Below are 62058 nucleotides of genomic sequence, written 5' to 3'. Positions count from 1 at the left end.
GCTGTCATACGGTATGGTAGCAGATGGCGATTTATCAATCGGTTTGAGCAGGACTTAAAGAAAATATGCGAACTTGGCATGCTGGCAACTGAGTCGGGCGTGTGAATGTGGCACATAAAGAGTCAATGCACTGTTTGTTTGTTTTTGTGTACCCCTGGCTGGAGAGCGAGCCTGGGGGTGAAGTGTCTTGGTCAAGGAAACAAGTGATATGACAGTGTTCAAGCATGGGACATTCTCATTAACTCTTTATGTGCCACGGTGTAAACCCCCTGTGTGCCATGTTATTCTGAAACAGCAATGTAGTCATGCTTTTGGAAAACATTCTGATTTTCAAATCTGTGTAACTTCGATAGATTTTTGTTACTATGGAAATTTAAAGTGAAAACATAGTTCTGGTAAGGGTTTGAGAACCCGTCTTGCACCATTTCATATTTGCTTGCAATATATCGAAAGAGTCTACCAAGAAACTTACCTGGCTGACGCGATTTGCCGGGATGATGAGTTGTTTTGGAGTATTTTTAGATCAAAAATAAAAGTCGGCATACCGACTTTTATTCCAGAAGGAATGGAATCGCGAGAAACACTTTTATTGTACTGTGGCATTTGGCGATTTATCAATCAGTTTGTGGGTTTGAGCAGAATATGCAAACTTGGCACGCCGTCAACTGAGTCACACATGCAAACGAGGCACATAAAGTGTTAAAAGAAGAAGATATCCTCCACACTGTACCTTGCGGTGCATGGGTTAAAGGTGGCTCAGCAGTGCTGAAATCGTCTGGCACAATCAGACCATGGCTTCGTAGGAGGTCACTATCCAGACACTTGTTCAGGTGGGACTGGACTGTTTGTTTGGATGAGAAAAAAGAGGTTTGTGGAGAGAGTTCTAATTTCATATGAAATAAGAGTTACTGTACTGGAAAAGAAACTGCTTTATTAAACACACACACACACACACACACATTGCAGATATAAACACAATCATGACAAGTTCTATGGCAAATCAGAATGAATGCAAAAGTATCAAAGTTGTATGAAACAACAACAAATATGTAATTTGTCTACAAGGTATGCCTCATCTGTAAATTGTGACTGCCTTGGTTTTTATCAACAACAAATTTTGAAGAATTAATGAGATATTCAGTAATGGTCCAAAGGATACATTTTAAAAACAAAGAAGCAAACATCACTCTCAATTGGAATGCATATATAATCAAAGAATTACTCCTTCCCTTATTTTAATTCGATTTGGGTGGTCATTCATTGGGAGGATATACAAGACAGGCTCATCTTGAAACTTTTTAACCATCTCTAATGTGAACACCCAGTACACTTGCAGCATTTTCAAACTAAGTGAAGGAGCCATACCAGGTGGCAAGCCAAGTTCGTGGTAGATGTCGCAGCCCTCAGCAGCCTTGTTCAGCTCCTTTTCATCGTCAGCCATGGCCTTGGCCCTGGCCTGCATGATGTGGCGCTCCAACATGGCAGCCTCCGCCATACGACGCTCCCGCTCTGCCTGCACCTGCAGTCCAGCAAAGAGAAAACAGCATAAAATCCATGATTATCAAAAAAGTCTGTCTGATACAAGTTGAGAATGTGACTTAAAGTGACCAAAAAAATATGCAGACCTGACTTATCTATAGATCTGAAGCCTTGCGAAATCCTGAACAACAGGTCCATTTTCTTTTCACAAGTACCTGACGTCAACAACAGCACTTGAAACACCAGGAAACACAGACTACAATCTTGCTTCTCTTACAACCAAGAAAGACAAAAAAGTTGAACCCTCCATTTCCATAATTCTTCGGTCATACAGGGAAATTTGTTTCATGTGAGTGATTTAAGGCAATGTCGTTTTGTTTTATTTTTCTGTGCTCACGTTGATTCATGCTGATTTGGAAATCTGTGAGATACTTTGTACCTTCTGAATAATGGGAATGACTGGATGATATAAAATAGGATCAATTATATCAATTTGTTAGGACAGTTCCATCAGTTGACTCAATGTGTCTGATAATCCAAAGAGATTGTTTAGACATGAAGAAACAAAAACAACAACATGCCTTTCTCAAAACAGGCTAGTTTCTCTGAAACCTCTTCTTTCTCTTATCCTCTTCCTCTTTCACATTATGCAGCCATCCCTATCCAAAACTTATTTGCACTCAAGGTTGAAACAAGAAAAAACAGAAACAACCACATACCTTTCTCAGCTCCTCCACATACTTCTCATGGTAAGAGTCATCTCCGCTCCTGGACTTGTTTAAGTTCCTCACCGTCTCCTGCTCCACAAAGTCCCGGGTGAAGATGTCACGGAAGGTCTTGGCCAGGACGTGTGTGACGTCTTGAGATCGCCCCGAGGAGGGGCGCTGCAGGTACATGGGAGGCTCATCATACGGGAGCTTCCCGAGTTTGGTGGTGATTGTAGACATCTTGTGGAGAGATACTGTGACAAGATTGGAACAGCAGCAACGAACATTTGATTTGCAGCAATAATTCATCATAGTGAAGAAGGGGATCAACTACCTTTAAATAGTAACATATCACAGAATTTTACAAAATCCCAAAATATATCAGTTATCACTTTGATAACCGACCAGAATCAGTCCGGCCTGGCCAGAATTCAGCTAGCACTTTGTGCGTTCAATGTCAATGCGCATTCAGTGTCACTTGAAAATGAACTGCAGCATAGAAAAAATAGATCTACCTTGTTTGCGTAAAGTTGCACTGGGGACAATGCAGCACCCACTGGTGGCCGAATTCTGGCAAGTCGGCACTTGCATTCAACCCATGTTCTAACTTCTAGTACATTTTCATAGTAACTGCATCGGCACATTCTTTATGTAGACAATAGAGTGTCCATAAATTTACAGAGATTTTGTTTTTCTTTAGTGTTTTTGCGGATACAATCACACTCTATGCTTGCGACAAGTGAAAAATGTTGCAACAGAACAGAGTATTTCTTGATTTTCAGCATTTTTTTGGCAACCCTGATTCTGATAATTTAAACTGGATTTATCAAATTCCCAGATCTAGAGTAAAATACCCCATTTGTGGCAGTTTAAGGGTTTTTCCACGCTGTAAACAAATCAGGCAAATTATTTTCAACCATTTCATATATCATAGACAAGATTATTCATTAACGCTATTGTTTTCATACAAAATTTGACCAATGACAAACGCAGTTTTCATGATTTACCAGGGCAAAACCCGGCTCAATTTTCGCCGATATGTGCCGCAGAAGCTCTGCTTGCGGCACGATGTACAACCCCTATGCAATGCGCGCGTGCTCCGCGATCTTCAGCTGAACGCCTTCACATGTCTCGCGAACATTGCGTAAGCGCCAATTCCCATTGCTAAAGCACGTGAAAATAGCGGGTGCACATGCACTGGCTGCAAACAGGATCGCAATTCTGGCGGTGTTGTTCATGTCTTTCTCGTGTTTTTCTTTTTTTTTATGGTAACATCCACTTTCCAAAAAAAAATGGCGGCCCACACCGGCTCGCGAAAGTTCTATTTTACGTGAGGATATGTTTTCAAAATCCATAAACATCGGGAAAACAACAAAAATTCTAATTTCTTGGACCATTGTTTCTTAACTGTTATGTTAAGAAGTACCGAAAATAAAATTTTGGATGTGATATGTTGTCATTTAGGTGAGAAAATTTCACTTTTGTCGGAGATTGTGCCCATTTTATCAGTTGGTTTTCGTTGATTGGTAGTGTGTTAGTATATGTGTAGTGTGCATGTAACAGTGCAATGCTGTGTTTAGCGGTATATTACCGAGTATGTCGTACCTGCCACGAAGGGCGCACGGCCGCATACTGCCGCAGTTACTCTATGTGCTTTGGAAAAGTTGTGCCAATTTACATTTCTGACAGCAAAATTTGGGTTTTTGATGGACATTTGGAAGTGACTGTTGTGAACAACAGTGCTAGTAATAGTAGTATGTGAAATGACGACACATGACAATTAGTGTGTTCAGTTGTAACAATAAATCAAATGGCTGCTGCATCGCTGGCTTGTTGTGATTTAAGTGACCAAATTCTGGCAGGTGGCCGCCGCCGGGCCTGGCCATAGCAGCCGAATATTCAAGAGTATTATTAGCATACATTGGAAGTAGATTTTCATGTCTATAGCTTGTAGTATTAGGCCGAATATGCTGTATTCATGGTATTACAATTACAACAAGCTAGATTCTTATAGTCTAGTTAATAGCTGGCAGTTCAGTTCCAACGTCAAAGTATTAAAACCGTAGGCGCCTATGTAAAATGAGAACACAACGCAAAATTGAATGCATAGGACCAGGCAGGCCACCCTGCACCGCAAAAATGTTCGGTAGCAACAGCGACGGGATAAAAGGAAAAACAGAGTGAAATACTACGTTAGTCGTGTCCACTACTATTCCGAACTTACCTTCAAACGCTGTGATTAAGTTTCGATCGGTACTTCAATTACGAAAAACAAAAAACGGTAGTCGACGAAGTCATTTGTCGTGTCGTCTACCGAGGTCGCGTCTTCGTTCTCGACCCGTTGCTATGAAGGGCGAGGGCTGGAGCTGGGAGAGGTCATGGAAGGTCACGACGGAAGTAGCAAGCAACCGGGGGCGGGGCCATCTGCTTATGAATATTTATAAGTCTTGATACAACCGGATCTGTCTATAGAACGCCATCTGTTGCAAAAGTCTGTCAACCCAACTGAACAATTCGAGGACTTTACTTTGTGAGTGAACAAACTACTGATCAGAATTGTTTAGATCTACACGAGCAAAGAAAAACCTCTGATCAGATGTTTTATTTCTGCACGCACAGCTCGAAACATCTGATAAGTGGTTTATCTCTGCATGTACGAAGAAAAAATTTGTTCGAGAAAGCTGCACTGATTTAGAAGGAGAATCCGCTGCAGTTGCAAGTTAGTCTGGAAAGAAGGAGTACAATTTTCTTAGCACAACAATAACAATTTAATGAAAATTTGAGGAAAATATATTATAGACCTAGAATAGTAAATCTTGAAAATGTGAGAAGACAGTTCCACGTGGCTGATTGTTTAAAAATTTCGATGGCTCAACCCAAAAATTTGTTGAGTGGTTTTCATTAAATATAACAAGTTTCATTTGGATGGCACTGGTTTGTTTTGTTTTGTTTTGTTTTGTTTTGTTTTGGGGTTTTTTTTTGGGGGGGAGGGGGTTATGCAGTGAACAAGTACTTAGGACTTTGAGCATTTTCACTATAGACATTTGGCCCTTGACCTCTATCCCCATGAATCACACCTTTCTTTAGATTATCACTGACAGGTAACATAATATACAAGGCTCTGTGTTCTGTTACAAGGGGTTCATTATAGTGGATTAAAACACAATGTCAATTAATGATGTTTCACACTGCATCAAAAAACGCACCATTTTACTCTTGTTGTATAATTTGTTCAGATTCAGATTAGCTTTAGTCCAAGATAATATATAAGCTTTTGCGCGACAATTATACGCCTACTTTGTAAGTCGTTCGCGACATAATCAAAATAGATAGGCCCTAATACTTTGAGATGCAAGGGAGAAACATTTGATATGCAGTATATAATACTAGTATAGTCGATTTGCTGAGATGGTCTACATCAAAATGAAAATTAGATTTAGTGGGACGAGTTTATCCTATTGCCTTTACATCGTGCTCCTCCTCCGTGTAAATCCTCTGCCTTTGACATGTTGATTTTTCTCAAATTTTGCTCCTGCAAAGGATGTTACTTCTCATTTTTATTTTACTTCATATGTATTTCATGAATGCTGCGCGTTTATAATGGAGTTACAGAAAGTATACTTTCACCATATACTAATACGGTGAAATAATTATGGTCTGTACATTCGCCTTTTTCATCATTTCCTTCAGCATTCGGAACTCATATAGTTTCCGATATGATACGACATTAATGTATTCTGGCTTTCATCACTCTTTTTTTTTTTTTGGGGGGGGGGGGGTGATTGTTTGGATTGCTGCCTGGATATGTTTCTTATCACCGGCATTCATTTCGTTTGCAGGTATTGATCTTTACTTTCATTTAAATGTCAACTTTTTCATATTGTTTTAGAACATGTAACATTCTTTCTCATTATCTTTGTGCGTATAATATTGAAGTTCCATACAATGATATTACTTACTCGAGTTGTTTGCTGCCATACGGTATGTACCATAACCAACTGAGGTAAACATTACATCATGTTTCTTTTGTGTATTCCGTCACCAAGTACTGTTGCTATCCCATATTGGTATTTTAACCCGGTTGCCTTTAGCAAAGTCGGCATCTGTGCGGGAGAGAAGGGTTGAAAATATTGCAGTGAGGCCTTGCAGACTGATAGCTTTAGATACAGCCTGAGTATATAGTCCCTGCAGAATGTATTGATATATCAAAATTTGATTGATGCTATATATAGCATCAATCAAATTTTGACACGCTACAGCTATACATAGATGAACAGACTTCATGCTATATGAATATAGAGTGGAGGAAATAAAAAAAAAGAAATAAAAATTATTCAGTAGCAGACATTCTTCGTTGCAGTGAGGCCTTGCAGACTGATAGCTTTAGATACAGCCTGATTATATAGTCCCGGCAGAATGAATTGATATGTCAAAATTTGATTGATGCTATATATAGCATCAATCAAATTTTGACACGCTGCAGCTATACATAGATGAACAGACTTCATGCTATATGAATATAGAGTGGAGGAAATAAAAAAAAAGAAATAAAAATTATTCAGTAGCAGACATTCTTCGTTGCACGGCAACCATCATGATTATCACAGCCATTTACACACAAGATAGCTGCTGTTTAATAATTTGCATGTCAATGATAATAGTTATTATTGATATCAGAATAATCCACTTGAACTGACATAGAAATGCACGATGTAGAATTGAGTCAAATTAAAAGATAAACAGTACGTATAGGCCTTTAGACAAACCATATCGATATAAGATATCAACATCTGTTTTCGCTAACAGTCAAGTTTTCATTATATACTTGTATATATGACGAATAGATTTTGTACTGTTTTCAATATTCATCACACACTGAAAAGCGATGTAAAATGGGACGCACTTTTTTTTTACCTTTGTATACCATAATGATATGATATGTATTTGTATCTTTGTCAATAATCTACCCGTGTCTTTACTATACATGTTATTATGTTCATCACATTGTTGTGTACGGATTTCATTGTATTCCTAATTATTTGTTTGTTGGAAATGAAACATATCAACTTGAACTCATCCATTTTTTTTTTCATTTCATTTCGTTTATTTCATTTCCAATAATGCAAAACATTTTCATACACAAAATAACACAATACCAATACAATGTAGTAACAAAGAAAAATATGTGAAGTTAACTATACTATACGCATCAAAAAAGCAAATGAAAAAAATTGAATTAAAACTAAAGTTGCAGGAAATGGAGGAGACATGATGTGAAAAAGCTAAGCTTGTATTTTGCAGTCTCCTCGTGGACAAAAAGACTAAATAACATCACGGAAGCAAGTTGCTAGATATAATATAAAAGGTGCACAACACATACAGACCTATACAAACAAACAAACAAACAGACGGACAAACACAAGTAACCTCTCTTGGAAAGAGAAAGATAGAGAAAGAAAAAAAGAACACAAGGAAAAAGAGGAAATTATTTTGAACGAAGAAACAGAAAGAGACATCAGCTATTCTATATGAGGACAGGAAAAAGGCGAGAAGGGAGAAGAGATGAGGGGTCTATTTATAGGTCCCAGCACACGCGAGGCACAAGATGCGATGGATCACCGAGGTAAACGTAGGATGAGATACTAAAAGAAAAAAAAAATTAGTATGACGAATAAAAAAGAAAGCTCAAAATTAAGGCTAACTAAAATGTAATGTGCCTTCCATAGTAATGACTTACTGGTTTCGTTGATTTGATCCCCCACGTTCAAGTAATGATTTTTAGAGTCACATTAGTACAATGTATTAGGCCTATTTCCACGCATATATGAATGTGATGATTTTCATACTTATAAACTATGGTTATGAAGTTATTCCTTCCATGTCATTGAGTGTATATTTTTGCATGATGATGTACATCTGCGCAATTTGATCTTTGGTCGCCAGTCAGATTTTTAACAAAAACCTTTTCAATCCAATTTAAACTACTTATACAATCAGCGGTTTCGAGTTTGCGTGCAGAGATACTAATGATCAGTTTTTTTCTTTGCTCGTGCAGAGTAAGAAATCTCTGATCAGTAGTTTTACTTGGCACGAGCAAAGGAAAACCTCTGATCATAATAGTAACTGTTTTGCAAGTAACGTTGCACGCAGAGTACCTCTGATCAGAGGTTTTGCCCGACTTTTGCAACACGTGGCGTTTCATATCTGTCAGCACTATTTGGGCACCCGTCCCGCTTCATCATGAATATTCATCAGGCAGTAACTGTACTAGTAAATGGCAGAACGCTGGATACGTGCAAAACGTATGGCCGGGAAATGTAAAAATCTCGAAAAATTGCATCAACGGGGAATGTTAAAACGTCTCGCCGGGAGATGGAAAAATGTTCAGTTTTGCCGAGAAATGTAAAAACGCTGCCGGGAAATGAAAAAAAATATGTATTTCAACGGTATTACGGATTCATGTAGATGATGAATATTCATGATGAAGCGGGACGTGTGCCCAGATCAGTGATAGTGCTTACCGCTACGATGCGGGAATTGGCAACTCCTAAACCGCTAGTACGATAGTAAATTACGTATACTGTATACCTTCTTGACTCTGCTGGTTCTACGAGATCCCAGCTAGCTCGACGTCCGACGACATAAACACATCAATCGCTTCAAGCCATCAGAACACACGATGTAGGATCAATCGCCGATGCCGTGACCGTGTTAAACCGTGGAGCTCGTGTCGTGACCTCCATTCTCAACTTCAATTTTTCTCGTTTTCATGTTTGCCTTTCAGCTTTCACTGATAAATGGACGAACCACTACCCACCCACCGAGCGTGTGAGTTGTGTATGACATTAGGCCGTAACTCCGTAACTGTCACCGTGACGTGACCCGTGTTGGTGGGATCGGGACGAAGGGATGGGATACGAGAGGACTGACCCGAGCTATAGTCATCGAGCTCGAGCTCGAACGAGCGAGGCCTACATCAAAGATCTAGCTACGCTCCAGCGCTGATGAGACGCATCGTGTTGATGTTGTGATTACCGATGCCGATTGTGTGCCCATGTCATGACGTTCTTTCTGATTCTGTTGTTGATTAGCAATGGTACAATGCCATGCTCATGGTCATGACTCATGTCGTACGGTACCTTGTTGACTATCTGAAGTATGAATGATGTGATGCCTCTGCTGCTAGCTCTGGCTCTTATATAAGACTTCTACATAAACTTCGACGTCAACATCTAAAGTCTAAACTTTATGAACGGAGTGGTCAACACAGTCAGCCAGAGCAGAATGGATGGAAAATCATGAAATTGGGATCCATAAGTCTTATGTAAAGAATGAACTGAGATTTAAGAGAATGGCCCAACAAAGTGAAGCAAAAGATGAAGAGCCATCTGGCCCTGGAACTATTCTGCATGTTGTTGTGGTTGGCTTTCATCACAAGCGAGGTTGCCAGGTAGAGTATGAACCACAGCCATTGATGATGATTGTGTCAAACTGTCGTGATTTCGAGTAGACGTGGGCATGTACCATTGTAGGGTGGGAAGTGGATCTATTTAACATTAGTTCCTAGCCTGAGTTATTTTTTTCTTTATTAAATAATGACATGATGATGTGAAACAAAGTAATTTACACACCCAGCAGCATGTGTCCATTTGGTCATTACTTAACGTTTGCAAAATTTTGAAAGCAAATGCCAAAAGTGGAAGAAAAGTATTTAAAAAAAAACACATTGTTGCTCATCATAAATCACTTGTACAACGTAGGATCAGTTTTCGACATGCCTGAATCTGAATGTTGACTTGAATTTACAGACATTTTACATGCAGCTGGTATCAATCAGTAATGTTCGTTCTAGTAGTAGTGGTGGATGGTACATTTGTGGAATGTACACAAGTTTGTATTGTACATTTCAACCTCTCCTATCCGCCCTCCCTTAATTCGGATCTGTCTGTTATCCGGATGCAATCTCTGTGTGATTGCCTTTTCTTTTTTCTTTCAATTTCATAATCATGGGGAAAATGGGGATTTCAAACTCATACAAAATTCCTACACAAACTCACATGAATTATAGTATTCCCAACACAAATGACATACATTCAAATCTAAATAATTTTCATCTATAATAACATGCATTCATACTTTCACTACCCCCCAATCACCCCAAGAACGTGGACAGAAAACTTCATTAAATCAGGGCATATGATACAGGCGATTGTTCATTAAGAAAATTATCAGAGAATTCTGAACGCAGACCAGCTCAGCTGACACGGGGGCAGCTGACAATGACAAGACATGTTCACCCAAAATTGATACATTTGTACTCGTAGATACCATTCTACTCTACCATTGGGTAGGCAGCTGGATGTACAATGTATTAAACATTGAGTCTCCTACATGTACATGTATGTCTGGCCAAATCCCTTATCCGGATGAGCGCTGGTCCCGACATGTCCGGATGGGAGAGGTTGGACTGTAGGTTTGTATCTTTGTCACCTATTAACTACAAACGTGTTGTATAATAGTTGTTGCTGAATAAACAACCAAGTTGGTTGTGCAGTATTGGATGAATTGACTAGATTACTGTTGCACACTTGAAGAAGAAGTTCCTGGGGACCCGAATTCCTAAACCTCTAGCTTATTTTTCGTAAATCATGTGCATGTCGGTGTGAATTTATCCATTACTGCCTACATGTACACGTTTATTGGAATCTTGTCTCATTTCTGCAATCAAAACTGCATTTCCCATGCACTACCAAAATCTACTTTCTGAATTCCATAGTTTGGAGTTTTATGATGTTCTCTAACATTTTGAATGTGATGCACATTGTATTTTCTGCTAAAAGTGCATCACGTGCTGTTGTTGGTATTATACAATTTGTAGAGCTGGAGATTAGAAATGAGGGCAAATCATTGAGGAATTTTTGTCACTCTCAGCTTGACTGGGGTATGGAGCAGTCAGTTACAGCTGGCCATTAGAGGCCACTCGCTCTGAGGCGCACGCACTCACACACACACACACACACACATACATTTGTAATTTGTATGCATTTGACACTATCACACATGTGCCATTGAACTACACTGTACTTAACATTTAGTGTATACAGCGAATATTTCGTGAGGTTTTTATTTTCGCGAATTTCGCGAGTCAGGTGCTATTCGCGAAATTAAAGACGTGGGAAAATATTGACTCTGATCCCAATGTGAATGCGACGTACGCGTGTACACTTCTCCGTTCAGTACAGGACTTCATGATCGCGAATTTAACCACTCGCAAAATCGTCAGGAGTTCCCGAATCACAAAATTTATACTTGCGAAATATATGGCGCATACAGTAGCTCAATGCATGTATACATTATGTATAATATCTATACAATGTGTACTCAGTAAGGCCTACCTAAAATGTTGATTTGTAAAGCTACATTATAAGTTGACACTTCAGAGAACTGTAGATACATCACTGATTGTTAGTGATTGTTGAACGTTCTCCTTAAATGTCTTCTGCTTTCATCAAAGAGATTGTAACTTGTCCACGTACAATAATGTAATTGAGGCATAAACAGGGAATTTCTCCAGTTGGGATCAAGAAATCGAGATGGCATGATTGATAAGTGTACAAGTGTATACTACATGTACTAATGACAGTAATGAATACAAGCAGTAGGACCAAGGATGCAAAGGAACATGTCTGAGTAATAAAACTGACGTTGAATGATTTATAAGATTATTATTATTATTGTTATTGTTTATTGCTTGTAATTCTTAAAGATACAATGCTATAAACTCTTGTTCATTTTAGAAGTTGAAGTGTAGGAAAAACAACAATAGAAGATATTCAGAATCATTTAGGGTTGCAAAATGTAATTTGTTTGTATGTACATGTACATTGTGTGCAATGTACATCACCATGCAGATTACGGTGTGGTGCAACACACACACACTACGTGGACCGGCACACAAACCAGGCGCAGACAGGCAGACCCATAACCTGCATGTTAAAGGTTCTGTTTACCTTTGGGAGAAGTGATTTAAAAAATGTTGAAAGATATCACATTTGATGCATATGTGTAGGTCAGTTGCATCACGAACCATCCTACCATATAACATTTTTGCCATAAAGCCTCGAATATAAATTGGAGATATACTATTTTTCTCAATAAACCATAACTGTAGACGGTTTGGTCTGCAAACATTTTTACTATTGTTCACATTTTACATTTAACAATACTAAACATTGATTCATACAGGTTCAAATTTTTACATTGGTTGTTTCTATCCCTAACTCACATTTTAGAACTATTTTGAAGCACTAATGCTGAATTTTTGTTTCATCTGCAAATGGTAAATTATGCCTTTGAATATAAAATGATGCAGTACAATTAAGAATGTGTCCTCATGGGATGGAGACCTGTTCATTACAGTAACCCATTGAAGACTAGTCCTGAAAATACTACAATGTAGGGCAGGTATTTATATGGGAAATGTGTGGTAAAGCATTATACAGTCAAACCTGCCTTAGCGGCCACCTGCCTATAGCGGCCACCTGTCTATAGCGGCCACTGAAAAATCCCCCCGAGAGATAAGCCCTGTTAAAGACCCTGTGTATAGCGGCCACCTGTCTAACGCGGCCAGCGGCCACAAATTTTGTTTCCCGCAGTAGATTTTAACCTGTCTATAGCGGCCACAGAGCCGGTAATTCAGCGTGTTTTTCCAGTTTGTGGCCATGCCAGACATTCATGGGCAACGTTAGTGATCGCCACTGCTGCATTCATCACTTATTCAGTCATGATAATGCACTAGAGTAAAGCTTTCTTCACGACTGTGCACATGCTACTGTGCAACAATTTCATAGACACCGGCATTGTTCAATGCATGAAACACATATGTGTATACGTACGCATGTATACATGTACATTAAATACTTATCCATGTATCCAACTATGATATATGTACATACAATAGGCAATGCACATAAAGTTGGATTACCTGTCTATAGCGGCCACCTGTCTATAACGGCCACTTTTTCCGTGTCCCTTGGGTGGCCGCTATAGACAGGTTTGACTGTAATTGTATCTCATCATATCATACCAAATAGTGTTAAAACTGATATTGATTCTTTGAAGTTACAACCATACAAATGTGGCAATTCATGTTTCTACAGACTTTATATTGAAGCATTAATTACCGAGGGCATCTCATTCAGATTTCATTACTAGTTTTATACCCAAGTGACATTGTGTTGGAGGAACAATTACACCGATTTAAGCTTGTAGAACAGATGTATAACACCCCTTCTACAGCTGTACATTTGTATGCTACACCATCTACATGTATACGATATACAGTGTACCATGCATTTGGAGTACAATTTTTAGTGTGTATGTAGACGTACACATACAAACTTGTAAGAAAATGTATTTACTACAAAGTGTACATGTCATTCATTTACATTTACAAACTTGTCCAAGAAAGGGGAAGTAATTCCTAAGGCTTATCAAATATTTATATCTTGCCTCACTTGAAAAAGATTGTCTAGTAATGAGCAGCCAGTTATGCACAGAGTGACCTTTCAAGACTTGGGAATGAAAACTGATTGACAGATCAAAACTCTTTTGACGTTTAAAGGACAAGTCCACCTTCACATGTGGATTGAGTGAGTGCATCAAGACTACACACATTAGTGAAAGTTTGGGGAAAATCGGACAACCCATTCAAAATAAACTTATGAATTATTGAATTATCTGTGCAGTCACTGCTGGATGAGAAGACTACTACAGTGCATCGTCGGTTTAGAATGATAAGGGCGTTAAGTTGTCACAAAACCCATAGTGTTCGAGACAACTTAACGGCCTTCTCATTCTCAACAGACGGCATGATGTCACATGCGTACAACGATATAAGGAAAATATAAAGAGAATTTCACAAAAGTTAATTTTTAGAAAAAAGTGCACATTTCCTCAACCTGTCACTGATGTACATGTTAAGGGTAATATTATTCCTCCTTCCTTCTGAAAGAGGCAAGTCAAGCATTTTTTTACTATACACCTGTAGATGCGAGAAAAGTGAAAATATGTTGAATTTCCTTTATGTTTTCTTTATATCGTTGTACACATGTGACATCACAAGCTGTAGTGGTCTTCTCATCCAGCAGTGACTGAGGAGAAACTTGAAAAATTCATAACTTTTGAACGGGTTGTCCAATTTTGCTCAAACTCTCACTGATGTGTTCTACTAATATTGCTGCATTCACTCAATCCGTATGTACCGGTATATGAAGGTGGACTTGTCCTTTAAGTTTCATAGTCTGAGGTTCACATAACTGTACATTGTACACTAGTACTACAAATGAAGCAGTCTCACAGATGCGGTGACAAGAAGCAAATTAGTGTGTACGGTCTACAACAACTGTAGGCTGTCACACGGTGTGTAGTAGGCTGTAGGGCCTACAAGTGTACATTAGATCAGTACTAGGTCTACCCATGTGCATGCTGTGCCCAGAGATGCATCACTCTAGGATCCATCAAATCTTGCCCTTTTTTCAGAAGCTTCTGTCTATAGAATTCATTTGGTAAATGTGTATCAAATCATTAGAGTCATCACCATTTCTAGTTTTGTTTTTACTCTTTCCTGTTTAGTATCGCATGGAAAATATGAATGTACGCTGTACAGGTACTGTACATACAAGTTTGTACTGTACCTGTTTTCTGTTGCAGTAATATATGACTTTCAATATGAATGCCCCCTCCCCCCCCCCCCCCAAAAAAAAAAGGGGGGGGAATATATCCATGCCCATGGGTGGGCATGTTTGTACATTTTTCACTGTATAGATTTTATTGTACATGGTTTCTTGCAAGTTCATAAAGGTCTAGCTACATTGTACACTGTACATGTACATGTTTAACAGGGTTCGAAATTGGCGATGGTCCGCTGGCCATTGGCCACCCAAAATCATGTCGGACTAGCTAAAAATCATAAAATTCTGAAGTAACTAGTCCGTCTGGCTAGCCAAAATATTGCTTCAGTGCCAAAATTGATTCTAAGTAGTCCGCCTGGCTAGTTAAAAAAAAAAGTTAAGTGCGACCCCGATGTATAATATCAAAATCTTTGTATGCCGTCCTTTTGACCAAGATTTAATGCAAGTTCAACAATTGCATTGTGCAGTACGTTATCATTCCTATTTAAGCAATTTCCTTCTCCAAGATTTGTCATTTTTCTTGAATTGTAATTTTAGAAATGTGTACCACCATTGTTTTGAGGGCTTTGAACAGTGTTTGATACACAGTAGGGATTATTGCTTTTTAAAATGATACAATCCCATAAAAAGTTCATTTGTCTACTTTCAGATGCTGCATTTGTGTCAAGAAAGAAAGGTGACACTTCCTCAATTAGTTGTCCTTCCCTGGTTGTGGCAAGCTGCCCATCGCTGCAATTTAGAAATTCTCACTTTCCATGTTGGCATTTTAATGTCCTACAATGTACCCCACATCATGTTCAGGTTAGTGACATTTTACAAAGTCAAGTCAAGCCAGAAGAACTGAATGCAAGGTACTGCAATTAAGCGCTTGCTTGATTGCCTGACGCGAGTGAAATTAGATTAAGGCAAGTGCTGTGGAACAGTAAAAAAGATAAATAACTGAAAAAATAAAAATAAAGGAAAAAGCTTGCCTGAATCAAGCAAGCAAAAAGTTTTTGAACTATTCTTTTTTTTTCACTTTCCCCCTTCAAACCCACAAAGTCAGTCACACAGAAGCCCAAAGATAATGACTGATGTACCATATTTCAGCAACTTTCCTACACTTAGGTGAAGAACCCCAATGCAATGCCAACACTGAACCAAGTGTACTCCAATGAAAGCGTATGAATCAACATGTGCTGTTTATTCAAGTGATTGCATTTTTTTCAAGCCCTTGACTTACATGGGAAATCTATATCATTCTCTTCCATGTTTTTTTTAATTTTTTTATATTTTTTTTTTACTTTCTTTTTGGACAAATAAAATTCATGTTCGGGCAAGTGTTCTGCAACAATCTAATACCTGTTTGCCAGACTGGGCAAGTGGTTAAAAAAAAGAATAAGAAGTTATGAAGAAATGGTACCCATTTCAGTGAATTTGGTCATGGATGAGAAAGCTACAATATTTTATTGCTCATATTCATGCAAATGATTTGAGGTGATGATGTTATTGACTTGCAATTGCCCCTTTGGTTTTAGTACAAAGCTGTACAAAAGTATCATCAGAATCACTACAATTATGTACATGTACAAGTGTATGTACAACCCAATTGTCCATGGAAGAAGTTATATCTATTTGCTATGCCATTCCGACAGAACAAGAATTTGACACTTGAGGAACAAATTTTTCTTTTTGATTGCATGTCAAAAAAGGGAGCTTTTTAGCATCAAAGATACTGTAAATGCATCTTGAGGTTAAATTGACAGGCTTGTAATCACCTTACAAATTTGCACTCAATAATTTCATGGTTGTTTTTCTATATTAATAAGTACAGCATTTGTAATGCGCCTTCGATCTAGTATCCTATTCTGAGGCGCAGTTGTACTCTTTGTGCAGGTATAATTGTGATTATGATGCTTTGTAATTCCATATATTTCACATAACATCCTATCAGATTTCATCATCTGATTTTACCTTATCTCTTATAGCCAACTTGAGCATGATGATGGAGAATTAGCATGGATAATGTCAGTGTGCCCTAGGGAAAACCAGCTATTTTTATATTTTTACTTCTCTTCACTTGTACTTCTTACCCTTTGCTTGCAGAACTGAATGTGATCACACCCACAGTATCAGAGCTATGAAAGTATATGAGGATCACTGTCTTGTAGGCAATTTGACAAATGAAGTTTAGTATTACACTCTCAAACAATTACATTGAAACCACATGACCCAAACAAGCTCTCCACTTGAACAGTCTTCATTATAGATGTGGACTGATCCCGCAGACCAGTAAAGAACCTCGTGAAGGTCCTGTTGTCAGACTCTGCCAGACTCAGTATCGTTATTTTCAGTCAGGTACTGTATCACTTTTGGCTACAGTGTACTTGCCTACACCCATTGCGTACTACGGTACAAGGGGTTAGTTCAATGATCCTTTCAAATGTGTGCTGGATAGTCAAAAGTGAGCCTTGGATAAAGCTTCATGTTTGATATCGTGTTTGCGTGATATACTGTCATCTTTCCAATTGAACAAACAAACACAATATTTCCAAAGGAACAAAGCTTGTGTGAGCAGGTGTAAAATAAGCCAAAGAAAATATCTGCTTAGTTACAGTGCCCACCATATTTGCAACAATCTGAAACTAGAAAGAAAAAAAAAAGATCTGCAAAATACTACATTTAGCTAATTTACACAATGTGTGTGGATGTAAATGTGTGGTATGGGTACAACTCATAACTGTAGGTAATTGTTACATTTGGCAAAGGAAAAGAAAAGCACTGAAACCTGTCGTATAACATCAGGAAATCATCTGTCCAGTGACCACATGTTATTTATTTGCATGAAATCACGACTTGTCTGTTCATGAGCAATCGACTGTAATGAAATATTGATGATGCTTGTCTTTTGATCGGGGCTGTTACGTTCATACTCCATAATTTTTAAGCTTTCTAAATACACATGTTTAGATTCAGTGCTTTAAGCAAAGGGAAGAAATGAAAATAAAGGCATAAAGTTTTGACAAGCAGTGACCATCTGTTTGTAAGTAAAAAAACAACAACAACTAACTGATAACCATTGCACAACAGTTTCACAAAGGTGGTGGAGAATGTTTTACAACATGAAGAATATTGTCAACCTTTATTGTATCTCGAATAGGGGCTCTCCCATGAAAAATATTACACCTCTCATGTTCCTGTTAATTCCAAAAATTTTGCAATCAATTTGTACTGCACCACCACATGTGAATGTTGTATTAAAGGTCCTCTTTACCTTTGGGAGCAGTGGTTTAAAAATGTTCCAGATATCACATGTGATGCATAGATATGTGTAGGTCTGTTGTCACAAAACACTCTACCATATACAATGTAACATTATTTTTCACAATAATGGTATCAGTATTTTTTTCATTAAACCATAACTGTAGGCGGTTTAGCTTAGAAACATTTTTATTACAACTATTGTTTACATTTTGTGTATTTCAAAACACTTAACATAGATTACATGGATTCAAATTTTTACAGTGGTTGTTTCTATCCCTAACTCACATTTTAGAACTATTTGAAAGCACTAATGTTGGGTTTTTGTTTCATCTGCAAATGGTGTTTTAAATTATGCCTTAAAAGTATCCCTCTGGCTATCATGTACATTGTACAATACACACTGTACCTATAGACTGGAAATATCCAAATATTTGTGTTGCCTGTTTACAGTCAGTCTTTAATTGAGCGAGACAAGCCTCGGTCACCCGTTTCATTGAGCACCGTGCATACAGGCCCTTTATGGTATCTTGCCTCTCTTTGATCAAACTCTGTAGTTTGATGATTGTGTCAAACAATGGAAAACACTCGCAACCCGGTAGTTAGTGTCTTGTTTATCACTGTACACTGTATATTTATCATTTTTTATGGGTGTCCCTTGTTGCTAGATGCTATAGCACTCATAAAAACTAAACTTTGCTGTTGTGTTTTTCTCCAAGAGTTGTAATGATTTATTTTGAATCGTATCAGTATATTGTACTGTATCTTTTGTCCTATGATAACAATGATTAAAAAGCACTTGGTTCTGAAAAGTGTTTCATTCATTAATACAGTAAGTGTGCATATGGACAGTCTGTACAGTTGTAGAAGTACAAGTAGCTCCTAATAGGCCTATACTGTATTGTACCGATTAATAGTAGACAGCAAATCATTATAAAATGCATCATAATTATTGTGCTCCATCCTCTGGAAAATCTCTTTTTTGATACAGAGTGCCCTTAAAAAACAAACAAACAAACAAACAAACAAACAAACAAGATTATGCATGCTTTTGCACTGTTGGATCCCATGTAATGAATTGATTTAATAATTAGTTCTATATGGTCAAAGTTTACACGGACAATGAATCATCATTTAATTTCTTTGTCTCAAGTCGCTGACTGACTTCCACACAAAAATCATATACAGTGTACAACTACAGTCTCATAGGCTATATTATAGAGAAACTTACTGTTTTTACAAAATATTGCAATAATTCACAACAAGGATTTATTATTTTCTTTGTGTGTAATTGTGATGAAACTTGTACAGTTTTTTGTGTTTGCTTTTTATGGAAGCCAGCTTGAAAAATGGAGTTGAATTTATACTTTCAACAACATTTAACATCAATATTATTGTAACGCTAGTTCAGTGAAAACAACAATTGTTTGTTATAAATTATCCCCCAGGGTAATATTTTTCCTTCAAATACAAGCATCCAGAAGAGGAAGTAGCTCAGGTTGTATCTGATCAGTGATATGATCTTGGAACAGTTTTAAAACCAACATAGCTGGCTCACTGACATTGAAGTGATCTATAATGTGTAGCATAAATTTGAACATTCAGTTTCCTGCACTGCTTTTGATTTGTAGCATTTGAGCCTCTCAGTTTCAGTTTCTCCTTTTTAAAGTTAAAGGACAAGTTCACCTTCATAAACATAAGGATTGAGAGAATGTAGCAATATTGGTAGAACACACCATTGAAAGTTTGAGGAAAATCAGACAATCCGTTCAAAAGTTATGAATTTTTGAAGTTTTTGTGCAGTACCCGCTGGATGAGAAGACTACTGCAGTGTGTGAATAACTTAGATGTCACATGCGTACAACAATATAAGGAAAATATAAAGAGAATTTCACAAAATTCCATCGTTTGAAAAAAGTACACATTCCCCTGACTCGTTACCGACAAATGTTATGGGTAATATTATCCCCCCTGCCTTTAGAAAGAGGCAAGTCAAGTGCTCTTTTATTATGCGAAAAAAGTGAAAATATGTTGAATTTTCTTTTACATTTTCTTTATACTGTTGTACGCATATGACTCACAAGCTGTAGTAGTCTCCTCATCCAGCGGTTCCAACACAAAAATTAAAAAGATTCATAACTTTTGCATCGATTGTCCAATTTTCCTCAAACTTTCACTGAATGTGTTCTACTAATATTGTTGCATTTTCTCAGTCCTTATGTTTATGAAGGTGAACTTGTCCTTTAAATGAGCTTAGTGACATTCCCTGAACAGTTATTTGTACATTAGTATTGTAAATGGTATAGAGATTTTCATTGTGATAGTATTTAAAGTCACATTTGAAACATCTTTATATGTACAGTAGGCCCTGCATGTATAATGTACCCGGTATACAGAAAGTAAACACTCAGTGTGAATACTGCTGTTCTAAATCGGTTTCATGCTGGAAGAAAGGTCTGTAGAATGTACCTACAAAGAGAGAAATAATGAAAATTAGCAGTATTCACTGTTGTGCATTTTTACGTGGCAAGAGTGCTATCTGTATTATTACAGGGGATGGCTAGTAACTGAATGATCAGTGGGAATCTAGGGAATGCTGGGGGATGATCGTTCCAATCAGGGGGTCGCACTTAACTTTTTTTTTAAACTAGCCAGGCGGACTACTTAGAATCAATTTTGACACTGAAGCAATATTTTGGCTAGCCAGACGGACTAGTTACTTCAGGATTTTATGATTTTTAGCTAGTCCGACATGATTTTGGGTGGCCAATGGCCAGCGGACCATCGCCAATTTCGAACCCTGCCAATTCTTGTGGGATTCATTTTAAGAGTACATTATATATCTATTGTTGTGTGAAAATTATTTGATTCAGAATGGTCTCATATTCAAGTAATGAGCAGTTTAATGGTTCCAGGCTAGCATGCCTGTACAGTGACGGGACATTAAACTGCACATTCCTTGAATATGAGACCGTTCTGAAGCAATAATTTTCACACAACAATAGATATATAATGTACTCTTAAAATGAATCCCACAAGAATTGGAACAATCATCCCCCTGCATTCCCACTGATTCCCACTGATCAGTTACTAGCCATCCCCTTTAAAGTCATATTTGAATTAAATTGATAGCAGAGCATCAAAGTGACTGAAACCTGTACCTCTTTAGCACAGTGAAATGCACTTGTATACACACGTGTAGACCAGTTCGGTTTGGGTATTTTTTTTTTTGTTTTTGTTTTTTTTTTTGAATAATTTCTTACCTGGGGCTTCAAGTGTGCCTAACAAAAAAAAATAATTATAATAATTTACAAAGTTTGTTATACACATGGCTCATTGCGTAACCCATTGACAGTGCTTTTATTCTTCTTTGGAACCCCCACCCCCCCCCCCCCCCAAGTTATAAATGGCTGCCACAAGTTACAGTGCGCTGATGTCAGATTCATCTCAGATAGGCATGTAGCCTACAGTGTACCCGGAAAAAAAATCATGAAAAATATGGGTTGCGTATAGCAAACCTACACAAACGTGTACCATATATATATGCATGATTGTTTAAATAGATTCATGTAGGACAAATTCCAGTACATTGCATACAAATTTCCAGGCAGTGGAAGTGTGTCAGTTACTGTCATGGTAAATTGCAATTATGATTTACCACTTTTTATAACCATGTCAATATGTTTAGAGTCCTGGGGGTGTTTCATAAAGCTGTTCTTGCTGTAAAGTTACGAATGACTTAAGAACAACTGGTGATCAGTTCTTGTGTTGAATTATTGAAATTCTGATAAGTATAGCACATCAGAACTGATCACCAGTCATTCTTAAGTTGTTGGTAACATGAAGACCCAGCTTTATGAAACACCCCCAGGTTTGGCAAATAAATATGGGATCAGGATGGGGCACTCTTGCATGATGAATGCCAGTCAGTGTTTATAAAATGGAGGTATTAGGTATTTATAGCACAAGTTTATAGACATTTGTTTTGATGTGATTAGGGGCACATCATGGACAGGTAATTGATGTGAACAGGTCCTTTCCTGTTCCACCTCTTTCTGAACTTTTCCTGAAATTAGGCCACCACCCCTGGAGAGGAAGGGAGTCAAGATTATCAGATCTACTACAGTCCCTTAGCTTATTGACAAGAAGTAGATAAGTAATGGCCCAAGATCATATTCCATTTTGTTTTCTTTTTGTTTTGTTTTATGTGGTCACATCATAGAGTTTTGCGGCCTTAAATTTTCACAAATTGGAGCAGATGGCCTTTTCAGTGTGTGGCATGATTTTTTTTTTTTTTTTTTTTTTTTTGCAGTTGCCAATGGCATTTAGCACTTATAGTGTAGACAAGAAATTTTGTGTGCATTTTAATTTCGTGAATCTAGGCTCTCGTAAAATTCACAAAATTACAACAACAAAAAAGCACACAAAAAAATGAACATTTACAGTGAAGGGTATACACTACCCTGGTTTGTTAAGCAAGGCAGCATTACAAGTTGTACATGTAGGTTTAAACAAAATTATGAAGAAATATGAATAATTGTCATAATCATTATTGCCATCTGATAAGATTATTATTTTGATGTACAAATCCTTGTTTTCATCATCATCATCATCATCATCATCATCAATATCAATTGTGATAAGAATCATGTGTGTACACTGTAACTGTCCAGTAATCAAACAGTGAAAATGAGTGACAGAGAATTTGAGAAAGAAGATACGCTGTAGGAATTCTAAGCCAGCAAATATGTGTACATGTACATTATCACGTGATCTAGAAGGCTTTACATGTAGAACCTTATTTGCATGCATTGTGGTGTTATATTAGATTGTCAACTGATTTCCAAATCGCCAAAACTTCGCTTTCTTTTCTTTGCCATATTTACTACAAAGAATAGCATTCTACTTCTAAATGGGCAAATCTCTGATACAGTGCTAAATATTTTATTATACCCCCACCAAACGAAGTTTGAAGGGGGTATATAGGAATCAGCGGACGGTCGGGCGGTCGGGCATTCGGGCGGTCGGTCGGGCGGTCGGTCGGGCGGTCGGTCCGTTGCAAATCTTGCGTCGCGAACTACTTCCTCAGTTTTCAACCGATTCCCATAAAACTTGGCACAGATGTGTGCCTTGGGTCGTAGATGTGCAAGATGTATTTTTTGACGGTACCCAAAAGTACGTTGCCGTGGTAACGGCATATTATGGGCAAAAATGGGTACAAATCTTGCGTCGCGAACTCCTCCCACAGTTTTTGATCAATTTTTATGAAATTAGGTACAGATGTTCATCTGAATATGTTAATGTGCAAGACACATATTTCCGCAGTGGCAAAAAGTGCGTTGCCATGGTAACGGCATGTTATTGGTAAAATATAGGGCAAAATGCTTCATGGCAAAACTGCTTCATCAGTGTTCTTCCAATTCTCATGGAATTCATATTGAATGTTTGTCTTAGGATATAGGTCAGCATGACACATTTCTTGACAGTGACAAAAAGTATGTTGCCATGGTAACAGCTCACATATTATGAGCCAAAATGATGGAAAATTTTGTGTTGCAAACTACTTCCTCAGTTTTTGCCCAATTTCCATGAAACTTGGTACAGATGTGTGCCTTTGGTTGTAGATGTGCAAGACGCATTTTTTGACAGTACCCGAAAGTACGTTGCCATGGTAACGGCATATTAATGGCAGAAGATCAAGGAAAGATCTTGCAGATTTAACTACTTCCTCAGTTTTTTGACCAAAGCTTATGAAATGTGGCACACACCTTGATCTTGGTGGGAAGATGTGGAAGACATATTTTTCGGACGTGTCGGAAGCTGCGTTGCCATGGTAACGGCATATAAATGGCAGAAGATCAAGGAAAGATCTTGCGGATTGAACTACTTCCTCTGTATTCCACTGAAGCTCATGAAATGTGGCACACACATTGGTCTTGGTGGGAAGATGTGCAAGACATATTTTTCGGACGTGTCGGAAGCTGCGTTGCCATGGTAATGGCATTTAAATGGCAGAAGATCAAGGAAAGATCATTCCTTGGGTAAGACTGTCGTCACGGGGCGGGGGTATTAATCACCTTAAGTGATATTTCTAGTTTTTTTTATTATTATTTTTTTGTTGCATTGAACAACATTGATTGTCCGTTGAATGAATATAGATGACCACTGAGCAGTGAGCAACATTGAATGTCCATTGAATATTCAACATGGACACATTGTGCAGTGAGCAACACATCAATTATCCGTTGAATGCAAAATGTCTTCAATCCCTCAGTGAAGTCTCAGGTTAAAATGCCTGCAAGTACATCGCTGTTTCCTTTGAACAGAAAGGAACAAAAGCAAAAAGTGATTTCATAATGTCACTCGGAAAAGGTAAGTTGCTCAGCCCAAATAACAGTTGAAAGATGACAGATCTACTAACATTTATTCTTCTGCTTCTTTCTCAGGTTGACTTTTCTTATCCTACACTGATTGCTGATGAAACAAGCGAGATAAGTGAGGTCCCATCGGAATGGAAGCACTTGCCGTTTCTCGCTCTACCGGACGGGGCCCACAACTACGAGGAAGGTATATTCTCAAAAATAGGAAATTACGTTACAGAATTATCAGACTCAAATTTCTAGAAGTATCTTTATACCTGGTTCTACAGAAAAGCTACAGCAAAAGTGTCACAGTGTGGTTTATTTGTATGCAAAGTACTTTAAATTTTCTGCCAGAAATAAAAAGAAATCATTAGATATTTACCAATTTTTAAATAAATCGAAGAAAGTAGATGAATATATGTCTGGGAAAAAGAGGTTTTGTATCCAATATTGACTTTAATCATATTCATATTATTCAGACTTTGTTGCTGCCTGTCAAATTGTACCATTTGTTTTTATGTATCATGATATCTGAAATTTATTTGTACCTAAATTATGACAAGTAAATGAAATTTCTGTATGAAAAAAAAACAACAAAACTACGAGGAAGGTTTGTCTTGAATGAACATTGCAGCTCACATAATTAATAATCTTAACTTGTAAAGATGGGAGTAGATGATGTTTGTTCAGAAATCCAGGCTTTGATTTGTTGCAATATGAGAGGGGACTGATATGCTATAACAATGCATTAATGTTTGTGAATTGGCTCACTGATATTTATGGGTTTTAGACAATGTCTCTTTAATAATGATGAAATATATGTTCAGGCCACAGCTATTAAAGTCAATGCATAATTTGTTGGCTGAGAATGAGAAGGGCGTTAAGGTGCCTCAAACAGTATCGCTTTAGTGGCAACTTAACACCCTTGTCATTCTCGGCCAACGAATTTATAGAATTATGTACTGACTAAAAAATGCTTGCCATTCCAACATTTTTAAAACCAGAGTCATTCTGTAGCATCAAATTTCAATGCTGAAAGTATGACTAAGCATTTACCTGTATCATACCTGGTACTGTAGATGCTGAATATTTGTGAGGTTTTTATTTTCACGAATTTTGTGAGTCAGGTGCTATTCGCGAAATTAAAGACACGCGAAAATAATGACTCTGATCCCAATGAATGTGACGCGCATATATACATTTCTCCATTCAGTACAGTAGATACCTACTCCATGATCGCAAATTTAACCACTCGCGAAATCTTTGGGAAGTCCCCATTCGCGAAAATTTAGACTCGGTAAATGTATGGCGTATACAGTATCTCATTAGACCGGGGAGGGCCCTGGTAAGACCTGTCATGAGGACATAATTGTTATTTTGTTTATTATTAGTAATATTAAAATTTGTATCACTTTACCTGTTTTCATTCACCAACGTGCCATGAAAATCAAGCACAGCTATTAACACTGCTGTTTGAAGACATTTCTTGGCCATATATGTAGTTTTAACTGTAGGGCTTGGGCTCTCTTAATAGCTCTCTAGCGACTCGAAGAAACAGACGGGACAGCACACAACTTGCTCTAATATTCTAATATTGTTCATTGTTATGTCGGAGTACACATCTGAACAAATATTGGCGAGGAATTCAAAAAGATGCTTACCAGTAAAGACTTTACAATGATACAACCAGGACACAAAAACTGCACAAAGTATGTGTTGGTTGATAGGTGGTGTTTAACTGATGATACTGGATATTTCTCTGTTAATAAATGTATGGTATTTCTCATTATCCAAGTATCAGCATTTGGAAACCTATTAGGCAAGACATTTGGAAGTAATAAAAAAAAAATGTCATGATCAGCTTTTAAAAAGTTCATAAAACCTACCTGTATAGACATAATATTTACATGTCAATGAAAAGTTGATGTGTTATCCTTGAGAAGGCATAGATCTTCACTATTACTATTCAATATATCCCTGCAATCGAGAGTTAATTTAGATGATCCATTGACCAGTTTTGTTGTTTATGCTAGAGGAGAACATGCGAAAGTGCCTCAGAAAATCAGTATGATTGATTTACATGTCTTATATCATTTTTGTTTTGTATTGTTTTGTTTGTGCAGATACCATCTACTTCCACTTACCAGGAAGGGGTAAACATATGGGTACTGTGTATGGTGTTTCCTGTTACCGGCAAATCAAAACACAGGTTAGTCCATGCACCTTATCTCAGGGGTGGGTGGTAACTTTCAATTACTAGTAATACACCACCTAGAAAGAATGTAGCTATCCAATTGATCAATTGCCCATCATGTATCATTCAGTTAAAAGTTCCATCGTATGCTCTAGCTGTCAACCGCGCCATTTTGTTTGAGCAAAAGTGGATAGCGCATGGCTGACGTCACCAATTTATATTGACTCCCATGTCAAACTCATCACTGACTTGAAGTTTTTGTTCCATTGCATGGCTCTGATGTCACAATAAACAAGCATTTGCCACACACACAACAATTACAAGCGGGCTTACAAGCGTGTACTTTTGTCACTCATTTTTGTAAACAATTTCAGCAACTGATGGGTTTCGCGTGACTGTGACTTGCGGCTACTCATTCGTCTTTCATGGAAAATGGTTGCCATTTCTGCGCTAAATTCAAGAATCTGTGTGGACACCCCTCTATTAACGTTCAAGGTGTTGCATAAAACAAATCGTGTATTTTCTTTACTTGTGCAATGGAACAAGATTTTGCACTCGGTGAAAGATGAGGCGCACTATTCAACTCGGCTTCGCCTTGTTGAATAGAGTCTCTGTCTTTCACCTCACGTGAAGTCTTGTACCATTGCACTTGTGACAATTCACTGTTTGTATACTTTAGCATGTTGCACAAAAAACAACAACAAAACAAAAACAAAATTTGGATATTGAACGTGATGTATATTATGCACGGAGATCACATCAAAAGTGCAAAGTCCTTTGTGGTCAGGGGCCTAGGGCCATCAGGGTGTAGAACCTGGAAGCTCAAAGGGTCGCTAGATGCCCATTGGTGCTGCCTTTGTCACCTCCCCCTCCCCCTTTTTTAAACAGTGGATCACAGGTACAGAACACTTTGTGTTTTCATTTAATTTTCATATTTCTGGCATGATGGAAAACACTTACGTTGCCTCTTTCAGAAAGCAGGGGGAATTATATTAATCTGAACATGGGTCAGTAACAAGTCAAGGAACGTGTTGAATTTTGTGGACAGATTTCAACAAAATTTCATTTTTATGAAAAGTACACATTCCCTCAACTTGTTACTGACATAAAATGTTAAAGGCAATATTATTCCCCCTGCTTTCCAAAAGAGGTATAAACAGTCAAGTGCTTTTTTTACTGTGCTATTGATATAGAAAGTGAAAATATTTTCTGTATATATCTTCTATGTATTTCTGTATATTTTCTGTATATATTGTTCTTCATATGTGAGACCACAAACTGTAGTGGTCTTCTCATCCAGCAGCAACTGTTAACATCAACACTTTAATAGTTCATAACTGTTTAACGGATTGTCCAATTTTCCTTAAACTTTCACTGATTTGTTCTACTATTATTGCTGCATGCACTCAATCCACATGTATATTTAGGTTTCATTTTCCATTAAAGATCTTCCTCCTTGAATCTTGAGTTCCTGTAAAGATATGTCAGGGCATTACAATCAAACATTTGTCCACTCATTTTTAAATTGGCATTTGGACAATTAAGTGTTCTACATTTGTATGCATTCAACAGGCAAGAGCCCACTCATTTTACTTGTTGAAAAGCAAGTTTTAGTTGTCCTGGGGGGTGTTTCATAAAGCTGTTCGTAAAGTTACGAATGACTTACAAGCGACTGGTGATCAGTTCTTGTGCTGAATTATGGAAATTCTGATAAGTATAGCACATCAGAACTGGTCACCAGTAGCTCGTAAGTTGTTCGTAACTTTACGAACAGCTTTATGAAACAGGGCCCCGGGGCCACAGGGTGTGAAAGCTCCGGTTTATATCACTTTTGAATGCTCTGTGTGGAGCTGTGGTTTAATTTTATAGTTCTATCTGTAATGAGTGACAACCTACTCTTCATACTTATGAGGATCACCTTTCCCTTCTTTTTGTTTGTTTTTCCTTGGTTTGAGGTGGATATCAAAAATGAGAGTAGGAAATGTAAGAAACCTTTTCACCTCTTGAAAATGTTGGATTCATTTAGAGTAAAAAGAAAAAAAAAAGATAGGAGGGAAATAATTAATCCTCCAAAGAGGAAATGGTTAATTAACTCATGTGATAGTGATCGACCGCAGGAGCTCTCAAATGCTCTAGCTGTGAGCTGTTTTGTCTGAAGGAGGGTGGCGACAAGAAAGCCAATACTTTTATACCTTCATCATTCTGATCAGGGCTGCTCCAATTGCCCATAATAGCCTATTAGTGCCTAATCCTTTCTCATCAGCTTAAATTAGTCTTAAGAACGAGTTCGGCCTCTTTCTAGAATAGAGCTAAACTATACCAGTTTGTGCTGGACTGATTGTACATCCATACTGCCTGTGAAGCAAATGCAATCACTTTATTTTGGCAGCACTTCTCAAATTTGCAGCATTTCTCAAAGTGCAACTCCGTATTCAAATACAAACTAGAGATTGTAATTTGTCATCACTGACAAATTAAGGTGATCCGATTTTTTTTTATCAATGATTCGAGTCCTGATCGCAATAGGCATGACCATACAAGTTTCATCTGTGTTTAGAGACATTGGCCGTGTGATGTTTGCATTCTCATTTAGAAAAGGGAGTCATATCTGCCATCTTTGGTACCAAATTCTGTATACACTGAATAACGAAGATACAGCAATGAATACATATGACCTTTGACCCACCTTTGCACTCCCAAGATTGCATCTGATGAAATAGTGGTTATTTTGTGAAATGATTCTCGCGACATCGTCTATACGTGTGAAAAATATGGGAAAGATAGGACAGGTATTCACTAAGATACAAGATGAAACATGTATGACCTTTGACCCTAATTTACATACCCAAGATGTTGTCCGATCTAGTAGTTGTTATTTTATGAAATAATGTTCGAGACATGAACTAAACATGTGCAAAATATGGGGGTGATAGGGCGTGTTTTTCTTGAGTTATTGCAAAGAAAGTTGCAGAAAGAAAGAAATATCTCAATACATAGAAGATAAGCTTTAATTTCAACCAATTTTTTATCGTAATTCCGACATCGTATGAAAAAACCAAGGAAATGAAACGATAGCGCAAAGTCTCAGCTACAATATATTAAAATCTGGGAGAAATTCACCGAAGGGTAAGTGAGCTAGTGCTCGATAAAGACAATCATGTCAATTTTCACATTAAAGAAAATTCCCTCCCATAGAGATAACACGTCATAACGAAGATACAAAAAGAAGTACATATGACCTTTGACCTCAATTTGCACAGACAAGATGGCATCTGAGTAAAAAGTGATTATTTTGTGAAATGATCCTTGTAACATGGTCTTTGCGTGTGCAAAATATGGGAAAGATAAGACATGTATTCACTAAGATACAGGGTGAAACACTTATGACCTTTGACCCTACTTTACATACCCAAGATGGTGTCCGATCAAGTAGTTGTTATTTTATGAAATAATGTACGTGACATGAACTAAACATGTGCAAAATATAGAAGTGATAGAGGCCGTTTTTCTTGAGTTATTGCAAAGAAAGTTGCAGAAAGAAAGAAATATCTCAATACATCGAAGATAAGCCTGAATTTCAACCCAATTTTTTGACGTGATCCCGACATCGTATGAAAAAAACAAAGGGCACACTTACGGTAGCGTAAAGTCTCAGCTACAACATATTAAAATCTGGGAGAAATTTACCGAAGCTTAAGTGAGCTAGTGCTCGATAAAGATAGTCATGTCAATTTTCATTTCCAGAAAAACTGCACTCCCATAGAGATAACACGTAAACTGGTCAAATTTGACAAGATTACTTTTAATCCATTTTTACGAGGCGATACCGTTATCCAATCAGAACACTGTAATCTTATGTTTGAATGAACATTAAATAAGCTACATCATACTGAAATCTGGGTGAAAATTGACAAAGGACTAGTGAGATACGCTCGAATGAACTTGAAATTTGATGACGTCATTTTGAAAATTTACTTTTTTTACTTTATTAAGAAATTTGATATCTTTTAATCATTTTGTCAGCGTTGCCAACCCATGAAATGACATGTACAACTCATCAATTTTCAAAATATGTATAGAAAATGGGGGGTCACCGTCCATCCTGACGAGTAAAATCGGATTTAAAATTGGCAGTTTTTGGCATAGTTGTACTGTATATCGCCATTGACGCGCGCGCGGAATTTCAACTTTGACGGGCCCGTATGACGTCATATTGAGTCGGATTGACTTGAAACTTGGTAGAAATATTCCTTGACATTTCAGGCAGCCGATACGTGTGAAAAAACGGGAAATTTCAATTGCATATAAGCTGTGCGTGCGTATATGCGCGCGCGCGTACGCGTCCGTCCGATTTTTTCAATTTTTCAAAAAATGCTCCAAATGGTCTGAAACGTGTGCAAAAAAAATTTGAGCTCGATTTGAGCATACAAATATTTCAACGCGCGCGTACGCGCACGTACCAAGAGAAAATGTGAATTTTGAGAATATGAGTAGAATGCGCATAACTTGAAATATATGTGACGTAAATTTCATTGAAAAACTTCATTCCATTAATGAGATATGACTGAAAATGTGTTTTCATATAATGACGTCATAGTGACGTCACGGTCGACTGATCACTTTGATTTTAGTTCGATTGCCGTCTTTGGGACACGATACATACATGGTATAAGTTTGAAATTGATAGGCAGAGTACTTTCTGAGCTAACCTCTGCACAACTTTTGGGGAGAAATAAAGAAAGAAGAAGAAGAAGAAAGAATCCGTACAGATACAATAGGTGATCCGAGAGGATACTCGGATCACCTAATTATGTTGAAAAATATGATGAATTGTGATTTTCTGCTTTGCTTTCTTGCCAGGTGAGCAGAAAACGGTATTCAGAAAGTGACAAGCACTGAAATTGCAGAGTGAATTTAGTACAACAAAAATTTGCATACTTCTAGTGAAGACAAAGAAAATCTGCAATATCTGTATATAGCGCTGCTAGAGATTGTTCTTTTTATGCAAAGTATAAGAAGCAAATGTAATAGAATATGCAAAATTTACAGAAGAGTTGACACAGAAACTTTTACAATTGCTTCATTTCTAATTAAAATGAGTAGCTTGAAGGATGTGAGTGTTCCCTTTAACCCGTCAAGCCTTTTGGAGCTTTGCTGCAAAAATAATCATCTTGTTATGATTTCAAGCAGCACCTCTGAATTTCTTCATATTTTGATATATCAAAACAATTTCAATAGATGGAACATATCATTTCATGAGAGAACTTAATATTCATTTTGTTGCAGATTTCTTTCTGCTCTGTATACAAATGCGTCTATTAATAATAGACGCATATGTATACAGAGCAGAAAGAAATCTGCAACAATATGGTATGTAATAGAGAGAGAGAGCAAGAGAGGGAAACATCATTCTTACAAAATGTGCTGCTAATTAAAAGAATCTGTTGAAAATGTAGTTATTAAGAGGCCTCAAAATTGTGCACTGAAAAGTATGTGATCAACAATGAACTGAAATGGAAAATGATTTTTTTTTTTGTATGTCTCAGCCACAAAGTGTCGCTAGAGGCCATAATGTTTTTTTCATTGTCTGTCCATTTGTCTGTCTGTCCGTCTCTGTCTGTCTGTGGATGATGTGCAGTGTACACTTGTACCTTTGAAAACTGTTTGAGGTATCCTCATGAAACTTGGCTCATGTATGTTTAAGCATGTGCTCAATGTCAAAGGCCATAAGGTCAAGGTCAAATCTTAAAATTTTAGTTTTTCTTGCATATCTTTGCAATGCCTAAAGGTATTTTCATAGAAAAACTTTTTAGTTGATACATGTTACCAGATAAAGCTTTGCTAGGGAAAGTTTTAGGTCATAGGGTCAAAAGTCATACAAGAAAAGCTAAAATTTCACATTTTCCTCCGTATCTCAGAAATGGCTATTTACAAAAGTGTAAGTTCTTTTCATGAAACTTAGCACATATGTATTGTCTGATAATGATTTTCTTTGGAAGGTTTGTCTGATAATGATTTTCTTTGGAAGGTTTGTCTGATAATGATTCTCTTTGGAAGTTTTGGGTCGTGGGGTCAAAGTTCAAGGGTCAACGGTCAATCGCATTGTTCACTATGACTTGGACACTTGAGCACTTGGAGATGAAAGATGTGTGAGGAAATCTGACTTACAATATAGCATCAATATTTTTTTTTTACTAATTACAATTTGCAAGGTAATGTGGTCACAAGTGATCCATTCACTCATTTTCGAAGAACTACAATTGACAATACCAGGAAACTTTCCAGATTTTGTGTTGACTGAATATTTTGATTCATTGTGTTGCTTGGCATTTTGAATACAAGGGAAGTGTGCACTGAAACTGAATAAATATATATAACTGGGAAGTCATCAGAAATGAGAGGAAAAAACAGTGTCTGAAAGATTTTACTGCTGAAAGAAATGTGAAACTTCCAACCATTTCTGGTTCTATTTATGGTCTGAGTCATGAATTTCACACAATATCATTTCCACATCATTGCAATTCTCAGGTAAAATCAAATCAAAAGTAGAAATGCTTGGTAAATTGGTTTCTCCTTCAACATGTGATATGGAAATGTAAACTGAGGAAATTCCTCTAATGGAAATTCTGGCATCGTGCTGACAGTTGCAAATTTTTTTAGTTTACTCTGTATTTAAAAAGTTTATAAATGTTTAACAGGTTTCATAACAGTTCTATAGTTCTACTGATTACCGTCATCAAGATATAAATATTGTTTGTAATGTACATCTGGAGTGACTTATATATGTATGAGTAAAACGTGTGTGTATGTATGTATGTTAATGTATGTGTGTATTTTGCTGGTTGTCATCATTAGATTTTCTCTGAATTTCACTGGAAAATTCATATCAGAGAAAGAATAGATGAACTGGTTATATTCATGAAATTAGTACAAAACCAGAAAGAGATATAAAAAAATGTGAACTTCACTCTTTTATATCTTCTCTGGGATTTGTTGCTAATTTGTAGGTACTGTTTACCATTGGGGGGCAGTGATTTGTTTTAAAAAAAAGTTCCAAGTTATCACATTTCATGCATACAATGTATGTGTAGGTCACTTCTATCACAAAACATTCTACCATATCAAAATTTTCCATTAAAGTCTAAAATATATGGAGATATCATTATTTTTCTCAATAAACCATAACTGTAGCTCTTCTTGAAACAATTTGAATATAACTATTGTTCACATTTTGTATTTCTAACAATTTACTTAACATTGATAATACTGAAAATGTTTGAATTGGTTGTTTCTATTCCTAACTCACATTTTAGAACTATTTTGAAGCACTAAAGCTGGGTTTTTGTTTCATCTGCAAATGGCAATTAATGCCTTTAAGAATCAACTCTACATTTAGCATTTAGGAGGCTTTTACAAATACTGATAATTGTAACCAAAACAAATAATTACATATGGATAACAGAGGACTGAAATGAAATATTGTTTTTTTTTAACTTTCCCTTTAGTATGAAATCTGACAATGAATAGTGAAACTCTATTAACTACTAAATTATGAATATTTTCATTTTTTGTCCTCACAGGATCTTCTGTCTAAGACTGCCGATGTTACACGTGGAACTGTGCAGAAAAGTGTATGCGTCCTGAGCAAATTGGTAAGAAATAACACTTGGATAACTCTCTCTCTCTCTGAAGAAAGACCAGTGTAGGCCTACAGTCTAATTCAGTGCCATATACTGTGAAACACAGTATTTTAGCGGCTTGAAATTTTCGTGAGTTGCCTCTAACATTCAGTGCATATAGTGTAGACAAGAACTTTCTGGTGCATTTTCATTTCATGAATCTTGGCTCTCACAAAATTCGCATGATTAAAATGCACCGAATATTCCTCGATTTACAGTATATACATATGCTATAGCATTGTATCTGGTGAAAAGGAAAGAACCCATTCACATTTTAGTTTTCTCAAAACATTTATTTTGTATAGAAAGCATGAAGAAGGGAGGAAATGGAATAGATCTTAACTTGATATAATTTGCATATATTGCAATTTTTATTAAAGCCAAGTGTTTAAGCCACGATGTAGATTTGACAAGAATATGTTTTACATCCTTAAAAAAAGGAATTAAGAAAAAATATATATATATTACCCTTCTGACTTATGACACTTCATTCATGGTGATCATGTAAAACTGAAAACATTACCCACCTGCTAAAAACCATGAGTATGTGATGAACAAGTGTTTGCGTGGACACAGACCACAGAACTGATGTTTTAACAGAAATCCGATCCTCCAAAAGTTTGTTGACAAATGGCGTTTGCATGTTACAATCCTCATTTCCTCTCATGTCATAAGATGTCTCAGTTTTTGCTTTTTGGTCAATTTCCAAACCATACTTAAAAGATCAGAATGTGAGATCTTTGATTACCCTCAAGCTGCTATATACCCAAACTTGGCAGCAGTACTAGTGTAATCATAGGTCATTTTTATAATTATTATTCTTCAGAGATTCAAGGTTTGTATAATCTTCGCCTTGCTAGATTTATAAATAAAAGATATTATGACTGGAAGCATGCATGCCAAAGTTGGGAAATATGTTTGTTCTGTCGTATTTGTGAAATTTCAGTGTTGTGAGGCCTCCTTCCTTCCTGTTCATTCTGTATTAAATGTTTGGAAATTATACTCTGATAGAAATCCAGACTATTCTATCTATTTTTAATTCATTACACATTATGTATTGTATAGACTACATTAAGAGGATATGAGTTCAGTTGTTTCAAACTGAATGTGATGATGTCATTATGCTTAAATGCCTTCATCTTTAAAAGGCTGCTCTGTTTTGAGAAAAGTCCACCAGGGATTACTTCCCTTTATGATTATCATAAGATTTACTTTCAGAAATTTTGCCCAGCAGTTGTGCATTTAGACACACAGAAATGTATTAGTGGGACTGCATCTGAAACATGTCTTCTGTGTTTTTTGTTTTTTTTAACTTGCCCTTCTTCTCTCAAGTTGCAGGTCTATGAATTATATTTGTCCACTCGCAGTTTCTATAACAATTCAAATTTGATTTGAAAATCACTTATGAATACGCTACAGGATGGATAAGGCTTCTCACAAAGGGAGAATATAATTTTGATTTAAAAAAAAATAATTAAAATCATTCAGTGAAGATGTTCTGTAGAAAATATATACATAATGCAAAAGAGGATAGAATACATTGATACAATACAATAACGTGTGAGGATTACAAACACAGATGAACAAGTGGTACCGGTAGTAGGCAAGATGTACTCAAAATGTAATACTTGACATTAGGAGGTGCCAGTACAAAGATGAAGCAGTAGTGTAAAGAGAACCAAGTAATATCTACTTTAATTCATACTGGTTAATGTAATTAGTCGTATTCAAAGAAGTGCATGAACACACACACACATGTACATTATTGTAAATCATACACATTCAATGTATATGAACACAAATATTCATCAAACACACAGACCTGGTGTAGGAATTTTGTGTGCAATGCACTTTATAGCATGTACAAATGTACACTACACTGTATATTTACATACAATTTACAATGTATGCATTGTGCATGCTGCTCTCATAGCGTAAACTCTTGAACCTTGAATCTGGAGGGTTCCCTCAATAGGATAACTAGTCATAGTAAAGAGCACTGAAAGTTGTTAGCACTCACAGTCTCCTCACTCCCACACAGTAGTGCTTGTGTGTCGACCTTTTGGCTCAGAAATTGTGAAGAGAGTTACATGTATATGAATTATTGTTTTTGATAGGTCATACCCTCCTAGGGAAGATACACACTTATTTGGAACTCGACTGTACTTGTAATATATCTTTTACTGTACCTTCATCATTATTTTTAGAACTATGAAAAGTAATATATCTTCTGTTTTTTAAGAGCAGTTAATACAGCCAAAAAAAAAAAAAGATTAGTCATCGTGAATCCAGTAGGAATGTACTGTTTTCGTGACTTCTACAGTTGTACGCAGTATGAAGTGTGAACATAACTTTAGTGACATCTAGCCATTATGAATCCAATAGGATTGCTCAGTGCTTTGTTTTTGTACACCGTGTAGGCCCTACTGGTTTGGTGAATTGTACACGGTGTAGCAGTGTGAACATAACTCTAGTGACATCTTATCTAGCAGATTATATAGTGAAAATTGAGATGGAGAAATGTTTGATCCAACAAAAGTTGGCTATGGTTTGACGAATTGATTTTATTACATTTGTGTGAATAAAATGTTTAGGCCTACATAATATTTTACGTATATTGACATTGCAAATTTTTGATATTATACAATGTATCTTAACTTCGAATGTTTTGATTTTGCCACTTTGTTGTAATAAATGAAAGTGATGCTTTGTACATATTTCAAGCCCTATAGTGACCATATTTATAGCTGCATCCCAACTAGTCTCATCAACATTTGTGTGACTGTCTTTCAGGAAAAACATGCACAGTTACAGTGTTCATCATTATGTACCTTGCTTTCCAGCTTAAGTCATAGTATAAATTCATTGATACCATTAATATAATAGTGAATTGAGTCCACTTTATGAGATATGTCCAGTGTACGATGCGAAAGGTTTTACTTTGGAAACTGGGTTTATGGTTCTTCAGTGTTGTTACACAAATGTACTTGTTACAGGCTTACTACTAGAAGACTTCAACATTACGTAGTTTTGTAGAACTAAGTTTGATAGATGCCACACATTCAAATGATTGTGTGTTTGCCAAAACTGTCATTTACATTACATCCACCAACATGGACTAATATGATTCAAGTGTTATGTTGCTTCTTCATTTCTCAAGTCCTAAGTTCTTGTCAATTTACAATAACAAGATGCATACAGGGCTAAAAATACAATGTAGTCAAAAGATCTAGAGTTTTATGTTGCCAAAATATTATGTTTAATTTTATTCAATAGCAAAAATATTCTCCCAGTGTACCAGTACAGATATGCCAAGAGAAATAGAGTGTTAGGTTTTACATTACAATAGACCTTTTAGATTGCTGCTTGCTTGTTTCTATAATTGTTTCCCCCAAATTTTCTTTGAATATAAATGACATTTTCATGAAATGCCACATTGTTTATAGAGAGCAAAGAGGTGTATGTCCTTTATTTTATAATGACCATCCCAATTGCTTTTGACGTTGCTGTGGATTGGTCTTCTAATTGCTCAGCACTGTGAATCAGATACAGTGCCATCCATCTACGCGTATGCTACCAATGGTGCTTGCAACAAAAAAAAGTACAGTCATAAGTATACAATGCAATGAATGAGGTTTCACTTTCATAACCATGATGATGAGGGTATTGATTTAAAAAAAAATTGTAGTAATTCCCTGGTGTATCACGAGGGACATGCTGGTGAGCAAGACTTGTTTGGTGTACACTGTATTTAACATATTGTAAGTGCCTCAAACAGAAAGGGACAATTGTATTTTGTATTTTATATCACTGTCTTCAGGGCACCGTTCAATGGAAGTTGTCAGCATTGACAAGTTGTCAGTCTGTGACAACTACCAGTGTGGTATTAAACAGTCATTGACTAGACCTTCTCAACCACTCAAAACCAAGGATTTTACTAAAATTGTCATTGACTGACAACTTGTCAGGGCTGACAACTTTCATGAAACGGTGCCCTGGTCTATCTTCAAGTGGCAACACTATGCAATGTATACTGGTACACATATACATGTACCATCATTTCTGGTCGTGTTATAAGAACATAAAGGTGACAACCACTTCTGTACTGCAAGAAGAAAAAGCTTGGTCATGGACGTGAAACACTGTGTGTATGTACATGTTGTATGTGGTCATGTAATGCTACATATGTATGTTCAGCGACTCCAGCTCTTCTGCTTTTTATGGGAGATCACCTATCGAAAGAAGATCCAAAAAGCAAAACAAAAAATAAAACCTCCATTCCTGTGCTTGAGTTTAAATTCCCCCCACTCAAGCAGTATGGACTCCCTCTAAATTACACATTTTCCTCTGTAACATAGAATTTGGCCTACAAGACCTATTTAAATGAAACAATGAAGCAGCAAGCAGCAATAGGAGGTCAGTATAATCTGTCATCAGCCACTGGTAGTGACCGTAGGGTACACTTACAACTTGTAGGTATCGTCTTTGAAGCTACAGTACAAAATTATCAAGTTACAAAACTGCTGTAGATAGTAAGTGAAGAGTAAGGGCTTTAATAAACAAATTATTGCCAGATTAACTTCTATGAAATCTTGGTTGAAAGAGATTTATCTCATTCATAGTGTTTGAGGTATCCCAGTCTTATTCAGAATTTATTCTGGAAGATCAAGATGGTGCCATGTGTATAAAGATAAACCTTAAAACTAGAGCACTTGAAAACAGAATTTTAATTTCCATTTGACCGAATCTTTTCATGATTATTATAGTAAAACAAGTCTGAGCACTGGTTTCTTCTGCTTTTGTTTTACTCTCAGCCACTGTATGGTGTTATCCAGGCCAAGCTCCAATTGATCACGCACGCCTATTTCTGCGAGAGGGATTTTTCCAAGACCAAAATACTCCAGGTGAGTGAGTCATAGCGACTTTCTCCTCCCCTGGGAGGAAGGGGGAATGAGGGAGATGAGGCCTGGAGACTGTCTAGTCAGACACCATCGAAGGCAATTCCAAAGTTTTGCTCACATTTCAAGGAAAGAACTGCACTCCTCTGCCAATGCCATGGTGTTCTGCCATCAATTCAATACTGTATACACCATATATTTAGCGAGTCTAAATTTTCGCAAATTCCCGCCTCCAATTTCATGAGTGGTTAAATTCGCGATCGTGGAGTACAGCACTGATCGCAAAAATGTGCGTGCACATCACATTCATATCAGGATCAGAGTCAATATTTTTGCATATCTTTGAATTCGCGAATAGCCCCCGACTCGCAAAATTTGCAAAAAATAAAAACCTCGCAAAATATTTGGCGTATACGGTAAGTCACACATATAATTGATTTCTTTTCTTCTCACCTTTGTCTCCTTGTCTTCCTCTCCTCTTTCCTTCTTTTTTTAATTTCTTTTTACTCCTTAATTTACTTTTCTTTTCTCCCTTTCATTTCTAGGAAAGAGCTGCATTCCTTTCTGACTCTGCCATTCTCTTTATGATCAGTTTCCTGAAGATATTGATGATTTCACTTTTCTTCTTCTTTTATTTCTTTTTCTTCTCCTCCTCCTCTTCCTCCATCTTCTTCTTCTCTTTGTTATGGATATGAATGGGGTTAAAGGGATGATATAGCCTGGTTGAGATGGGGCTTCAGGTTTCCATTTTTTTTTCTAGCACTATTTGGAAACATTGCTTACATTGTATTACCCCTCAGTTGGTGGAATGAAGTTTCCAGGTAAGGTTTTTGCATTTATGAAAGTGTTGAATTGCCAGGTATTGACAACTGAATGATTATCAGTTTGGAAAATATTAAAAAATATTTCATTTAACAAATTAGAAGCTTATTTTCGGTACCTTGGTTCACTCTCCACAATCTGTTACACAAAGTTGGGCATGAACAAACTTCAGAATTTGTGTGTTGTGTTTGTTTGTGATTGCCGACATGATCCAGACTACATGAATGTAAAATTTAAATGAGGGACAATGGGATTTGTACTCAGACACATATGTTCTTTTCTTCTCTGAACAGGAATTCTATGAGAGTCTAAACAGCTCTGTACCGCGGTCCATGCCGACTGACTCCCAAGTTTTCCTCGGTCTGTCCCTGAGGGAACTGGTCTTGACGTTCAAGCACAAGGTATGCGTTTCTGTTGATACCCTACCAAGTTTGTAGCTTTAACCCATTGAGGATGGTCTGATTTTCCTATAACAAGCATTTCACATAGACACCTGCCGAAGTAGCCTTGATACTAGACTTCAGTGGGTTAAATATGTCCACTTTAATACCTGCTTCAACCACAACAGCAACAACACAATTGAATAAGTTTAGAGAATAAACACTGACAGTGCTGTTTAAATCTTCAGATGACTTGTGGGTGTGTATGTCAGACATATTTTCAGGTTCATCCAGGCAGTGTTCTTTTTAGCAGGCTATCTGGTAGATGTTGGTTATCTATCTATTTTCATATATATGTCGTTATTGTCGGTTTAACTGCTTAGCTTCCAACTTACAGGGGGAAAAAATAGTTATCATATGCCTGCAGAAACCGTTGATTTTTGCTCTAAAATGTGCACATATATGTATCAAAGAAATATGTGAAATCACGTTGTGATACACTGTAGCACAATTTCTGTTGGGTGACGACATAAATGCAAAATATTAAAAAAAAAAGTGCGCTGACAGTTTTGCAATCTCAGAGCATATAAGATCCCTGGTGCTGTGTAATGTTTTAAGATTGATTCTAGACAGTTGACAAATTGGGCTATCACAGTGTCCATCAATCTTCCGCGTGAGAGTGAATCACATGCGGCTTGTTGGGAATCATACAATTGCTAGGGCATAATCAATCATCACTTCAAATGTTCTATCTACTCACTACTTAATGGGCAGGGCTCTACTGGAATAAAATTGTGTGCCATTGTCAAAATTATTTTACACTTTTGAACTCAGAATACCTAAATAATAACTTTAATCCTAGCAAACTGTGTCAGCTGGACAAATTTCTTGGTAGGCCCTTTTGATGTATTGCAAGCAAATGTCAAATAGAGAAAAATGAACTGTAGCCCTTAGAGAACTACAGGATGATTTCATTGCCTATAAAGGGTGTGTACAGTTCTGGTTGAGGTGAGGATTTAGCTTTTAATGTTTTGCGAGGTATTCAGAAACCACTCAATGACATGTCAAAAAGCATGCAATTCTAAGAGGTATCAAAAGTTTATTTGATGAAGATCAGTTTGGAAATGGCTGAGATATCCAAAAACAAGGTGAAACAAAGAGATCCTAATAAAAGGCGTGGCCTGTTGCCTTTTATTATTTATCACCTTTTTTGGATATCTCAGCCATTTGAAAACCAATTTTCATCAAATAAACATTGAATCCTTCCTAAAATTACATCCTCTTTCATATGTCATAAGAGGTTTTTCATTATCTCACTTATGAATGTTCAAAACATGAATCCCCACCTCAACCAGTACAGTACAGTCCCTTTAACAACTGCTGGCCATTGAGGTATATAGGCATATATGTACTTGACTTTTGTTTCCTCCATGAGTCATTGATTAATAGAGAAACAGAGCTGTGTGGAGTTTCGCTGAGTGGTGACCTCATACTTAAAGTTTATATTTCACGGAACTATATTTCCACTTTAAACCAAAAGTTTCTGGTTTTATTCAAACTAACATTCTTTCTTTTCTGCTGTCATTTCCTGGTACAGTCTGTACTTTCCATGTCCAGTTTGAAGTGGACTTTGATAAGTAGAGTAAATTGAGATGATCAGAGTTGGTTATAACAGGGTCATCAAAATCAGAAATCAGGAAATACTAGTAAGAATTAAGAGGATACAGAATTTCAGAGTTTTACTAGATTTTATTGAAACAGTGGTATTCTGAGCAACAGCTGTACCACATCCTCAAAATGCAAGAGGGGCAATGTTATTACTACCTCACATGTGTCTTCATGACCTATCCATACTTCAATTGGTTTATTTCTTCTTTTGACATGAAATCAAAAAGAATAAGCTTTGTCTCTCAGATTATTGATAGTACTTGTAGCAATGTAACAACCAAGCAGCATTGACTCTGAGTCTTTTCTTGTTCATTTGTTGTTATTTGTCTTAGTTTACTTTCAGAATTTTCACATAGTTCACTTTGAACTTGCTGAATTTACATAGATCTAAAGCCTCAATTGCCAACAGGGTTTGCATATATGAAAGTTCCCCTTTTCTCTCTCAAACTGGGAGAAGCCTACAGTGAATATTCATTTTTTTTTTCTGATTTTGTGCAGATTTGATGGAGTAAACCAGTTTCATCTAGTAACTTTCTCCAATATACACCTATGTATATAGGATTTGCACTGAAATTCAAATATGCCAGTGATATTAAGATGATTTCAGTAATTTTAACATGATAAGTTCTGCATCCAAATTCCCGTGGAACTTGATGGGTTAAAAGTCCTGATAACCTTTGGGAACAGTGATTTAAAAAATGTCAAGATATGACATTTAATGCATATATGTGTACAGTTGTAGGTCTGTTGTACCACAAAACATCCTATCATATAAAATTTTCGTGATAAAGCCTAAAATATAAGGACATATCTGTCTTTTTCTCAATAATCTGTACTTGTAGATGGTTTAGTCTGGAAGCATTTTTATTATAACTATTGTTCACATTTTGTATTATTTAACAATACTTAACATCGATTTTACCAATTCAAATTTTTACAGTGGTTGTTTCTATCCCTAACTCACATTTTAGAACTGTTTTAAAGCACTATAATGCTGTGTTTTTATTTCATCTGCAAATGATAAATTATGCCTTTGAATAATAGATGTCCATGTTTTTTACTCTGTACCCTAAGGTCCTGGTCCTCTTCAAGCTGATGCTGCTGGAAAGGCGGATCCTGTTCTACACCTCCCCGGTCCACAAGCTCTGTAATGCCCTTCTGGCCATTGTCTCCCTCTTTCCAGGTAGAGCCAAAGTTCCATGAGACCTGTTTAATGCTTCTGTGACATTTGCTCCTGCAATAATTGCTCCCATCAAATATCTGCAGGCTAAGCTAAAACTTAAATTCTACCCACAGACATGACCCTATTAAACCCTAATCCTAATCCTCACATCAAACTAAACCTAAAACCCTATCACAGCCCTAACCCTAAATCCTTGGAGAAAAGAAGACCGGAGCAATTGTCGCAGGAGCGAATGCTGTGTCACCGAATAGCTCTGTGTACTATTTGATTCCTTTCTGAATTCATATCAAGCATGGATGGAATGTCATTGTATTGTACGTATAAATCTACTATCATTTATGCCAAACCGGGGTGGGGAATAGGTGTGTAATTGGTTAGAAACAGAAACTCTCATGAACTTTGCCAACAATTACATGCCCATATTTCTAATTGAACAAAAACTATGGGTATGTAGTGATTTGATAGGTTAAGACTCCTTTAATTCTTCAAAAAATGGGTGTTACATATAGCTGCTGCCAATAGTAAATGGTTTGACCATGCTCAGTATAATTCTTCATCTATGAGAAATATTTTTTGTTGATATGAAATGTATTTTTTTTTTTTGGGGGGGGGGGTAAGATTTGATTGAGCATGCTTGATATTGCAAGGTTACCAAATTCCTTTTGTTATATAAGGTTTTTGTTTTGTTTACAAGTTTGTTTGGTGTTCAGCTGCAGTATGTTTGTTTGTTTGTTTGTTTGTTTGTTCGTTCGTTTTTGTGGTGCATCAGCATGTTTTCAGGTCTAGCAACAGTATGCATAAACCAGGAAAGGACTAGGACAGTATGTTTGTTATACAGTAACTGCCACTTCAATAATCAGTTGCCTTCAAAGAAATCTGAACTTGAATACACATGTATGTGTCTTGGAAATCCTTTTAGTTTTGATAAATCCGTGAGTGTGCCTGGATTAACATGTTAAAAGAAACTACAAGCTGCATGCTTGTCTTTTTCTTATGCTAAAAGGGAGAATATCTAGAACAGTGTAAGTTTTACATTTGTCATTTCATGAATCTGTGCAAAGGTATGATTGAGCGAGGTCTGGATGAGTCAGCGTGTCCGAGGCACTACTGTCCGAGGATCTCCTCGATCGAACTCCAGGATTATGGCATCGACACGGACGAGTACCTCGATGTCAAAATGTCGCACGTGCCAAACTACCGGCGGCAGAAGTCATCGAGCCTGGATGAAAGCCAGGATGAGACACCCCCTCTGTCACCCAGGGGAAACCCCAATTCAAACACCAACCAACATAACGGGGAGGTCCTCGGCCAGACGGCAAAGTACTCCTCGAGGTCAGGGTCAGTCGACAAGGAAAACATCCCGGGAGGCATGGACACTCAGGACAGGAGAGCGCAGAAAGTCAGCCAGTCTTCAACGGAGGATCCAATATCCCCGGTGTTTGACAGAGACATGGGAGATGACTTGTTGGCAATGATCGACAAGGAGCTATATGGAAGTTACTTTGAGGAGAAGAAACTGGAGGAGAACTCGTGTTCTGACTCTGCCGAGCATAGGAATAGTGTCCAGAGAACTGGCTCGCCCTCAAAAGGGAAGGACAGCAGCAATTCAGGCAATACCAGTCCAGTCGGAGAGGAGCAGGAGCCGCAGTCGCCATTGCAACGGCACTCAGCGAGTATTCAGTCGGGGGACAGCGGCATCGGGAGCTGCCTCAGGACTTCCACCATGGACAGCCATCGGTCGCAGAACTCGGCATCGGACGACCCGGTCAGGGAGATGAAGATCGAGCGGTACAGCGGAGCCGAGGACTTTGTGGTTCTTCCCAGCGTGCCTCCCTGTGAGCCGAGGGACGTGGACGATTACGGCTTCCCTCTGGCAATATTTGGGAAGGTAGAAAGATTTGGCAATTTAATGCCTCTTGTTTTGAGTAATGACCAAGTTGCCATTGTTCTCAGAAGCTATAAGCACAATTTTTTTTACATTTGTATAACTGCCTGCCATTTAATCTTGGTGTTTTATGGTAAACTGAAAAACATATTTTGAAGATATCTTGTGGCCTTTGTTTTATTTTGATTTGTTTTTGTTTGTATGCCAAACTTTCTCATTGTCGGAACGGCTCAAGGTATGAAGGTATGAAGGTATGCATAAATCGTGAATAATATGGTCTGTTGTTGTCCTTTCTATACCAGGGGTCACTGTGTCATCCGTACATGTCGCTGCAGCAGCACGACATGCTGCAGGATGTTAATGTGCGCTCCTTCGTGATCGGCGCCACCAATGCCCTGTTCAAGCATCACAGGCATCTTATGGATGTCATAGTGGAGGTGAGATGCTCCATTTCCTCCTTCAAACAGCTTGATATGGTTTGAATGAAAACTTCATTTGTGTATGTGTGTCGGTCCACTTGTGTGAACTGATGGGTGTGTGTACTGTGCATGTGTGCATTTTTTTTTTGATCAAGTAGCATTGATACAGTACCTTCAATGAAGTTGAATCATTACATAAGAGTTATATGTATTGATGTATTGACATGGGTGTCTTCTGGTAATCATTGAGATAAAATTATGCAAAAGTGATATTTCACTGAGTGGAATGTTTCGGTTTGATTACCTCATGGAGTGTGAGCTCATGCTACAATCCGGCCTTGGGTATCTAGTCCTTCCATACACCCACAAGGGTTTATGTGCTGATGAACTTCATAATGAAGGTGACTCCCGTTATAACGAACTTCAGTCCTTGGGACCGGCAGTTTTATTTTGTTAAATCAAAATCTTGTTAAACCTGAACAGTAGAGTACATAGAGACACATTGATGATAATTTTTACTTTGTTGTAACAAGAATTTTGTCCTAACCATGTCTGTTATAATGGGAGTCCACTGTTATAGTCTTTGTTGTAACAAGAATTTTGTTCTAACCATGTTTGTTGTAATGGGAGTCCACTGTTATAGTCTTTGTTGTAACAAGAATTTTGTTCTAACCATGTCTGTTGTAATGGGAGTCCACTGTTATAGTCTTTGTTGTAACAAGAATTTTGTTCTAACCATGTCTGTTATAATGGGAGTCCACTGTTATAGTCTTTGTTGTAACAAGAATTTTGTTCTAACCATGTCTGTTGTAATGGGAGTCCACTGTTATAGTCTTTGTTGTAACAAGAATTTTGTTCTAACCATGTCTGTTATAATGGGAGTCCACTGTTATAGTCTTTGTTGTAACAAGAATTTTGTTCTAACCATGTCTGTTGTAATGGGAGTCCACTGTTATAGTCTTTGTTGTAACAAGAATTTTGTTCTAACCATGTCTGTTGTAATGGGAGTCCACTGTTATAGTCTTTGTTGTAACAAGAATTTTGTTCTAACCATGTCTGTTATAATGGGAGTCCACTGTTATAGTCTTTGTTGTAACAAGAATTTTGTTCTAACCATGTCTGTTGTAATGGGAGTCCACTGTTATAGTCTTTGTTGTAACAAGAATTTTGTTCTAACCATGTCTGTTATAATGGGAGTCCACTGTTATAGTCTTTGTTGTAACAAGAATTTTGTTCTACCCATGTTTGTTGTAATGGGAGTGCACTGTAATAGTCTTGCCTTTCTGCTATTAAAAACTGATGTGCCTGTACCTTTGACTCCCCATACACACAAATAAAAAGGTAGATTTTTCTACTGTGTTGAACTAATGGTGTTTTTCTCTTCTCCCTGTATTCCTCTTTAATGATGGACAGGTGGAAGAGGGAAAAGTGACTGTGTTCGATGCTGAACTGAGGAAGCAGCTGGCCCTGAGCACGGCGGACCTGAGGTTCGCAGACTTTCTCATCAAGCACGTGTCAGAGCACAGTGCGGATGTCTTCCTAGACGGGACAGGTGAAGCAGCATGATTTTCGGTTGCAAGTTTTGTCAGCAATATCCTCCGTAGCTTAAATGTGTTGTTTTTATTTTTTATTTTTCATTTTATTTATATCCACATCCTGATAAAAAGCATTTACAAAGAGTACAGGAACTATACATAAAACAATGGAACAATACAGGAAAAATGTGCAACTTATAACAATTTCACTATAGACAAACGCAACATAAAAACAGTTATTTCAGTTTGTGGGGAGATCAACATATAGAGCGTTGGTCTTTCTATGGCTGATCCCAAGTATTATAGCTAAAATAGTTACATTAATGCCATACAAAACACTAGAAAACTATACAACAGAAAGCACAAAATTCATATAAGATGGCATCAAAGTGAGGTGCTTATACACTGAATAAAACTTGAAATTAATAGTATATCTTTATGAACAAGAAATAATTTGTGACTTCGTTTGAATATTGAAAGTCTATGAGACAACTTTATTACATTTGTTACACTTCCAAGTCATTAATGATCAAAAGATTTCACTTTTAGTCATATATATATATATATATATATATATATATCAAAGTAGGTGTGTGTAGTATTTTTACATGATGTTTTAACAACTGCAACAACAATGAAACATATCAAATCAGCAACTATTGACAAAATGCAGGGAAAATTTTTAGAGACGCCAAACCAGGCGTTCTCTGTAGGGGAGGCAGAAGGAGGCCTTCCTTTGTAAGAGAAGGAAGCGCCATGTGTGAGACCTTCCTTCTCTTTTATTTTTCCCCTCTTTTTTTTTTAGTCAAGCAGCTCAATGATTCTCAGATTAGAGGCTTTGGCTCCAATTTCCTCGAAGACTTTGAGCGCGACATGACTTGGGATTGCCGCCATATGTTGAAACTGGTGTCACTTGGCCAAGACAGGCATGACTCAGCCGAGAGTTTGGGAGCACCCATGCAACTTGTGTCATGAGTCACCCAAGTGGGACAAAAAATAGGAAATAAAAAGCTTTAAAAGAAATAAAAATACGAGAAAAAAAAACCACAGAACCCTTAAGTGATAGGATCACAGAAATGACAAGTGCTTGGTTTCTATAATAAGACTCTGTTTATGGTATGAAGGAAAAAAGTAATCACCATCATAACGGACAGAAATGTCTGTTGCAGCCATGCTATGTCAAGAAAAAACAGACATACAAACTAACAAAAAAAAAAACAATCACCAGGGAGTGCATGCTATACCCTTGAGTTTTCTGGTATCAAATTTGCATTGGGCAAAACTGACAAAAATTTTACATCCCCAGTTGCTCAATTATGCCATCTTCCATATATGTTGTTATGATTGTGTAGACTAGTGTGATTGAAACAAAAGGAAAACAAGTTTGTTTTTATTACATATACAAAAACAATGACAATGTGGATATACATGTACCAGACTTTTTAAAGGCACTCAGTCGTGGCGAGTGGTTTGTGCGGCACGGAGACGAACGCAACACGCTGCCTCCCCCATTCTGTATCAAATGTAGTGACCCCGAATGAGAATAGCACTGGCTCAATGGGTCAGCGAACAAAACGCGTAGGCTACAAGAGCGCTCTCTGTGCTAATCTCCTAACCCAAAATGGCTGTCCGAGCGAGCCACGTGAGCTTCCGAATGGACGCACACACTCAGTGCGCATGCGCATGAAGAGAGGCCAAAAGAGCCACGCGTCTTCTGGCCTCTCTCCTCCAATCACCGCAGCTCGCGGTGACAATATTTGTGTATGATGCGTACACACACATGCACACACACACACACACACGCGTCTTCTAGCCTCTCTCCTCCAATCACCGCAGCTCGCGGTGACAATGTTTGTGTATGATGCATACACACACATGCACACACACACACGTGTCTCAGTGGCAGCATTGTCCCACACGTTTATGGATATAGCACCGAGTCTGGCATTGCGCAATTGCATGCACAAACTTCGGTCGTTCGGAGTTTACGTACCATTAGGGATGGCGATCGGCTGCCTTTAAATCTTTTTGATAACAAGACATGTCGTAGGAATATGCACATTTCAAGGTTTTCACTGTTTCATTCTAAAGGGTAGTCTGTCATGCATGTTATATGCTGACTTAGAACTGCCATCTGACTTGAAATAATTGTAAAATTCATTTCATTGTCATATTTATATGTGAAGTTTTGATTATGCTGTAGAGATGTGATTTGTATTTTTCATAGTCTGGCATTGAGATATAACAGATAATTGATAACATACATTGTGGCTATGGGCACGTCAAACTTCTCTTCTGTTACTGTGAGAAGAGACAGACAATTATTGCCAAGCAGCTGCTCCTGGACTGAACGTTCTCCATCGCTTGACCAACACTTTGTTGTTATTGTTCATTTTTACATTGGTCATTGATCATTTAAGCTTTATTCAAGGGAATGACCTCTATTTCTTACTTTCTGTATATTTTGATTCAAATAACATTTTTGCCTTTGATACTTCAATCAGAGAGAAGTAAAAGAATGTGACAATGTGCAATTTCTTTTATGTGATTCACGATATAAACCATGGAATGTCATTGTTAATCTGTTGATTGACATTTGTAGTAACTGTTTCATACATTACCCAGAGTTATTTACGTTTATAATATATGATTTTTTTTGTGTGTGTTTCTGCTCTGCCTGATTTTGCTCTAGGCTGGGAGGGTAGTGACGAGTGGATCAGAGCCCAGTTCAAGCTGTACCTCCTCTCCCTTCTGTCCACCTGCACTAGTATCGGTAAGTGGGGATCAGCGGGAACCCCAACCCACTCCTGTATCGCCACTCTCAAGAGAGCATCAATATTACAAGTAGATTTGTATAGGCAAGATGTGCATTTAATATGGTGCTGTCCTGAAAACTTATCATTAGCTGAAAAGTGAATGTGGTCCAGTGAACAAGGTAAATGCTGCTATGATAAACTGCAATAAACTTCAGGATTGAAGAGAGCATTGAGTCCAGGAGGAGAAGATACTGGCAAATACTCATGAGCATGTAAGACATGTCACTGCACGTTCATTTTTTGTGAATTTCACGAGTCGTCAGATATTCGCAAATTGACAACTCTTGCCGTATCGTCGTGTGCCACGGGAGAACAACAGGACCGCACGCGATTCAAGGAAGGTGTGCCCTGGAGAATGGCAGAGCACTGGGGAGGCCCATATGTATAACATGCACCTCGTGTGTGTTTGCATCGTTCTCCCAGGCACACCTTTATTGAATTGCGCATGTTCGTGTCGTTCTGCGGACGCACAGCAATATGTCATACAAATGCTTTGCACATCAAGTCCAAGGTGGGAAATTGCTGATTTCTCATGAAACTTGACCATGCAGTCAACCTCAGCTATAAAGTTAACAATGCACAAGTCTAGAAATTGGCTAAGTTGAAGAAAAGCGCTGCCCTGGATGGATCTACCCATTCTATTGTGTAAAAGGGAAATTCACATAAAGCAAAGGAATTTCTCTGGTCCCTTTTGATTTGACTAAAGCGGGGTGGACTGTACTGTAAAGGTGGACATTTTTGCCCATTTTGCGCAACCAGAATCTAGCGTAAAAATGAAAGTACAGAAATATTTTTGTGCGCCGTATGTACCGGTAATTCTTGTCCTGATTCTTCAGAATTGAAAGCACGCAAAATTCATTTTACCCAGCAGAGTGCGAAAAATCACTCACGCAAAAATATCTGCTTTTACAGTACTACTTTCCCTGTGTGGCTCATACACTGTAGAAAAGGAAATTTTGTGAGACTCAAAACTTGTCCAAATGTAAAAGTGTGCAAATATTTTCCATGTTGTCATTGTTCTTTTAAAGATATTTGTAGTTTCTTTACGTTTGCTAATCCTGTAGCATGATATGTGAACCGTTTTTTTTATGAGCTACTTTTTACCGAAATTATGTGCTGCCAAAGCCCTTTATACCCACCTTGCTTTGCCAGCAGTGAGCTCTTTGAAGTGCATGCTCAATATGACTGTCTGCAACATGTAAGCGGGACAAATTAACTGTGCAAACATTTCCACTTTAACAGTATTCCATTCCTCAAAATTTCATTGTTCATGCTTGGTCCTCATTGTATTCCCTCTTGGCAGGCACCTACACACAGAGTGAGATAGGTGACTTCAATGAATGCTTCGTCCATGCCTGGAAGACCACGCATAACTTCAGGATGTGGAACAGCAAAGTGCATGATGGGATTGACAAGATTCACACTGGGTAAGGCCTGTGCCAAGGTTTGTGTATTTTATGTACCACTGGATGTCCTTGACATGTTACTTTGTTATTTTGTTGTAGGGTCCCCAAGAATAACAGTGTATAGACCATTGATGAGGCTGCCCTGAGTAAAGAATAGTGAATAAATAAATAGATAGATAGATAAATAGATAAATAAGTAAATAAATAAATAAATAAATAAATAAATAAATAAATAAATAAATAAATAAATAAATAAATAAATAAATAAATAAATAAATGTGCTAAGGGATATTTGCAGTAGAGATCTGGCTCACTGAAGTGCACTTAAGTGGGGACATGATATTTATATTTCAAAGGAAGACATTCTTCACATCCAATACTGTAAAACCAGAAATGTTTGCATGCATTTTAATTTTGTGAGTTACATGAGAGCCAAGATTTGCAAAATTAAAATGCAAATAAAAGTTCTTGTCTCACTGCATGGAATGCCAGTAGCAAGTCGCAAAAATTTCATGCTGCTAAAAAGGCCATCAGCTCCAAATACAAAGTTGTATCTTGCTTCACAGTATTTGTCATGGTATATTACAGTAACCTTGCAATAAGGACTTTTAGGGGAAAAACAAAAAAACATGATGTGCTGTGCATAAACCAATGGGAGAGTTTTCAGTAAATGACGTCATCAACACAACACAGCTATAATGGGCATTTAGGCTGCAACCATTTCTACTGCCGTTTGGTGAAAACATGACAATTTGAAAATCAATCAACGACTGCCTTATTTTAATTTTGATTAGGACGAAACTTCTCCTATTCTTCTCACGTGGGTTTTTCTTTCTACATCAAATTGTCTTTAATGTGGTGTGGAATAGTTAGTATTTTAGGACTCTTCACTTTACCATTGGTGACTTTGTTATAAGAGTCTACTTAGTGTGTGCTGGACACCATCTGGAATATAAATTGCCATACACCCAATAAATGTGTAAAAGTGAAAAATTACCTCAGAGCCTATGAGTCTAAAGCAGCACAGTTCTTGGAACATATGACTCAGATAAGAGTTGTGAAAAGTCATCTCTGTGGAAAAAAAAAAACAGTAACAAAACTATATAGTGGTACATGTAGATGTGACCTTGCAAATATTAAGAATCATCCTGTGTGGTATCCGTCTGGGCATTTTCTGAATGACCATTGTGGTCATCGTACAGGTTTCATAATCTGCTGTATTCGTAGGCATGGAAACGTCAAAGGCATTATGATTATTTATGTCAATGTAGCCATGCCAATATGTTCACTTCATTGGCTTATTCCCCTCAAGTTCAGTTCTGTACCAAGAACAAAACTGAGAGCCCACTAGCTCACATTGTAGCTTCTGATTTTTTGATGCCATAGTACAACCGAATCACACTGTATGAAAACTGCCCAAATACTGTTGTGTTGGCTGACTATGAAGTCTTGTTTGAGAGTTTTAATGTCCAATATACATTGTATGTATTCTCCCCTTATTCTATCGTAGGCATCCTTTCCATGGCCACATCAGTGTTAGTGACATGAAGATCAGATTACAGAGGTAAGTATTTCTCCTATTTTCTTGTCTACAATATGTGATTCAAAATGTTTGAGAAAAATAATGCAATTTGATATGGAAGTGATAGCTCCCTATTAATGTCGTTTGCATATGGTTTGTACTGCTGCATAGGGGATAGAACCAAATCATTACTGTCGCTCAAGTATTGTGCGCAGTTTGTACTTCAGTGTATGCATTCTCATTATGAATTTGAGGCCATTCTTTTCAGGGGCAAGGCAAGGGGTAAACATCTTTGTATCCATCTATCATACTTACTTCCTTAATTTTTGTCTTCTGTCCTTTTTGGGGTGTTTTTGTCAAAGTATTTTGCTTTCTACTTTGTTACTTTGTGTCATGTAGTCTGATGTTTCACCGCAGTATCATCATCAATACGCAATCATATTGTGGATTCATTGTTATAATACATTGGTCATTCCACTGCTTCTTTCACATCTGTACAGTGTCAAAGTTTGGTGACCTTTCATAATCACTTTTAAATACCCCCCACCCACTGTAGTGTCATGCAAACCACAGACAGGGGCAAGAGGATAAACCACGCACTCAACCGCACAGGGACGGCTGTGATGCACACGGGGAAAGTCGTCGGAGACGCTCTCACCAGCGCCAAGTCGGCTGTGTCGTCATGGCTTTACGGACTGGCCAATGAGTGGAAGGAGGAGGGTTGATGTGTAGCTCATGGCCACGAACTATATGGGATGACTATACAGATTATCAGGCCATGTGGTCATTAGGTCATTTTTGTTTATTTCTACTAGTAAACCCTTTCATTCTCTGAAAAGTGGTTATATCATAATTATGTGTATATATATATGTTTATGTATATCAGATCTATGTGGCCATTCAGTCTTAAGCCTTCCTTTCTTACCTTCTGTTATTCATCAACAAAATGTGTTCTCTTTTCTCGAGTGTGAAAAGCTGCGAATTGTAGTGATGGTGAACGAATGATTTTTGACATTTGATAATGAAAAAATTGCTAGAATTACCGTGCACCATAGCGATGAATCAGCTACAGTGTACTGTGCGAGCTTAAATCATCCCCTGCCAGGAATCTGGCTGGAAGATGCAGTCATAAATGCATATAAGAGAAGAGACTGATCAAGCAGAAACCACAAGCAAGAAGAAGACATGCGTGATGCATTGTCAATGAGTTCCTGAATATAACTGAAACTTTATGGTTAGCTTCCTTCTTTAACAAAGCATAATGGAAACTAATGCTGCATTGACTCCATGTTTCCGGCCGCCACGGTAGTCACATTTCAGGAATGAGTTGGACGTGAGACAATGCAAGGAGGAGGGGGAGGAGGGGGAAGAGGGGGTGGGAGAGGAGGGGAAGGGGAGGAGGAGGATGGGATTTACAAATGTGGCAGGCTGTGATTGCCGTGGATGCCGTGCCCTGATTTTTAAATAGTCAAAAAATTTGCCACTGTCAGCAGGCACTGTGCTGCATGAGTAGCTTTGTAGGCCCTATCAACATAAAATGGGGTGAATGCAACAGAATGTGACAAAACTTGAAGGGATGCCTCAGAGAATATTGTGAAGTGTAGCCTGATAAGATGCCTTGAAGACAGCATCTGATAGCTACATGTTAACTAGAGTGAGGACCGGAATGAACAAGAGTATGATGCGGAAGGTGGGAGGAGGAGAATATCCCACATGCCACTTACCCACGGCGCACACCGTTTCGGGCAAACGGGGCTGCCATGGCTGCCAGGAACATGGTGTAAAATGTAGCATTAGGATAGCACACAAACTGCAAGGGAAGGCAAATAATATTTCATCAAACCATCAAGTCATTTGTTAATATTTCGTTGTTACCATGTTAACTTCAGACTGCTTCAGAAAAATTGAGGAAACAAAGGAGTACTGCTAAAATTAGACATCATGAGGTCAAAGGTTATTAAAATTGTCGTAAAGGCCGTAGTCTTTTATTGTCAACCAGAGAGCAGTTTTTGGAATCATTCGTGTCACAGTTCAAGAATTTTGTCTCCTGTTAAATGTTGTTTTGAGGGAATGAATCAGAAGATGTTAAGGACTTGATATCAACAAAATGAAATTCCAAATGTTTTTTATTACATAAATAAATGTCTCTTTACAAGCAAGGACAAAGTTATCTCAGAAAGTATGAGGTACCATAGAGCTTCATCTGCTAAGTGAGGTCAGAGTGCACTATTTGCATAAGATTAATGTTAGCTCATTCATTTGTACAATGTAGCTTTACAATTTCTATCCATATCAAAGCAATTCAAAAGTTTCTGCTTAAAACATTTTTAAAGTGTTACTCAAGAAGCATTTTTTTTTTCAAATGTAATCAAGCATACTTTAATAGTAAAAGACAAATCACATGCTTTTTCTTTTTGAATGGGTCTGGCATTGGTCATAGGTTGATATCAGAGACAGATTCTGAAGTTTTTGCTACCATATTAGAAATATTTGAGAATGATACAATAATTAACAATTCACAATAAGATTGTAAGTAGATACAATTCTGCTTTTTTGCAGTGATTTTAATAGCTGTATTTGATAGAATTCTGCCAAAAAAGGGTATGAATCAGAGGGATAGGAATTTGAGAATTGCATTTACTAGCAAGTAAATTAAATCCCAAGAAGCACTTGTAGATACATGTACATACTGTGTATTAAAAGGAGACTTATTGCAGTGGTTAACATGACACAGAAAACATATCCTGTGATTTAGATATATTACAAAAAAAAAAAGATTTTGATACATTTGTTTGAAATTACCTTTTTTCTCTTGAAGTGCCAAAGTGTAACTCCTAACTAGCTCATCTACAATGATTTTACCGGTTTGGCTGCAGACAAAAGCAACAACTCATTTCAGTCACAGCTAGAGCTGGCGCACAATATTCAAGGATTTCGTATTGCCCAGAGCAAGAGCACTTTAATAACAATGAGCCGCTGTTATTTTCATTCATTTTTTCTTAGAATTTTCAAGCATCACTGATTTTTTGTATGCATTTTTACTACTGCTACATAAAATACAATACTCTTTTTCAGCAATTTCCCCTACAAATGGTTCAGTAAGTTTTGCATGCACTTGTACGTTCACCCATGTAAGAGACGTAATTCTTTATTAAACTTTACAGTAAGTTGCATAAGCATATTTTCCTTACCTAGAAGACGGGGGAAAAAAATCTTAATCTTATTGTGCATTCATAAAGGCACACTAGCAGATAAGCCGAGATATTGTACTGTGTGTGGCCAAACTAAGAGAAAGGAAAAATCCAGTTACTCCCACAAAAAACAAAAACAAAAACACAATATCACCATTTCATCACATGAGTCCAGTTAAAAATTTGCAACCTTTATGCACAAACGCACACCCTTGGACAGTCTGTGCGTGAATCCAGAACGTCAAGTGGTGTATTAAACAGAGAGGAACATTTTGTTCCCTGTAGTAAGTCTTATCAATACTTCTTTGAATAGTTTAATGAGTAGTTTACATTTTGTGCACTCACAAGTGGCATGTTATTTTGCCCCTAATTTTCATGATCAGATATTATAAAATGGGTTCAAGAATGTAGCCAATTGGAAGCGCTGAAATGAGTCACGTGTGCGTGCATTATTTTCTTCAGGTAAGCACTAAGAAGAGTCTCTCTTCCACCTCCCTGGCCTGACGTACGTCACAATGTTTTACACTAGCAGTGCGCACTCAATCAGTTGTTACAAGTGCGTCACGCGCTACTATACGCGCTGTCAATCCTGTAAACAACTTCTAGTTCGGGCCGCGGGCTGCCACAACAGCCGGCGGCCTTTCTTGTGCATAACAGTACGTGGTGTACGTATACTCTTATACATACGTACAGTACTAGGTGAGTGTGCAGGATTTCCGAGTGCGACGTGCGTAAATGTTTGGGACGAACATCTTCGGACATCTTGACTTTTGAGCGAGTGCTACATGTAGCTGACTGGTATTGACCCACAAAGGTACGTGAATAATGCTGTTAGTTTTCGACCCATTTTATAAAACTAATGATGCACAGGATTATTTCGTGGCGTTAGTGATGCGCCTCGTGCATGTCGCACCATTGTCAATACTCTCGAGCGCGCCGCACCTTCACTAACACACTCTATCCTGTGCATCATTAGTATATTAGCGCACCATTGTGAAATGTATGGCTAGTGACAGGCTATAATTATGGAGTTGGACATGCTTAAACATTGGTCCTTGCATAGTGGTTGTGTTAGGGGAACATTGGAGGCATACCCTATTGTGTGTGTTCATTTCAGTGTGTGCTGAGCAATTGTACATTAATAGGCATGGCATGTGATTTCACTGGGGACTGCTTTTGTTACAGTCTGTACACAAAAGCCAAATTGTTTGTCAGATATAGCTGTATGTGGGATGATCAGTTTCACACTCTTTTCTCTCTGTCCTCTTCAGAACAAGCAAGTTTAGAAAACTCTAGTGACTGGTATAGGTTATCCATTGTTTACTTCCCACTGTCTAAACTAAATACTTAATGTGTCATTAGACTTATGTTTTGCAGGCATGACATTTCCTGGATTGGGACTTGCCACACAATTTTTATTTTTGGTTTCATACATATGCAGCTGAGAAGCAGAGTGATGGAATGGAAATGACATATCCCTTTTTAAACATATCAAATGAGTGAATTCCTGCCTCAAAGACATTGTATGTGCAATTTTGTTGTTGGAGGCTATATCTGGGCTGATTATTTACCTGTTCCGTACGGGAACCTGGTGGCCTGTGTATTAGGTCTATGGGCATTTCAGAATTCAGTATGGAACGGGTTGATATACAACATATCAGTTGATGTGCATTTTGGTTGCAGGAGGTCATACACTGTATTTGGATTTGTTGCTATTATCAGGGATCTCAGGTGACTGCTGAAATTTGCAGAACTTCAAGTATCATGATATATGTGGTATATAGTATTGGCTCACAAAACTACAGTGATACATGTACGTAAATGCACATGTAATGACACACACATACATGCACACACATAGGACATGCACTGAGAGTATTACAGCAGTTTGTGATTACACCCCTTTGTAGTACTGTTCATCTACTGTTTGATCCATACAATTTATATGGAAGTGTATTCCATCGATCTTAAAAATTCATGCCCAGTTGAGGACGAAAAAAAACAAAACAACAACAAACAAACATACAAGAAGAATATAACGTAACACCACTGGATACACAAGAATGAATGTGTCATTAATTAGTTGAAATAATTTACTTTTTCAGAGGGGGAAAAATTTGACTGGTCCAAGAGTGAAAGAGTATTTTCTTAAATCACAAGGACTTTAATGCTCGCTAAATTTACTTCTTTCTGGTCAATTTCCTGTATACTCTACACAGCAGTAGTTTGATATTTAGAATGCATTATTGGACTTGCTTGATCTGTATTTTCTTTTTGTTATTTCCCCTTTTGAGTGACAGTTTAGTTGACTTGTGTTTTGGCTTTCCTTGATTCGTTTCAAAGAAGAAAAAGAAACACAAATTCCTTGTTTGTTTGTTTTTCCGAACCATAGTTTGGTGGATTTTTGCTAGAACTACAAAGACTGTATATGTATATCTATGAAAAAAAAAAAAAGAAGAGCAGTACTCTCAGAAATTAAACATAAAGGTGTGTAGTGGAATTACTAGCCTCTGTGCACATTTCACATTCACATAATTTTGCTGTGATAATTCCATGTAAAGAAATTTTTAAAATGTTTGTTGAGTATCTCATACAGTCTGAAACATTCTTGGGTTGTTGTTTTTTTTGTACATCTGTTTTTTTTTTTCTTTTGGTATATTCATACTCTTCTTAATCATTTGCACTGTGAAGGTTAAAAAGAAAATAGCATCCTTGATGATGTCATAATGCCCCATTTCATATTGCGATTAACCGCTCAATGTGATTGGTTATCAGGCAAATGTGAGTCTAGTGTGCAGCTATCCTTGGGTACATGTACGATATTCTTCAGTCAGTTTGCAGAATTTTGTCATGACCATGCACCTGTATACCTTGGAGAGATTGAGTGTGTCAATCAAAGACCAAGTGGAAAGCTTTTTCTTGTTGTCAGTAATATAAATCATCAGGGCTTGACGTGAGTGTTGGCCAGGGGCCACTGTAAAATTGAAGTCTGGCCACTAAATATCCAAAAAGGTTATCTTTTGGTGGCCCAACTGGAAAACTCAAGATTGAAAATGGATGGTTGTGTTTCTTTCTATTTTTGTGAGGATACTTTTTTTTTTGACCACCAAAATTTGACATTTTAGATTATCAATGGCCCAAATGATCCACAAGAGAAAAAACCTAAGTGTTGAGCCCCATATATATATATAATTTATTATACATTTATATGCATGTTTTGTTTTATGGCTAATGAATTATGCAAATTTATTGACTTTCAGCATTTAATTTCCAATAATTTACAGCATGTTTGTAGAGTCTTTCATGCAGAATATTATTTTGATTTGCATAATTTGTTCTCATTACGTTGTGATGATATAAAGATATAGACATTTACACCTTTTTTAAACCACTGTTTTGCACATTCTGAGAACCAAATAATGGGATTATTTGCTGCATTGTGAAGATTTTTGACAGTATCTGGTGGGTCGTTTTTCTTTCCGAAGTCTCGGTATTTCTTTTTTTCTTGTTAGTGCAGCTTCAAATGTTGATATTTGTCCTGCTTTTGTACTTTACTATGCTATATCTTTCTCTTAGAAATGATACTCATGGATGTATTTTACAGATAATCACTGTGTGTGTCATGGAATGAGATCTCTTGGCGTAAGTTTTTTCTTTCTATTTTTTTAGCACACTGTGTACTGTATACTTTACAGATATTCATATATGAATTATGTTACTGTATTACTGTACTTTTGTTATAAAAATTTATAAGATTTTGTAAGATTCAAGATTACCCATATACAATGTATTGTGTATCATTATATCATTGTATACCAACACACCCGATGTGTTGAAATGTCATTCACGTTTTCTTTGTATTCGACATCTTGTCAAATGTACTTTGATATGTGTAATCCTTGCTGAATGCATATTGTGCATACATGTAAGTCCATACACATTTGTTTATTTGTGCATGAGTTACTTCAGTTTACAACAGTTTAATTTAGCTTACAGGACAATGGCTAGTTTGAAGCTGTAGAAGATATCAATATTCTAGTGTTTATTTTTAGAAGGTGTGAAGTGTTTTCATCAGTGATAAGTTCAATTGTCTAAATATGAGAACACTTGGGAATTATATTTTGTATGTGACTTGATACATCATTACTGGAGTAACATTGCACCCTAAGAAGGGCTGGTATAACTTTGTAATCCACTATTTTCGTCCTGTGAATGTAGAATAATTCGCAGTGTTGAATTCGCAGTGTTAAAATTTTCACAAATTTTGCTTTCTGTGAAACTAAAATGAAAAATACTTTAAGGTAGTATTGAAATGTATGTATATAAATACTTGCATTGAAGTGAGTGAAGTTCACTGAAATTGGACCAGCACTAGAAATTAATTGCACAGAAGTTTCCAGTAATTGCTGTTTATTTTCTACACCCCTCTGTTTTCTAATATGTGGGAAGCACATAAAAACCCAGCATACACACATAGGCATTTAAATGTTCGTAAATTAACAATACACGTGAAAGGGTTTGATGAGAAACGTGAAAATAAAAAGAGTGGATCTTCAGAGCTCATTTTAGTTGTAGAAGTTTTTGTCATTACCAGGGCAATCTGTCAACCAGTCTATATTCGTCAGAGAATTAGTGATTCCTAGTCCACCATTATTTCATATCCTGCACGTGTTTTCCACTTGTAACAGTGATGAGCAGACTTCTTTAGCTCCATGTTACACCCTTACTTCTTTTCCATGTCATGATCAACAATGGTGGCTTTGTCTCTATAGGACATGGTTTGGTTTGATTCCCTTTTTTGTTCTTTTTATTTTAGTCTTCCTAGTGTAATCATGTGCAATAAATTATGGGTTTTGCCTAGCAAATGTATCTTAAAAGCACAACTATTATAAGCTCATGTGTTTGTATCTCACTTTTGTCAAGATTGTGCTAATGACAGTGATGGAGTGATGCATACAAGTGGTGATGAATGCTGTTTATAAGAGAAGGAGAGCATTCAAATCTTTAGAACATGTAAGAAGAGAGAGATTGACCTGCAGGGAATGTATTTTAATTTTGAATAACAATTACATATGAAAACAGGTGAAATTCAGTTCAAATTGTACAGAATTTGTGAGCCCTGCAATATAACAATAAACTGCTCTATCTTGGGAACTTAATAGTACCAACATGGTCGAGTGATGGTAATCTTGTCAATGTGACTAAAAATCCCCTTCTCATTAGTATACAATTTGACTAAAATATACTGTACTGAAGATTTTTTTTCCACATCATCCAAACTATGCTGCCATACTACCTGTGGGAGAATAAAATGAAAATATGCAAGTTCATGTTTAGAAAGTGCTCCCTTTTTCAATAATGATAATCACACACAAAAAAGATGAATGATGATAATGATAATGACAGCAGTAATGATCATCATCACCATCATCATCTAGAGTCATACAATAAAACTAAATATCTTCACCATGAAATCGTCACAATAAGGTCGGGCAAATAAAAGGGTGTTCACAATGTGTATTTCCCTTCCACTGTGATGGAAAAGAAAAGGGAGAACATAAATGATGAAGGAGAAGAAGAAAAGGAAAGACAAGTGCCATTCTTTCTGGGTGCACATCACGAGTTTGACACTCGCCAATCATAATTATAGCCCATGAATCATACAGCCCATGAGTTTGACACTAAGCAAACAAGGCCCACAAGTTTCAACACTTGGCAAACAATGCCCACAGAGTTCAGCAATAATCAAACAAGGCATATGAGACCGACACACTAAGCACCATGATGTAATAATGTTTAGCAAGTCGATCTCATGAACTGTGTTCACCTAGTGTCAAACTTGTGGGCCTGTTTGCTGAGTGTCTAACATGTGGGCCATGTTTGCCTATAGTGTCGAACTCGTAGGCCTTTATTTGCCTAGTGTTGAACTCATGAGGTGTATGACGCATGGGCTGTATATGACTCATGGGCCTTTTTTTTT

General features: G+C 37.3%; 1 protein-coding gene across 1 annotated transcript; it reads left to right on the top strand.

The window, feature by feature from the left end:
• Positions 1–7796: 7796 nt before the first annotated feature.
• LOC139729503 (late secretory pathway protein AVL9 homolog) lies at positions 7797–54066 on the top strand. Its single transcript, XM_071640429.1, has 15 exons — positions 7797–7809; positions 8971–9014; positions 24565–24685; positions 26604–26689; positions 34255–34326; positions 39168–39257; positions 40367–40474; positions 43196–43304; positions 44366–45192; positions 45492–45626; positions 47022–47160; positions 49836–49916; positions 51263–51386; positions 52876–52929; positions 53444–54066. The coding sequence occupies exons 1-15, from the start codon at positions 7797–7799 to the stop codon at positions 53610–53612; spliced, it is 2172 nt and encodes a 723-aa protein (XP_071496530.1). The 3' UTR covers positions 53613–54066.
• Positions 54067–62058: the final 7992 nt, after the last annotated feature.

Source organism: Diadema antillarum, unplaced genomic scaffold (genome assembly GCF_040938485.1).
Source record: "Diadema antillarum isolate AM-2024a unplaced genomic scaffold, OU_Dant_1.0 seq00000244_RagTag, whole genome shotgun sequence".
Classification (NCBI taxonomy): Eukaryota; Metazoa; Echinodermata; class Echinoidea; order Diadematoida; family Diadematidae; genus Diadema; species Diadema antillarum.
Note: the sequence above shows the minus strand (reverse complement) of the source record. Positions and strands in the feature narration are given on the sequence as shown.

What these genes read in the sequence shown, in the direction of transcription:
- LOC139729503 (XM_071640429.1), top strand. An exon ending in CCAAGACCAAAATACTCCAG is followed by an intron (nt 39,258 to 40,366) that starts GTGAGTGAGTCA and finishes TTCTCTGAACAG; the next exon opens with GAATTCTATGAGAGTCTAAA. An exon ending in ATTGACAAGATTCACACTGG is followed by an intron (nt 51,387 to 52,875) that starts GTAAGGCCTGTG and finishes ATTCTATCGTAG; the next exon opens with GCATCCTTTCCATGGCCACA.